Below are 72,089 nucleotides of genomic sequence, written 5' to 3'. Positions count from 1 at the left end.
TTAAAGCTCAGAATGTCTTCATTAATACAGGTCAATTTTGTTCACATGCAACCAAGTTCATCGTCATTACAACTCAAATAAAAAATGGAAAAGTGGGATGTACGCCAACATATCTTGCATCATTATAAATGTGATATTTTCTTATTCCATTGACAAGCTTTGTCATTGGAATACCCCAATTAAAAGCGATATATTCGCATAAGAATAAAACTTTGAATTTTCTCCACATAAGTTTTTTGCGCATTCCGACCCCTGAATATTATTCTGGTACCCTTCTCTGGTACCCCCACTAGTGTCGATCCGATCAAAATTGTGACCTATAGCTGGATTACAAAAATTGCATTATTGACTATTGCGATTTCTCCGTTCTTTGGCCACCTAGCTTACATTGCATCAATGTAAAGGTTATGTTTTCTTCTTCCATTGAAAGACTTTGCCGTTGGATTACTCCTACTAAAAGCCGAGATATTCGCAAAAGACTAAAACTTTGAATTTTCTCCACACACGTTCTTACCCATTCCAACCCCTGACTAATATCCGACCAGGTGTCTACACCTGGCAAGTTTTTGCGGTTTCTGTAACTACAATGTTCATAGATGAGAAAAATAAAAAAAAAATACAAAAAAATCGCCTGAGGGATTTTCAAATAAATCGCGGTCAAAGTACACATTTTTAGGGCTTTCTAAGTTTTCACGATTTTGCTTGGAAATCGCAAGCCCTATCGAAATTAAACTAAAAAAGTATTATAGCTGTGAAAATTCTCTACAAGATTGTCCTTAATAACGTTTTCGTATGTATTACCATTTTTGAGATATAGAAGATCAAATTTTGACAATTTACCGACTGTATCCTTATAAAATTATGTCATGACTGAAAGTTCTCAATTTAATTTTATATATCTCAAAAATGATACGACTTATGAAAAAATTACGAAAACCAATCTTATAGAGAATTTTCACAGCTATAAGATTTTCTCTAGTCCCATTTCGACCGTTTTAGCAAATCGTGAAAACCTAACTAAAAACCCTAAAAATGTGACCTGAACTTCTATATCTCAAAAATGGTAAAACCTAGGAACAAATCATAACGGCCAATCCTCTAGAGAATTTACACAGCTACAACATTTCTCTAGCACCATTTCGATAGGACTTGCGGTTTCCAAGCAAAATCGCGAAAACCTAAAATAAACCTAAAAATGTGAACTTTGACCGCGATTTATTTAAGAATCCCTCCAGTGATTTTTTCTTGTTTTTTAATTTTTCTCATCTTTGAACATTGTTGTTACAGAATCTGCGAAAACTTCCCAGGTGTAAGCGGTTTCCATTCAAAGTTAGTTAAGGTGCACCCTGCATGACATTGTTTTATAGGGAGCCATACAGTCAGTACATTGTCCCAATTTGAACTTCTATATCTCAATAATGGCAAAATCTACGAAAATACCATTGAGACCAATCTTGTAGAGAATTTTCACTGCTACAATATTTTCTTTAATACAATTTCGATAGGGTTCGCGGTTTCCAAGCAAAATTCTGAAAATCTACCCCGATTTATTTGAAGATCCTCCGGTGTTTTATTTTATTTTTTTTTTTTTTTGGGCCTCATTAACCCCAGAAATTTCGTGACGATCCGACCAAAATTGCGACCTGTGGCGTGATAACAAAAAAAAAAAAATGAAAAAATGGGATGTATTGCCGAATATTGCGATAACTCCGTTATTTCGCCATCTACGCCAATCTACTTTGATAGACTTTGCTTTTGGAAGGTCCCCAACCAAAGATGTGATATTCGTAATTACACTGTGCAACATTTTTAAGGTGATCTTGTGCAAACAATTCGAACTGAGGATTTTTTGAAAGAACAGACCCAAACGACAAGAAACCCTAGTTGGGTTTTGTTGTGTCAGATCCAGCTCGGATTTTATGGCCCCATCTAAACATGGTTAAATATTGAGTTTTTAAAGAAATTCGGGGATATATCTCTAAAACCAATGCGAATCTTCTTCTGATCTCTGAAGAAAATTTGTAGATAAGGACAAGAATAAAATATTTGGAGAAATAACGAACTCGAAAAACAACATTTATTGCCTCAAATATAAAATATATGCAAAAATGTTTATACATTTCGCACCCTATCTCCAAAACAGCTAATTTTTTCTATAGTTTCTTTTGGAAATTCCCTGGAATATAATACACAACTCTTCAGAACATGTCATTGTTGTAAAATGCCTCTATGCCGTTGTTTTCAGTACATTTTTCAACGACGATTTAAAAAAAAAATGTCAATAATGTAGTGAAATCCGAAATGCGAGAATATACTGTTGGTGTGAACTGTGTTTGAAATACGTATTGTAAAAGATATGATGCAAAATACCGCTGAAACAACATGAAGTAAGCATTTTAGAGTTTCAGAATGTTCTAAAGAATTGTTGAGAACTTTATTTGGAAGATTTTTGCCAGGGGTTAATTGGTTCAACTCCCAATAGTTTAGCCGATACTGAACAGAATTTCAACAATTATGTAAAAATTTTTTATATTTTATAGATTTTGATTCCCTAAATGGGATTTTTCTTATGTGGTCCGTTTAAAAGATAAGTTCTACTAGTTTAGGGCTACAATATTGCCAAATACAGCAAGGCAAAATTCTTATTTGTTTCTGAGATAAAGGCCCGATAAATGTAAAAAACTGTAGTTTTAGCCCGGTATAGATGAGGCCATAAAATCGGAACTGGATCTAACCATACTAGGGTTTTTGTAGTCTCAATATGTCCTTTCAAAAAATGCATACTAGAAGTTGTTTGCATTTTCAGTGTTGCATAGTGTTATTGTTAAAATCGCCAAAAGGACAAGCTGAGTTTTATTAGCGACTATTGCGATATCTGCATTGTTTAACCACCTACGACAATTTATGTTACATCGTACAAGAATTAGATGGACAGACGGATGGACGGACACACATAGCCAGATCGACTCGTCGAGACATTCATTTTGGTATATACATATATTTATGGATGGGTCTACGACCATTATTTCGATGCGTTGCAAACTTTTTGGCCAAAGCCAACATTGTCGTGTAGGGTATAAATAAAACAATTAAAAATCGAAATATATTCACTTATATTACATCCAAAAATTAGTTTACGTATTTAATTTTTAATTAACATTAAATTATCTTTACTCTAAATGCTTCTCTATTTTAACGAAACTTGCGGCATGGCCATCATGTGTGTAATGTACATTATGATTATCTTCTTCTGGATAATAAATGTGGAGGCCTGAGTCGTGTTCCTCTGTTTTCTGGTGGATTTGGTGGTGAGTTTCAGGATGTTTAGCCTTGCCAATTACTTTGACATCAGCATGGAATCCACTATGATCATCAGCACGGTAGTTCACAACGCGTGTGGTACCATCAGCTTCCTTCAAAAGGTAGCCACCTTTACAAGAAAAAAATGTTAATACAACTTATAAAGAACTCAGCATTATTTTTTAATATTTACCATGAACTTTATCACCATCTCTGTGTTCCCATTGTTCTTTAATATCCTCCGTTTTCAAATCCTTTACTCCATATTTATATTCATATTTAGGATGAGCGTAATAATCATGTACAACTTCTTTGTGTTCTTTGTTATCGTGGTAATCATGGGCCATGCCTAGTACACATATTACCAGAAATACAGACAAAATAGCGAATTTCATTTTGTTTTTTAATGAAGTGATGGAGATGTTATTTGTTTTAATATTATCTAACAACTGCTATAGCTTGTCTATTTGCTACAAATTTATAGGAAACATAACCCAATAACTTTAAATCGGTTTATAGGGCAACAACCATTACCTTCAACCGTTAAGTCAAAATATGTTACAATCACATTTTGTAAATATTTGACATTTTTAATACCATTTTTAAAAGCAACACAAATGTGTGTTATACCGTTATGATGTTGCCAACTGAGAGTGCGTATTAGGTAATACAAGTTAAGTGATAAATATCAATAAAGGTGTAATAAAGTACAGATCCGTTTAGATTGGCATATGGTGTGACTTTTTACTTACTAAATGTTGCTGAAACACTTTTTTCAGCGACATTTCCTTTATACAACTGTCAAAATCTGCAACATTAGTAATAATTATTACTAATTATCACGTAAAAAGACTCAGCTATTTTCTGATTTATTGCACAGTGCACAAAAGTTAAATTGGTCTGCATGGTTCACCCTTGTTGACATCCACGCATGACACAGTGGTCCAACTTATATGGAAATTAAATTAAATGTTCCATCAATTTTGGTTGTAATTTTGGATTACGATGTGCCCACTTTTCCTTATATCCCCCATATAATAGCATCTTTAAAATAACTTATATGGGACGTCATGGTTGTTCTTTTCAAAAATGGAACAATGGGCTATATGAAGACGAGAGGTACGCGTGGAGGCGTGGAACTATGCCGACAAATGTTAGGTGGAAAGTTATACACCCCCAGCGAAGACTAAATACCAAATTTTAGAAATTTCGGTGGGATATTGACGCTTAAACTTTCAAAATATCGAAAATCGGGAGGTACCGTTCTATGGGGGCTATATCAAAACACGGACTTATATAGCCCATTTTAAATACTAATCATCCTAGGAGTAATACTAACTTCTATACCAAATTATAAGGCTTTATCTTAAAGATTGCGAGCTATATTTTGATTTCAACAGACAGACTGACGGAAGGACGGATAGACCGACAGACGGACATGGCTATTTTGATCAAATATAAATATTCCTTACAGGGTCTCCGATGAATTTTTCGATGTGTTTCAAACGGAATGACAAATATAATTATACTCCCCTTGTTGTGGTGGAGGGTATATATTATATATATCGTTCTAGCGCATTATCGACCGCGAACTGTCTGCACACAAAATACACACAATTTTAGCGTTCTAACTCAATATGAAACCAAACCAGATCTTCACGGCCCTGCTACAGAGGGAGCTGGGCTTCATTGCGTCCAAGCTAGACATTTGCGTATACTCCTTTAGCCTACAGGAGGCATTCCCAAAATTGGGAAGACAAGTTACGCAACACCAAAATCTTATCGCCCGATTAGTTTAACCTCATTCTTACTCAAGACAATGAAAGTGGTCCCACTTGTATGGAAAAGAGTGCCCAAAATAGTTCTAATTGAGCTACCGCTTCGAAATTTAGGTACAGCCCCTATATAAAGGTCCCGCCCGATTTTTGATACTTTGACGAATTTAGACAAATTTTCCAACCGATTTGTTGAAATTTTGCATTTTGAGTTCTGAGTGAACAAAATACATCTTCGCATAAAATGTTCAATATAGGCCTAAGTTAAGATATAGCTCCCATATATTGTATTTCAGGTGGAAAGTTGTACACCCCCAACGAAGACTAAATACCAAATTTCAGTCATTTCGGTAGGATATTGAGGTTCCGTTCTATGGGGGCTATATGAAGACGTGAACCTATACCGAGAAATTTCAGGTGGAAAGTTTTATACCCCCAACAATGATTAAATACCAAATCTCGGTCATTTCGGTGGGATATTAAGGCTACAACTTTCAAAACACGAAAATCGGGAGGTACTGTTCTATTGGGGCTATATGAAGACGTGGACCTATACTGACAAATTTCAGGTGGAAAGTTTTATACTCCCAACGAAGACTTTATACAAAATGTCAGCCATTTATGTGTGATGTGGAGGCCACAACCTTCAAAATATCGGAAATCGGGAGGTACCGTTCTATGGGGACTATATGAAGACGTAGGCCCATGCGGCCACATTTCAGGTGTAAAATTTCATACCCCTAACGAAGACTTAATACCACATTTCAGCCATTTCGGTGGGATTTTTAGACCACAAATCCTTGTATATATTGTATTTACATATTTGCATATGCTCATTTTATGCAAATATGTATAAAAATATGTCAAAATATGCACTATATGCAAACATATCCGGCAGAGATCATCAATGAGTTACTTGCCCCCGTAAGCCAATTGAGCACACACAAGTTTTTTGGGCCTTTTGCTTTTTTAACGCATGTGTTTTCTTGCACTCGGTATTTTTCCCACCACCACAAAAAATACTTATGACGCATGAAGACCGTTGCTTGTGCGTAATAAGTAGACAGTGGAATCCTATGCAAATGCATATATGGTTAGGATGGTCGTAGAGAAAATCTGATTAGACAGAAACTCGTTTTATTACAAAATAAAACGAATTAGGAACAGAAATTTTTGCATATTTTGCATATTCTGCATATCGTGCATATTTCGACATATTTGTACATATCTGCATAAAATGAACATATGCAAAACCATATGCAAAAATTTATTCAAGGATTTGTGGTCTAAATATCCCACCGAAATGACTGAAATTTGGTATTAAGTCGTCGTTAGGGGTATGCAACTTTACAACTGAAATCTGTCCGCATAGGTCCACGTCTTCATATAGCCCCCACAAAACAGTACCTACCGATATTCGGTATTTTGAAAGTTGTAGCCTCAATATCCCACCGAAATGACTGAAAATCGGTATTTAGTCTTCGTTGGGGGTATAAAACACTGCACCTGAAATGTGTCGGCATAGGTCCACGTCTTCATATAACCCCCATAGAACGGTACCTCCCGATTTTCGGTATTTTGAAGGTTGTGGCCTCAATATCCCACCGAAGTGACTGAAATTTGGCAATTTATTTTCGCTGTGGGTATAAAACTTTCCACCTGAAATTTGTCGGTATAGGTCCACGTCTTCATATAGCCCCCATAGAACGGTACCTCCGGATTTCAGGTATTTTGAAAGTTGTGCCCTTAATATCCCTCCGAAATCGCTGAAATTTGGTATTAAGTCTTCGTTGGGGTGTAAAACTTTCTACCTGAAATTTTTCGGTTTAGGTTCATGCCTTCATATAGCCCCCATAGAGCGATACCTCCCGATTTTCGGTATTTTGAAGGTTGTGGCTGTGGTTATACATTTCTCTATTTTATTGACTTGTCTGAAGAGAATTTTAAACAGAAAAATTCTACACACAAACATTTTTTGTACTTATTATTGAAATATTTGTTGCATAAGAAAATATGTAAAATGCATACATTTTGCATATGCAAAAATTTATGCATTTTGCATATGTCATATGTTTCGATTGGAATGTAATCAGAAGCCAAAAATATGCCCAGTCTCAAAATTTGACATGAATCGGACCAAAAATAGGGGTTGCATAAAATTCCGCTGTCTAGTAATAAGTAAAACAAGTGTCCATCGTATTTTGCACTGTATGCAAAACTCGCTCGCAATCGTAGATAGTTTGCCAATTGGCTTATCAAGTAGAAGCACACACACAACACTACAAAAAATAAACAATTGTAATTTTATTTGTTGTTGTTCCGTTTGTGTATGATTTTCCTTATTTGCTTGGAATGTTATGTGTGCTTTTGCATGTTCTTTTAACGTTTGAAAATCAATGTTAGAAAATGATCTTAGCTCTCACTCTCTCGGAGAGCACGAGACAATCGGTTGAATTACAAGGGTTGAAGACAATACTTGGTGTGCAATGAGCAAGAAAGTAAGACAGAAAATGTTATAGCGTATTTAAAACTACTTGGCAAAGCATACGCAAGTGTCAAAAAATATCCATTTTTAAATTACTTATTTTATGAGTGGCTAGCCACACTCGTACATATTTTGAGAATAGCAATCAACACTTGCATTTATTTTTTATAGTAGCAAGCCGATATCCGGGCCTAATTCGTTTTATTTTGTAATAAAACTAGTTTCTGTCTAATCAGATTTTCTCTACGACCATCCTAATCATATATGCATTTGCATAGGATTCCGCTGTCTAGTTATTATCACATAATAGAGTAAATGCATAGGTAGACTCAGAATTTTACCCTGATCAAGAGTATACAGTATAGTTTCGATAATCCGGACAACGCGGTAATCGTGACACTGGAATTTTTATATATTGCAGACTCCGTAATCAGGATATCACATACCTCGATAATCCGGACATCAATATTTTTTCCCATCTTGAGCATAAAATTCTTATTTATTGACGTTTTCGTTCTAAGCAATAGCAATTGGTGTTCAAAGAAGAAATTCTAAGTTGCTCTATATTTTCGGTCCAGATTTCGACTTCCTATATAGCCGCTGTCAACTCAGTTGTACAGTCAATATGAAATAACTGTTTGCAATTTGTCAAATAATTTTCTCATCATCCAAACTTTGATGACAGGCTATGATAAGCTACATTATTTATAACCTAGGACTGGGTAGCCTAGTTCCCTGAAAAATCGGTATTGAGTGATCTATTCCTTTTAAAAAGGAATTAGTTCATTAGCCCTCCGATTAGTAAGAAAGTCCCTTTGGGGCATGTAATGTATTTCAAGGATATTTTACGTAGAAACGTTTAAATCATTTAGAACATTGGGATTAATAGCTTAGTTTTCATTGGTATTTATAGCTATACGAGTAGAGACCTTCCATAGGAATTTCAATAAATTTAAAATAGTATGTCCCCTTTAATTTTCTTTCGTTGACATTCAAAATCAGCGGTATACGAAGGTTTGTTGTATTGCATTTTCGTAGTTATCCAACCAATAGATTTAAATTATTTTTTTCTTATTCGTAAGCTATAACATTTATATTAAATATTATCTCTATTTGTTTTCGTCGATGAGATGAAGTCATTTGGTGATGTCCATAGAAATGGCTAAATATTCCCCATAATGAGGTGACTGCATTTGAATTCTGAAGTTCTAGTGCGAGTCATAAGGGGTTCATGACATATGAGCGAAATTTATGTCCTTAAAAATATATGAATAAATATATACCAGCCCCCCTACTCAGTAACTTTTTAACACATTGTTTATTTTACAATAATTTCATTTGTTTGTTTTGTAGTTGTTACAGAAACAAAAGAAATTTTATCCACTTTCGAATGCATAAAAGTTATAGTACTTTTATATAAACGGATTTAACATATCCATTGGATTTTAAATGTCAATTCCATTGCTTATATTTCAAATAAATCCTCAAACGGAGGATAACCGTGCAAATGGCTATAATATAAACATGGCCTAATAGAATAGGCTTACAGTTGTAGAAAACTTTTAGATGACAAAAATAATCAGGAAATCTCACCTAAATTACGCTGGTGGAATATAAGAAATAAATCTGGTATCCAGGGAAGGTGCTCCCTGTCTTAAAGTGGTCGCAATCCGCGATAGTTGCTTAATATGAATTTGTTTACATTATATGTCAGGTTATTATCTAGTAAACGTATGTTACTTATGATTTAAACGTTCAAAATGGTATGTTTCTGTTATTACTCGGTAATCCAGACACCGCCAAAACATGTGGTGTCCGGATTATCGAGATTATACTGTATATACTTTATGTGGTTTCAAATGATTGTTTGAATAGATTTGTGACCTTCAGTTAATTTATTGACAGAAGTACAACACTGTTATTAGTGAAAACTTTATTACATTTTTTGTTAAAGATAACATTTGTTAGAATAGAACTATCAAAAGTAGAAAATCACTATACTTAGACATAATTTCCACGGACATAACTCCAAAAAAGGATTTTGAGATTTATATCCGTCATAAAACTCAGGATATAAATCCCAAAATTCCAAAAATTTGGCGTTATGCCCTATTTCCCTACTTCAAATACGATCATAACTCAGAAAATTGATTTGGGTTATATCACGGCATAGAAAATTAAAAATTAATATTAATATTAAAATTAAAATTAACAGACATAACAGGATCAAGAATGGACCAATATCACCTTGTGACAAAATACCGTACAATATGTAGCTCTGGGTGACGTAGGGGATGAATGATACCAAGCAACGGTCTTGACCGGCTTTAACATGGCAAAGCCCAGGATTTATCTTGGTCCCTCTTTCATCTCAAGTGGACACTGACCTCCCCGTGGTGTCACCTGGGAAACTGCCTTTAACACCCGTTAAAGGTAGTGAGCTAACATGTGCCGCGCGTTCACCCATAAGAACGTTAAAAACTTGGGTTTGGGCGTCGGGTTAGTAACCCTCCCCTAGAAAAAACATCCTACTATGAAAAAATGAAAGAAAAGAAAAACAAACCCCTCTAAAGTTGACGAACCCCGCAAACGTTTTAAGGACCATGATCTGCGAATCTGCACCTGGAATGTTCGCACTCTTTATAGAGAAGGTGCAGTCTTCGCATTGGCAGACGTACTTGAAAAGTACAAGGCCGATATTACTGCCATACAGGAAATACGATGGATTGGGAAAGGCGTCACAACAACACCTAAAGGTGACGCACTGTATTATAGCTGCCATGACGTAAAGCATGAGTTTGGTTGCGGATTCGTAGTTAGTCGGAGACTTAAACATCTAGTATCCAGCTTCACCCCAGTGAATGAAAGACTTGCTGCAATTCGAATAAAAGCTAAATTCTTCAACATCAGCTTTATTTGCGCTCATGCTCTCACTGAAGAAAAGGACGAACAGACCAAAGATATATTTTACGAGCGCTTAGAAGAAACATATGTCCTGCCCATGACATTAAAATTATTCTAGGCGATTTTAATGCCAGAATTGGAAAGGAGAATATCTTTGGCCCAACAGTCGGGAAATTCAGTCTCCACAGTGAAACATCTGACAATGGTATGAGGCTGATAGATTTTGCAGCTGCAAAAAACATGGTAGTTAGCAGTACCAGATTTAATCATCTCGATATTCATAAGGGCACCTGGCTGTCTCCAGATCAAAGAACAAGTAATCAAATTGATCATGTTGTAATAGATGGAAGACATTCATCCAGCGTGTTGGATGTACGATCGTTCCGAGGCGCAAACATTGATTCGGAATGCGGCATATAGAGCTACTTTGCAATCAGTAGCAACGCGCGAGAGGGATATCGGGAGAAAAGGAGAGAAGAGAAACGTCTTTTCCGCAAGAAAAAGAGAGAAATGGAAAAGCGGGAGTCAGAATGAAGTCCGAAAATTCTACCAAAGAGTAAAACATCAAACAGATGGCTTTGGTACAGGCACATCCTCCTGTAGAGACCAGCAAGGTAATCTGGTAACAGATACAGATAGCGTGCTCAGGATATGGAAGGAACATTTCTCCAATCTGCTGGTATCCAATAGTAGCGAAGACGATGATACCACAGATCCAATCCCAGAAGATGGTATAGAATGTATACCGCCCGGCCAAGATGAAGTAAAAACAGCAATCAACCGGCTGAAGAATAATAAAGCAGCAGGAGCCGATGGCTTACCAGCCGAGCTGTTTAAAACTAGAGGCGACGCGCTGATAAGGTGTATGCATCAGCTAGTTAGCACCATCTGGCAGGAAGAACGCGTACCCGACGATTGGAACCTGAGCATCCTATGTCCCGTCCACAAGAAAGGAGATAAGGCCGTATGCTCTAACTATAGGGGCATAAGTCTTCTCCCTATTGCCTATAAGATAGTGTCAGGGATATTGTGCGAACGACTAAAGCCAATGGTCAACGAAATAATTGGACCATATCAATGTGGCTTTAGACCTGGCAAGTCCACCATTGACCAGATATTTACCCTGCGGCAAATCCTAGAGAAGACCCAACAGATGCAGATCGACATATTTCACCTTTTTGTCGATTATAAAGCAGCATTCGACAGTCCCCTCCGATCAAAGGTATTCCACGCAATGTCTGAATTTGGTATCCCCGCAAAGCTCATCCGGCTTTGTAAGATGACTTTAACTGATACTAGGTCCTCAGTTAAAATTGGAAAGAACCTCTCCGAACAGTCCATTCGACAGTCCCCTCCGATCAAAGGTATTCCACGCAATGTCTGAATTTGGTATCCCCGCAAAGCTCATCCGGCTTTGTAAGATGACTTTAACTGATACTAGGTCCTCAGTTAAAATTGGAAAGAACCTCTCCGAAAGGTAATACGAGATGCAAATGTCAAAAGAAATGGCACAATTTACACCAATAGCCACATGTTACTTGCCTATGCTGATGACATAGACATCATGGGACGATCAGTAAAGGAAGTAACTGATACCTTTAGGAAGGTCGAAGCAGAATCTGCGAAAGTGGGTCTGGCGGTAAACGGCGAAAAGACCAAATTGATGGTGTCGACGCGCAAAGCGTCCATAGAGCTCGGACCAACTGTGGAAGTTGGTACCTACAATTTTGAGGTAGTTAAAAACTTCGTCTACCTCGGCACTGCCATAAACACAACAAACAACATCAGTTGTGAAATAAGAAGAAGAATTGTATTGGCCAAGAGATGCTACTATGGTCTAAGTAAGCAATTTAAAAACAAAGCCACATCTCGTCAAACAAAAATAACACTATACAAAACGCTGATACTACCCGTGCTAATGTATGACTACGAAGCATGGGTACTTGCGCAAGCAGATAAGGCAGTGCTTGGTGTGTTTGAGAGGAAAATTCTTCGAAAGATCTACGGGCCGATTTGCGTTGACGGTGAATATCGACGTCGTATGAACCACGAGCTATATAAGCTATACAAAGACATGAATATAGTTAAACGTATCGAGATGCAACGATTGCGTTGGCTAGGCCATATCATGAGAATGAGCGATGATGAACCCGCTAAAAAGGCGTATGAATACATGCCCCATGGCGGTGCACGCAGAATCGGCAGGCCTAAGCTTCGATGGAGCAAACAAGTGGATGAAGAAATGGAAAGGCGCGGTATTCCAAAAAGTCAAGCGAAAAACAAAGAGGAATGGAGATCTTTTCTTAGTTCGGTCTATGGAACAAATATTCTGTAATGGGCCAACTAAGTAAGTAAGTAAGTAAGTAAGTATGTAGCTCTTGTAAAAACCACTAGCGGGAACAATTTGTCTGTTATACTAGCGACAATTATTGTTGAAATTCTAATTATTCTATTCAATAACTCAATCGAGATAAAACAATTTGATTGCATATAATTACCAATTCAAATACATACATGCATATTTGTATATGCATTTCTTACATTCATAACATTGAACCAGTTTCCTCTGTTTTATTTAATTTTTTGGCACAGTTTAATGCATTGTGACCTCTAAACTAAAGTCTTTCATTACCATGACTAATTTCCGTTTAATTTAACCAGTAAAAAGAAAGATAATATTTAACTGATTTAACAAATTTGTTTAGTTAAACAATCGCTTTTAGCAATACATTTCATGACCGTTCCCGTTTGTTTATACAAACTAATAAAATAGTTAACTAAACTTAATTATGGCCTAAACCAGTTCGCCGAAAACACTTTGCCATTCGTTGACCATTTAATAATAGATTTCAATTGAAAGAAAGAGTTTAGGAATAAGATAATGCAAATCAACTTTTGATATAGTATTTATGTATGCAATTAGTTGAAATAAAAATCTTTATCTTAACCTTTATGCTATGAATTAAATTTTGAGTGTAAAGATCACCAGATCCAAAATCAATGTCAATTTTTATAAAACCCTTAAACTATCACGGTGCGCCTAAACAAATTTAAATAGAAGGAGCTTACACATGAGAAGTTTTTGCGGATTCTGAAAGTGCAATGTTCAAAGATGAGAAAAATCAAAAAACTAAAAAAAAACCGGAGGGCTTTTTAAATAAATCGCTGACAAAATTCACACTTTAAGGGCTTTTTAGGATTTCACGATTTTGCTTGGAAACCGCAAGCTCTATGCAAAAGGGACTAAAGAAAATATTGTAGCAGTGAAAATTCTCTACAAGACTGGCATTTATGATATTTGCATAGGTTTTACCGTTTTTGAGATATAGAAGTTCAAATTTGAACAATGCACTGACTGTATCGCATCCTTATAAAACAATGCCATGACTACAATTTTCCAACTTAAACTTATATATCTCAAAAATGGTGCAACCTAGGAAAACTTTATTAAAGTGAATCTTCTAGAGAATTTTTACAGCTATATGATTTTTTCTAGTCCCATTTCGATAGAACTTGCCGTTCTCAAACAAAAACGTGAAAACCTAAAACTGTGAACTAAACTTCTATGTCTCAAAAATGGTAAAACCTACGAACAAATCATAAAGATCAATTCTCTAGACAATTGTCACAGCTACAATATTTTCTTTAGCCCCATTTCGATAGGACTTGCACTTTCCAAGCAAAATCGTGAAAACCTAACAGAACCCTTAAAATGTGAATTTGACCGCGATTTATTTATTTTCTTGTTTTTGGATTTTTCTCATCTATGAACATTGCTGGTTCAGAATCTGCAAAAACTTCCCAGGTATAAGCGGTTTTCATTTAAAGTCAGTCAAGGTACACCCTTCATGACAGTGTTTCATATGGAGGGGATACAGTCAGTGTATTGTCCCAAATTGAACTTTTATATCTCAAAAATTGTAAAACCTAGGAAAAAGTCATAAAAGTCAATCTTGTAGAACATTTTCACTGCTACATTATTTTCTCTAATCCCATTTCGATAGGTCTTGCGGTTTTCAAGCAAAATCGCGAAAACCTAAAAAAGTCCTAAAAATGTGAACTTTGACCTCGATTTATTTTTTGATTTTTCTCATCTATGAACATCGTAGCTTCAGAATCCGCAAAAACTTCCCAGGTGTAAGCATCTTTCATTTAAATTTAATTAAGGCGCGCCGTGCTATGTTTAAATAAAATAGACTGACAGTGCCGACAATTCATCAAGAATTTAATTGAAATCACTTTAATTCATGTGCCACCGTGGTGCAATGGTATGCACACCTGCATCCTGCCCGCTGAAGGTCGTGGAGTCGATTCCAGACAACTACAAGTGGCGCCTTAAAACACGTTGTTTGGACTCGATCTCATATCATTGAGCTAATATGAATCGGAGTGCACTTATTGATATGAGAGAAATCTCCCTTGTCCCGCCTAAGATGTTTGTGGAACAATTCTATTATTATTAATTCAAATCAGTTTAAACAAAACGAGTGTATCGCCAGAATACTTGTTGTGTTGTTGTAGTTGCAAATAGACATATTGTTCTCCGTCTTTGATCAACAATATATTTTGGTTCATAATCTACACTGTAGAATTTGAAGCCCTACAAGCACTTTCGACTGTCTCGGAACTTGTACATGGTATGATTATTTGCAACTGCAACAACAAGGAAACAACTTCCTTGTTCCTTAACGATACTTAAAATTTGAAAGAATAAAGCCCAATTCTTGCCAAAAATTCCATTTCTGATATAATTTTATTTGCACAAAACTTTGCATCGCTACAACGTTAAATGATATTTTATGTTTCCAGCCGAACAACTTAATGATGTTTAACGAAACTGCTGGCATGACCATGATGTTCGCCATGATGTTCGTGATGGTTGTCACGTTCATTGGCATTATGGTGATAATCATGTTCCACATGATTAGCGTACTCAACAACATGTTCCTTTTCAGCATGATGTTCATGGTGTCCATCGTGATGATGGCCATGGTGTTCATCGTGATGATGGTCATCGTTATGATGTTGAGTCTTGTGATGATCACCATGTTCCACATGACTAACATATTCAACAATGTGATCCTTTCCGGAGTGGTGAGCTGCTGTAGTATAATGTGAATCGTGTTCACCATGATGATTCTCATGGTGTTCACTGTGTTGGTAAGTTTCGGGATGTTTAGCATGACCAATTGTTTTAACATCAGCCTGGAAACCACTGTGATCATCGGCCTTATAGTTGACCACACGTACAGTGCCGTCAGCTTCCGTTAAGAAATAACCACCTACATAATATACAAAATTGTATGAGGTTAAGTAAATTTATGATTATTATTAAATTAAAATTAGTATGATTATTTGCACAAAATGTATTTACCATGCACTTTATCACCATCACGATGTTCCCATTGTTCCTTGATATCCTCGGTTTTCAAATCCTTAACACCGTATTTGAATTCGTATTTAGGATGAGAGTTATGTTCATGATGTTCACCATGATCATGGTGATCATGAGCCATGCTCATACCGCACAAAGCTAAAACAGCGACAATGATTAAAAAGTTCATAATGGTTTTTCTTAGGAGCTGTTGAATAGTCAACCAATGGCACAGAACTGCTACTGATTTTGCTTTTCAGTGTATAGTTTTTATACTGAATTGGAATTAGTCTATTCGATGCATGTTAATGCACAATCGCTAATTATAGAAACGTTAAATACATTATAGTTTTGAAAGGGTAAGGTGAGAAAGTAATTTGGTTATTAGCTTATAATCGTATTTAATGTTCTGTTTAAGCGGCTATAAAACTTATTACACAGTCAAATAAAAAAACGATGTTTAAGGAGATTTATTTCTCAGATATACAATGGAATTAATACCGCGGTTACACCCTCCATGTGGGTTAACCCGGCAAAAAACTCTAGTGTAACCGTACTATAACACTACTATTTTTTGATCGTAGCTGTATCTATGTACATGTATCTGTGTTGACATATTTTTAATTAAATTTAAACACTGCAAACCCAAGATTATATTACAACAAATAACGAAAGAATAAAAAAGTAAACACCCCTAATGTTTTGCACTTGGAATGTCCAGATTCTTTACAGAAACAAGAAAAGGAAGTGGGATGGAACGGAAAGGAGATACAATTGATAATTCATATCTGCACCTAGAATAGAATGCTAGCTATTTAGAACGGCCTTGAAAATTGTTAAGTATTAAGTCGTATTCTTATTGTACCTTGCACTATAGTATGGAGGGTATATAAAGTTTGTTTTTCGGTTTGTAACGCACTGAAATAATAATTAGCGACACAATAAAATATGTGGGAATATTACTTCCCTATTTTCCACTTTATGTTTTAAAAAAATATTATCAATCACATAGGCGTTGTTTTCTATACCCACCAAAATAATATGGATGGTATAAGTAAATGTTTATCGGAGACCCTATAAAGTATATAATCTTGATCAGGGTAAAGTCGATATAAGCATGTCCGCCTGTCAGTCCGTCTGTTGAAATTAAGATACAGCCCGCAATTTTTAAGATAGGCCTTTGTAATTTGGTATATAAGTTTATATTACTTCTGGGATGGTTGGTATTGCAAATTGTCTATATCGGTCAACGTTTTTATATAGTCCCCATAGAACGGTACCACTCGATTTTCGGTACTTCGAAGGTTTTAGCCGCATTATCATACTGAAATAGCTGAAATTTGGTAATTAGTCTTTGTTGGGGTTATAAAAGTTTCCCCCAGAAATTTGGCTGTCCACGTCTTCATATAGCCCCCATAGAACGTACCTCCCGATTTTCGGTGTTTTGAAGATGTGGCCTCAATATTCCTCAGAAATAGCTGAAATGTGGTAGTTATGAAATTTGTCGGTATAGGTCTACGCCTTCATATTGCCCCCATAGAACGATACCAACCGCTTTTTGCAATCCCACGGCAGCGGGTTCTTTCGTACCAGATTCACCCGAAACCATAGTGTTTCGGCCAGCGGCTGCCAACCCAGCATCAAACCTTTGATTCTACGTAGGTTTTTATGCTGCTATAACAACAACAACCGATTTTTGGGATTTTAAAGGTTTTAGCTTCATTTACACACCGAAATGGCTGAAATTTGATATTTAGTCTTTGTTGGAGGTAAAAGCCTTTCTGACTGACTTTCGTCGTTTCGATATAGCCACCATGGAACGGTACCATTCAATTTTCGTAATTCTGAAGGTTGTGACGTCAATATCCCACCGGAAGGCCAAAATTTATTATTTCGTCTTGCATGGGGCTATAAAATATTCCAAAAGTGAATTATCAGTATAGGTCCGCGGTTTCCTATATCCCCCTAGGAGCGTACCTCTTGATTTTCGGTATTTTGAAGGTTTTACCGAAATATCAAAAATTTGGTATTTAGTCTTCTTTGAGTCTAAAAACTTTCTGCCATAAATTTGTAGGTATAGATCGACGTTTTGATATAGCCCCCATGGAACGGTATCTCCCTGATTTCGGTATTTTGAATGTTAGCCCATTGTTTTACCGAACTTATTGAAAGTTGGTTTTTAGTCATGTTCATAAACGAAAAGAAACTAATTGCTCCATTATACTTCGATACAACTCGTGGTGGAGGGTATAATAAGTTCGGCATAACCGAACTTAACGCCGTTCTTATTTGTTTTTATTTTATAAACTTCTCGTTTGGGTTAAGCTGGAAGATCGAAGATATTTTGCAAGTGAAAAAGGAGAGCCGAAGATTCGAACCTACACAATCACCAAATTATGTTACCGGTTTCGATGTCAGTCAGCTCATCAGACATATCGGCTGTGGGAGTGGCTTCTCTGTCTTCGAACTTTGATTTCTCAAATGCAATTTGTTTATACAGCGACGGCTATTTATCCGTACAATCGCATGGCTTCCATGACTAATATTCGCGAATTCCGATGAAGAAAAAATTTCCTCTGCTTCCTCATTTCCACCTATGGGAATATCTCGTGTTGATATAAAAATCCAACCATTTCGGAAGACGAATCCTATGCCTTGGTTTCAGCAAATTGAAAGCCGATTTTTAAAGCTAGAATAACTCAGGGTGAAACGAAACGCCACGCATTAGTAGGATCAATTAAAACAAATATTATCAACGCAATAAGCCGTATCATTGAGAATCCTCTATCTGACATTAAGTACGAAGCATTAAAGACGGCATTGCTAGCTGAATTTGAAGATTCCGAAGAAAGGAGAATACAGAAGTTGTTCAAGAATGTCGAAAAGGGCGACAAAAAACAGACATGCGCCAGTTATCATCAGGGAAAGTACCAAACGACATGTTTAAATCGTTGTGGTTTCAACGTCTACCAACCATGATAAAAACAGTTTGATCCTTAAGTACCGACAGCCTGGAAAAGCTTGCACTCATGGCGGGTAAAATTAATGATGAATTTAGTAAGGAACAGAACGTCAATAATAAATGGATACCTCTCGAATTTTATTCCAAAAAGTTTTCAGAAACGCAACGCAGATATAGCACGTATGATCGCAAGCTACAATCTGCATATTCCGGTCTGAAACATTTTCAATATTGACCATTTTCGAATTACACCGTCCATAAAACTCTTTCATTTGTATTTCTACAAAAATCTTAAGAAACTTCACCGAGACACTTACGCCAACTAGACAGCATACCACGGATATCCGATATATTAGAGGAAGAGACCACGATACAGCTGATTTCTTGAAATGCCAAATTCATTTAATTTCATCGACTTAGCAAAGGATCAAGAAACTGATAAAGAACTAAGTTCAATGTTGTCGTATACGGAGTACAGTCTAATTGTCAAGAAAAATTTGATTAAGGCCAAATTCTTAGTCGATCTATGCAAATGGAAAAATTCGAATTACAAATGAAATAATTTAAATTACAAATGAAATAATTCAATTTATGATGAATAATTTGAACCACCGAAATTCTTCGAATTACATGTGAAATTGGTGTAGTATCAAGAAACATTGAGATTGAACGCTGAAATTTTGGAAAGACGAGGGAGTAGCTCCCATGTAAACGTATTGTCCGATTTCAGGTACTATTTGGCGTTTTTAGCAAAATTTTCGGACCGAATTAGCTATCATTTAGCATTTAGGGTTCCTAAAGTTCTTACCTTCTAAAATTTATGGGCCTAGGTCCATGTTTTGTTATAGCCCACATATAACGGTGCCACCCGGTTTTCGGCATTTTACATTATTTCTTCTCCGTTGGAGTACAACCTGTGACGTATTTATTATAGCCTCCACCGTAATATGGAGGGTGTATATATAAATTTGTCATTGTCATTCCGTTTGTAACACATCGAAATATTCATCGGAGACCATACAAATTATATATATTCTTGATCAGGGTAAAATTCTAAGTCGATATAACCATGTTTGTCTGTCCGTCCGTCTGTTGAAATCAAGATACAGCTCGCAATTTTTAAGAAAGAGCTATGTAATTTGGTACGGAAGTTTCTATTACTCCTAGGATGTTTGGTATTGCAAATGGGCCATATCGGTCCACGTTTTGATATAGCCCCCATAGAACGGTACCAACCGAATTTCGGTATTTTGAAGGTTTTAGCCTCATTATCACACCGAAATGGCTGAAATTTGTTACTTAGTCTTCGTGGGGGGGTATAAAACTTTCTCCCAGTAACTTGTCGGTATAAATCCACGCCTTAGTATAGCCCCCATAGAACGATACCTCCCTATTTTGGGTATTTTGAATGTTGTGTCCAAAATAATCCACCAAAATAGCTGAAATTTGGTATTTAGTCTTCGTTGGGAGTATAAAACTTTCCCCCAGAAATTTAGCTATAGTTGTGGCCTCAATATTCCACCGAAATGGCTGAAATTTGTTATATGGTCTTCATTTGAGGTATTAAACGTTGCATATGAATTTGTCGGTAAAGGTCCACACCTTCATACAGCCCCAATGGAACTGTACTACCACATTTTCGGTGTTTTGAAGGTTTTAGCCTTATTATCACACCGAACTGGCTGAAATTTAGTACTTAGTCTTCGTTGGGCGTATAAAACTCTCTCCCAGAAATTTGTCGGTATAGGTCCACGCCTTCACATAGCCCCCATAGAATGGTACCTCCCGATTTTCGGTATTTTGAAGGTTGCCAGCGAAATGCCTGAAATTTGGTGTTTAGTCTTTGTTGGAGGTACAAGTTTTTCTGCCTGAAATTCGTTAGTAAAGGTCTACGTTGCTATAGCCAAATAGAACGGGTTACCCGAGTTTCGTAATTCTGAAGGCTGTGACGTCAATATCCCACTGAAAGACTGAAATTTGTTATTTAGTCTTTCATGGGGTTATATCAAAATATGTCCGCGGGTTCCTATATCCTCCATAGAAGCGTACCTCTTCATTTTCGGTATTCTAAAGGTTTTACCGAAATATCGGAAATTTGGTATTTAGTCTTCTTTGAGTCTAACAACTTTCAGCCAGATGTAGGCATAGATCGACATTTTGATATAGCACCCATGGAACGGTACCTCCCGAATTTCGGTATTTCGGGAAAGGAAACTAATTGTTCTATTTTACTTCAATACATTTAGTGGTGGATAGAGTTGGACAATCTCGTTCAATGGACCGATCCGGATCACTATCTCGTTCAATGGACATCGGTAATTTCTTTGACAAAACTGCGTATACTTAATTTCACACGATGTTACTCATTCGTCTTTGAATGATTACAGTGATTCGGATCGTTCAATAGAACGAGATTGCCCAACTCTAGTGGTGGAGGGTATAACAAGATCGGCCTGGCCGAACTTAACGCGTTCTTACTTGTTTTTATCTTAAATTACTCAGCAGCCATTGGGGTTATTTTGTGGAATTGTACGTGAAGAAAAACTTAAGGCGTTTGTTTATCGAAGAAGAAAAATTATTAAAATTTTTCTATTCAGTACAGCCTTTTGCCACTAATGAACGATTTTGAATCGACATGATAATTGATAATGAACCCTACGTTAAATGGCATATGAGAACGAATTTAATGATGGGAGGTTACGTCCTGAAATTGATATATCAAAACACCCTATTCCGTAATATATCGTATTGGAAAGCCTTGTGCGGTTTATTGTTCTGGCTACCCAAGTGAATTTAAACGAAATAGCAAAAATTAAAATTCAAACGGTACTGGTACTTTTGCATCCTACACCACCTATGTATTGTATGTCCTTATATACTTCTGGCCAAATCTTTTAGAGAATGGAACCAAAACAATTAAAATACCCACAATCGAAACAAAACATTAAATGTGAATTACTCTAAAACACGATCCGATATGCAAAAAATTATATCATCTGTTCTAAAAATAATTTGAATTTCCATACCACACTTCAAAACCCTATTGAGAATTCTAAACCTTATGAAAAATAAATGATAAAAGCTCTTTAGGTTTTTTGTCGCAATTTATATTTTTTTAATTTTAAAAATATTTTTAGTTAAATATTGCAGAATATCACAAAGTTATATACATTTATATTCAATATACATTCAAGTATTATAGAATACGGCTTAATGATGGTGTACATTAACAAAACTAGCGGCATGACCATGATGATCATTGGAGTAATGATGACCACTGTGGTGATCAGCATGTTGGACATGATTAGCGTATTCAACAACATGATCCTTTTCAGCATGATGAGAAGAAGCAGCATAGTCAGCGTGATGGTTGTCGGCATGTTCAACATGATGATGTACCTGTTCAACGTGGTAATCATGATGATCATGTTTTTCGTTGTGGGTTTCAGGATGTTTGGCATGACCGATTGTTATGACATCAGCATGGAAACCACTGTGATCATCAGCATGATAATTAACAACACGAGTGGTGCCATCAGCTTCCTTCAAGAGATAACCACCTATGGAAATACATAAATATTTGAAGTTAATATTGATATGTTTGATTAGTGTAATTTAATAAAAACTATTTACCATGAACTTTATCACCATCACGATGTTCCCATTGTTCTTTAATATCCTCGGTTTTCAAATCCTTGACACCATATTTGAATTCGTATTTAGGATGAGAGTAATGTTCATGATGTTCATCATGACCATGGTGCTCGTGGTGTTCATGGGCCATGCTCACAACACAAAGAGCTACAAAAACGGCAATGGTTAGGAATTTCATGCTGTTGCTTGTGTGGAGCTGTTGCTGCTTATTCAAATGATGCTGAAGAAGTGATACTATTTTTGGCAAGTGATTGCATTATTTATACTGCATGGAGTGTGACTCAATTTATGTGAGTAGTTAACGTTTGTCATCGTAAAATAACTACCGATAGTAAATGAAGGTTAAGACTACCAGTTACTACCGCTATTTTCACATTAAAGGTATTTAAAGTACTTTGCGTTATAACTAATAAGATTGTAATCACTAAAACCGTTTTAATATTTATTAATTTTTCTCTTTGGAGTTAAGCTTAATGACCGAAAATGATATTGCAAGTGAAAAAGCAAAGCCGACGATTCGAACCCACACACCACCAATTTATGTGACTAGTTTCGATGTTCGTAGGCAGCTCATCAGACATATCGACTGTAGGAGTGGCTTCTCTGTCATCGAACTTTTACTTCTCAAATGCAATGCGTTCTTACAATGTCCGTTCAATTTATAGACTTCCATGACAATTTTTTTTAGCGCAGCCTTTGGAAATTCTTGGCTCTGAACGCCAACACATAGTGACAACATCTTAATATGTTTTCGAGGACGTGGGTTCAAATCCCAGCCGAGCTCATCCGTTTTTATACCCTCCACCATAGGATAGGGGTATATTAAGTTTGTCACTACGTTTGTAACTACTCGAAATAATCATTGTAGACCCCACAAAGTATATATAATCTTGATCAGCGTGCAATTCTAAATCGATATAGCCATGTCCGTCCGTCTGTGGAAATCACTCTAGCGTCCGAACGGATTGACGTAGGTTGATGAAATTTTGGGAAAATCTATTATATGTACGTAGGACTTTTGGTAATGAAAGCGGGTTATGTAGGTCCACGCTTTCGTATAGCCCCGATACAAAATGACGCGTCGTCGTTTTAAGGAATTTTTAAGATATTTAGCCCATTTTACCACCGAATTGGTTGTAATTTGGTACTTTGTGTCTCCAGAGGCCAAAAAATATTCCTACCAAAGTTGGGTTATTATAAGTTTGTTTTGGTAAAAATGCATGTAACACCGCGAAATATTCGTCGGAGACCCCCAATGTGGTATACCAATCTTCATATCTCGACGAGATAAAGCGATTTTGAAATGTGTGTCTGTCCGTCCGTCCGTCTGTCCATTATAAATTGTAAACACGCTCCAAGCCGCAATTATGGACCGATCGTCACGAAATTTTGTATGGAGGTCGGGTTCAGATCAGAATAGATCCCTATTCTTATTGGTGATGATCGTGAAATATTTAGCGGGTGAAATGGACCAAAAACTTAATATTTATCCAATTTTCTAGCGGCTCTGTAGGTCTCAATAATAGTCCGATCAACGCGTAATTTTAAATAAGGTAAGAGTATATCACAAAAGAGAAGCTTGCAATTTGAGATGGCGATCGGATAATATTTAGAGGGTTAAATGGACCAAAACTTTTGTGTGAAAATTTTGAAAATTTTTAATATACAGCTTATATCTTAATTCCTGGAAGTGACATTCCGGACAAGTGAGATATACTTGAAAGTGTGCATGATCAGATAACAGAGTTACAGCCTAATATATTCCGTTATTTGTTTGTAGTGTAATAATAAACTCGCTAGAAGTCGCAATTATACATCAATAGTCACGAAATTTTGCACCGGGTAAGAGTATAGGTCGAAAAAGATGCCTGCAATTTCGAATGATGATCTGATATTCTTTAGCAGGTGAAATGGACCATTAGTTTTGTATGAAAAATATAAAAATTTTATTTTTGGTCGATATTTTAATTCCTTGAGGACATATATATTTCGCAAAGTAGCCTACAATTGAAAAAAACTACTAAACTTTCCTCTGATGTAAATTGCAATAAAGTGTTTGCTAGATAACGGGCCTACTGATTAATATATAATGGATTCTGTCTAGAGAACCACATTTTTATCCCATGCTACTTATTGTCTCTCCAATAGTTTATGTAACACCACGAAATTTTCGTCCAAGACCTCTTATTTGGTATGCCGAAATTCATATCTCGACGAGATAAAGCGATTTAGCGATGTGTGTTCGTCCATTAAAAATTGTAAACAAGCTTTAGGCCGCAATTATGGACCGATTGTAACGAATTTTTTAAGGAGGTTGGGTTCGGGCCAGAATAGAAATGATTAGTTTTTGGTGATGATCGTGAAATGTTCAGGGGATGAAATGTACCAAAAACAATATTTTAACCAATTTTGTAGCGGCTCTGTAGGTCAAAATAATAACCCGCAAAATTTTAAACAAAGATAGAGTTTATGATGAAGAAGAAGCGTACAAACCAACGTGAAGATCAGATAATACTTAGCGGGTTAAATGGACTGAAACTTTTGTGTGAAATTGGTAAAAATTTCAATAATGTAGCGGTTAAACAACTGAAGTAGTAATACTACATAATTGGGTTTCATTACATTTTACGTGAACTATATTTCCCTTTCCTGCTACAAAAATGTCTTTGTCATGCTAGATAACTTTTTGGTTTTGGTCATAAGTATTATACATTACATCTCTGATATTTGATAATTTAATTTTCACAATGGAGAGCGATTGTCCAGGGATAGTGGTATAGGGTATCCCATGGTCGGCTCCGTCCGACTATAGACTTTTCTTACTTGTTTTAATATATTTTGAATGTATTAGACCCATTTGACCACAGAATTGGTTGTAATTTGGTATTTTGTGTCTTCAGAGGCTAGAAAACATTCCTACCAAAGTTGGGTTATATAGGTCCACGTGTTGGTATAGCCCCCACATAAGGCCCCTTATAAAGTACGCGTCATTTGAATATATTTTGAATGTATTAGACCCATTTGACCAAAGAATCGGTTGTAACTTTGTATTTTGTGTTTCCAGAGGCTATGAAACATTTCTACCAGAAAATGTTTATATAGGTCCACGTGTTGATATAACCCCCATAATACAATATCTCCCGATTTTCGATATTTTGAACGTTTTAGCCTCATTATCACACCGAGATGGCTGAAATTTGGTATTTAGTCTTCTTTAGGCGTATAAAACTTTCCCCCAGAAATTTGTAGGTATAGGTCCACGCCATCATATAGCCCCCATAGAACGGTACCTTCCGAATTTCGGTATTTTGAAGGTTGTGGCCACATTAATCAACCGAAATGGCTGAAATTTGTGGTGGAGGGTATAAAAAGTTCGGCCCGACCGAACTTAACGCTTTTCTTACTTGTTTTACCTTATTTAGGTAACGGTAGTCACAGTATACCTCCGCCTCAAATTGTGAACAGAATAGAAAATAATTATTCCGTTTCATTTCAGAATATTTTATGGTGGTGAGTATAAATGTTCGGCACGACCGAACTTAACGTTTTTTTTTTATTTTTTTGTACTGTTAATGTTTCGGAAAATAAAGTAACAGGACTCAGGGTATCGATTCAATAATATTCTGATCATATTAACGGTAGCCAATATAGCTATTTTTCGAAATTCTATTTTGTTTGTTGTTTAAGGGAGACACAGCAAAAATAACAGGAGCTTATTTTCAGTTATCTCGGCTGGGAACTTAGTCCATAACATATACGACTGTTTACAAGCATGCTGACATTATTCGAGATGAGCGTATGACGTTTTTAAGAGTTTATCGGTATGTGGAAGTATTTTCTGTAGCTCTACCAAATAAATACAAGTTTTAAGTTTTTTATTGTAATTTATATTTTTCTTTATTTTAATAAAAATATTATTAAAAATTTCTGAATATCACATTTAACAAATTATATACATTTAAACTCAATATATAATCGAGTATTGTTGAATATGGCTTAATGATGGTGTACATTAACGAAACTAGCGGCATGACCATGATGATCATTGGAGTAATGATGGGTACTGTGGTGATCAGCATGTTGGACATGATTAGCGTATTCAACAATGTGATCCTTTTCAGCATGATGAGAAGAAGCAGCATAATCATCGTGATGGTTGTCAGCATGTTCGACATGATGATGAACCTGTTCCACGTGGTAATCATGATGACCATGTTTTTCGTTGTGGGTTTCAGGATGTTTGGCATCACCGATTGTTTTGACATCAGCATGGAAACCACTGTGATCATCAGCATGATAATTAACAACACGAGTGGTGCCATCAGCTTCCTTCAAGAGATAACCACCTATGGAAATAAATATTTCAAGTTTATATTGATCTTGTTAATTAGTGTAATTTAATAAAAACTATTTACCATGAACTTTATCGCCATCACGATGTTCCCATTGTTCCTTAATATCCTCGGTTTTCAAATCCTTGACGCCATATTTGAATTCGTATTTAGGATGAGAGTAATGTTCATGATGTTCATCATGACCATGGTGCTCGTTGTGTTCATGGGCCATGCTCACAACACAAAGAGCTACAAAAACGGCAATGGTTAGGAATTTCATATTGTTGCTTGTGTAGAGCTGTTGATGCTTATTCAAATGATGCTGAAGAAGTTATACTATTTTCGGAATGCGATTGTATTATTTATACTAAATGCGATTTTGTTAAACTGTTTGTGACTTGGTTATGGGAGTAGTAAAGGTTTGTCATCGTAAAACAACTACTGATAGTAAAAAATGAAGGTTAAGACTACCGGTTGTTACCGTTATTATCACATAGATATTAGATTGCAATTACTAAACAAATTGTTATAAAATTATGTTATTTTAATTTTTTGTAAAAAAAGTAATAGAATCGATTTTACCGTCATATCGTACATATGTATGTATGTACATCCTAAGACTGTGGCAGTAAAAGGCATCGACTTATTGACAGATCAAACACTGACTATATGAACAAAAAACCTTTACTTAACCCTCAACCCACCATGGTATGGAGTATGCTTTGCGTTTGTAACGCATTGAAATAATCCTTTGCTACCCTATAAAGAATAGATATTCTTGATCAGGAAATAGTCTGAGGCGATGTAGCCATGTCCATATGTTGTAATCACTCTAGCATCCACAATAAATGAGCTAGAACGCTATATTTTTGCACCCAAGATGGGCTACATTGGCCCAAGTTTTGGTATAGCCCCATATAACGGTACCTCCCGATTTTCTTTATTTCGAGGATTATAGCTAAAATTGTTAACCTAAATTGCTGTAATTTGACATTTGAGATTCTTAGTGTTCACAAAACTTCTTAACTTAAAAATGTCAAGATTGGTCCCTGTTTTCGGTATTTTTTTAGGATTTTAGCTACATTTTTTGACTCGAAAAACTTATCCATCTTTAATTAAGAACAGGAAAGGAAACTAACTATTCCATTGTAGTTCAGAATTTTTTATGGTGGAGGATATAAAAGTTGAACTTTTTACTTGTTTAAATTTATGTAGTAGGGGTTATATCACCAATATTTTTTGAAAATTAAACATAGCTGAAGCCAAGGTTTACCCTTTTAGAACACGCGACTTGAGATTGTATATTATACAAATTAAATATTTTTGGATAAAATGAAATGTTTCTGGACGTGGCAAACAATATTGGCCTATAGATAATTTGCGTGGAAGCTGAGGCTATATATGTTAAAAAATGGGTAAAAATGGGTTGAAGCCAACTTGTCTTTTTTTGTTTTCTGTCAATTTGTGAGTAAGTCGCACTTCTCACGATTTCCCAAGATAAAAGTAGAAGCCAACTAAATATGGTTAATCTCACTAATGTATTTCTTTTCAAAATTTGATCTGCTTCTACCATTAAATGATGTTGACATTTTGAAGCCAGATTTACAGTGTTTTTTGAAATTTTTTCTAACATCATTCCGCAAACTGGTTTTTCAAAAAGTCATATGCAGTATTGTAGAACTCGCGATTCTGAGTTATTTGATATATGTGTCGTGATTGTAGTCTACACAGCTTCATAGAAATCTGCATCCAAATGCGGAAATTTTGTGAGAACATTTTTCTATAAATCATATTTTTCGGGTCTAATATTTGCAATTGTCATTGAAATACCTCGTACTCCATTGCACATTTTGGGTTATGTTTCGGATCCAATAAATCATTACTCGTGAAAATCCATCTACTAAAATTTCAAAGTACAAAAATCACCTGAAATTGTTTTTGAAAATATCGCGTATTTTATCTCGTTTTCCGCGGGTCGTTTCCATTGCAATGAAATGTAAGAATCTATATTCTTTTTAATAATACGACGACTGTATTGTTGAACATTTGAATCAAGAATAAATTTATTTTCCATATTTTTTTCAGTATCCATAAATTATATTTCATGGATTCCTTTTCCCAAAATAATTTTATGAAATGTATTTATGCATTTTCACTCATGATTTTTACAAGAACGTGACTACTGAAAGATGCACTGCATTTTAACTGACCCTTTGGCACTGCATTTTAACTGACCCTCTGACACTGCATTTTAACTGACCCTTTGGCATTGCATTTTATCTAACCCTTTGGGGGTAGAATAGTATGCAGTCCAAAGCACATGTTTTGATACATTCTGCGGAATGTGTGCAAGCCATTACAAAATATCAACAACAAATAAAATGCATTTATTATTTGTGTAAAACAAGAATATTAAGAACTTTATTACATTAACACAAATTATGAAAATTCTCCATTGAATTCAATCGCAACCATGCGTGTTTCCTCCGCTCTCCATTTAATCCAAGCTGAACTGTTCTTGCTTTATCTGCTAAATGGGTGTGATATTGTCTTTCCATCTCCAGATAAGATTTCGACATGTACTCCAACAGCACTCCATTGGAAAATTTTCTTACCGAAAAAATCTTCGCAAATTAAATATTTTTTTATTTTATATTAACAAATTTTTGGAAACGTTAACACGCTTATCTCTTTTTGGAAAATGTATTCCGCTGCCTGTAGAGATGTACAAACTGATTTATGTACTTGTAGGGATCTCTAACAATTGCTAATAAAATGTAGCGAACGGAGTGCCTTTTTCACGACTCCGTTAAACTGCATCCGGATGTTGTTAAAATGTGACAAGTGGATGTGATTCTTTGGATTGCATCCAAATGCAGTTAAAAAGTGAGGAGTAGAGTGCTTTTTCACGACTCCGTTTGAACTGCATCAAAACATGCCGTGAACGAACTAGTCCACATTGCTCTACTTCCAATTTTCACGAGGAATTGGAGTGCCTTTTTCACGACTCCGTTAAACTGCATCCGGATGTTGTTAAAATGTGACAAGTGGATGTGATTCTTTGGATTGCATCCAAATGCAGTTAAAATGTGAGGAGTGGAGTGCCTTCTTATAAGTAAAACCCTCTTTCCTCTTCTGATCAAACTTTCGTTTCTGGTATTCTTGCATTTTGTCTTTCGAACTTTTCGCTTGATCTCGACTGAGAATAACATTTGTTAGGGTATTTTCTGAAAGTTCATTACTCAAGTAAGCGCCATCTTTTCCTGTTGGTAAGAAACCAAATAAAAGCTCATTTGGAATTTTCCCAGTTGATTTGTTGATAGTGGAATTAATTCCCCAAATTACTTATACATTCATCCTATTGAGTTTCATCTTCAGTGGATGCACACATATTGCAGATAGGATTGTTTTGTTATACCTTACCTAATAGGGGACGTTCCGTTAGACGCTGTTTTAATTCTACAAATGCTTTATGTTGCTCATCTCCCAATATAAATTTGGAGTCCTTTTTTACCAAGCTTTGAATAGGTCTTGCAAAGCGTACTGATTCATAAATTTCCTAAAATAGCTTGTTAATCCCAAGAACTGTCGTACCTCATGTATATTTGTTGGCACGGGAAATTCTAGCACCGCCTTTATTTTTTCTTTTCCTGGTTTCACACCCTCTGGGCTTATTTCGAAACCTAAATATTGAATAAAATTATGGAGGAAAAAACACTTTTTCAATTTAACCGTTACTCTATTAATCTTTTTTAATACAATTCCAAGTTTGTCGAATCCACTTTCAACAGTATCAGATGGAATTAATATATCGACCATATAAACCATTGCCGTAGTAAACCTTAAATTTCCAAGAACTTTATTCATAGTTCTTTGAAATACAGCTGGCGCATTTACTAAACCAAATAGCATTCTCAAGAATTCATAATGACCATCGGGTGTTCTAAATGCAGTCTTATGAGACGAGTCGTTATCCATTGAGATTTGGTAGTATCCACTTGCACAATCTAGACTAGTGAAATATTTGCTGTCTTTTAATCTACTAATTTCATCATCCATTCTCGGCATTGGAAAAACCTCTTTCTCGGTTTTCCTGTTCAGAGCTCTGAAATCTATGCACATTCTGTACCCCTGTTTAGAATAGTTTATCATTATCATCCTCGAACTCGAATTGTAATTTGAAAACAAAATGAATTTCTGTTTATATTGTCATTATCTGAATTTTCTAATGACCTTTTATATCGATAAATACAACTATGAGTTAATTCCTTTACCATTTCATAATAATATGGCAACAATTGTATTCTATGTTTTATCCGTGCTTTTGTTCGGCCTTTCTCTTGTGTTTGCCGATGGGCAACATGACAAATGACTTGCTCTTCTGGATCTAACACTCAAGCCGACAACAGCACGGATCGCACTTTAGGATCTCAATACTCTCAATAAATAACAAAGAATATGTAAGTTTGAATTCCGAACATCTCTTCTCTTATCATTGAAAGTCGACAGAATTCCGTAAGTAATCCACTTTTCAGGACCTTAGTGCTAATCCTACAGCGTTTTCCCATTAGAACCTTAGTTCTACCCATCGAACATTTGCTCAACTAATTAGAACCTAAGTTCTAATTAGATACGAATTTTCCCGTAGTATCAAGGGAGCTTTTACAATATTCAACCCCCATCTTTCTTTTTAACTAAAAGAATGGGGCTGGAGAACGAGGATGATGAGTCCTGAATAAGACCAGCATTTCTCAATTCTTCTACCAACTCTCGAACAACTTCCCTCTCCGACCAAGACATTCGATATGGCTTATACGTCACTGGAACCTCATCTTTAACGACTCGTCTCATAAGACTGCATTTAGAACACCCGATGGTCATTATGAATTCTTGAGAATGCCATTTGGTTTAGTAAATGCGCCAGCTGTATTTCAAAGAACTATGAATAAAGTTCTTGGAAATTTAAGGTTTACTACGGCAATGGTTTATATGGACGATATATTAATTCCATCTGATACTGTTGAAAGTGGATTCGACAAACTTGGAATTGTATTAAAAAAGATTAATTGATAATAGAGTAACGGTTAAATTGAAAAAGTGTTTTTTCCTCCATAATTTTATTCAATATTTAGGTTTCGAAATAAGCCCAGAGGGTGTGAAACCAGGAAAAGAAAAAATAAAGGCGGTGCTAGAATTTCCCGTGCCAACAAATATACATGAGGTACGACAGTTCTTGGGATTAACAAGCTATTTTAGGAAATTTATGAATCAGTACGCTTTGCAAGACCTATTCAAAGCTTGGTAAAAAAGGACTCGAAATTTATATGGGGAGATGAGCAACATAAAGCATTTGTAGAATTAAAACAGCGTCTAACGGAACGTCCCCTATTAGGTAAGGTATAACAAAACAATCCTATCTGCAATATGTGCATCCACTGAAGATGAAACTCAATGGAATGAATGTATAAGTAATTTGGGGAATTAATTCCACTATCAACAAATCAACTGGGAAAATTCCAAATGAGCTTTCATTTGGTTTCTTACCAACAGTAAAAGATGGCGCTTACTTGAGTAATGAAGTTTCAAAAAATACCCTAACAAATGTTATTCTCAGTCGAGATCAAGCGAAAAGTTCGATAGACAAAATGCAAGAATACCAGAAACGAAAGTTTGATCAGAAGAGGAAAGAGGGTTTTACTTATAAGAAGGCACTCCACTCCTCACATTTTAACTGCATTTGGATGCAATCCAAAGAATCACATCCACTTGTCACATTTTAACAACATCCGGATGCAGTTTAACGGAGTCGTAAAAAAGACACTCCAATTCCTCGTGAAAATAAATTGGAAGTAGTGCAATGTGGACTAGTTCGTTCACGGCATGTTTTGATGCAGTTCAAACGGAGTCGTGAAAAAGGCACTCCACTCCTCACATTTTAACTGAATTTGGATGCAATCCAAAGAATCACATCCACTTGTCACATTTTAACAACATCCGGATGCAGTTTAACGGAGACGTGAAAGAGGCACTCCGTTCGCTACATTTTATTAGCAATTGTTAGAGATCCCTACAAGTACATAAATCAGTTTGTACATCTCTACAGGCAGCGGAATACATTTTCCAAAAAGAGATAAGCGTGTTAACATTTCCAAAAATTTGTTAATATAAAATAAAAAATATTTAATTTGCGAAGATTTTTTCAGTAAGAAAATTTCCCAATGGAGTGCTGTTGGAGTACATGTCGAAATCTTATCTGGAGATGGAAAGACAATATCACACCCACTTAGCAGATGAAGCAAGAACAGTTCAGCTTGCCTTAAATGGAGAGCGGAGGAAACACGCATGGTTGCGATTGAATTCAATGGAGAATTTTCATAATTTGTGTTAATGTAATAAAGTTCTTAATATTCTTGTTTTACACAAATAATAAATGCATTTTATTTGTTGTTGATATTTTGTAATGGCTTGCACACATTCCGCAGAATGTATCAAAACATGTGCTTTGGACTGCATCCTATTCTACCCCCAAAGGGTTAGATAAAATGCAGTGCCAAAGGGTCAGTTAAAATGCAGTGCATCTTTCAGTAGTCACGCTCTTGTAAAAATCATGAGTGAAAATGCATAATTTGATGCACTTCCAAATCACTTGTACATATGATTTAACTGCCTCTTTGGAGGCAAACTTTTCGCTGGGTAAGAGATATGCCAGGATAAAGATCTCGAAAGCCATACGAAGGTATTGTATCGGCAGACAAAATTAAGTTATATGAATTATTTAAGGCAGAAGCCGAGGATTAACATTATTTATTTAATATGAAATTCACATAATAACCCAGCAAAAAGTTTGCCTCCAAAGAGGCAGTTAAATGATATGTACAAGTGATCTGGAAGTGCATCAAATTATGCATTTTCACTCATGATTTTTACAAGAGCGTGACTACTGAAAGAGGCACTCCATTGCACTGCATTTTAACTGACCCTTTGGCATTGCATTTTAACTAACCCTTTGGGGTAGAATAGGAGGCAGTCCAAAGCACGTGTTTTGATACAGGCATTCTGCGGAATGTGTGCAAGCCATTACAAAATATCCCGGAACAAATAAAATGCATTTAATATTTGTGTAAAAAAAATATTAAGAACTTTATTACATTAACACAAATTATGAAAATTCTCCATTGAAGTCAATCGCAAACATGCGTGTTTCCTCCGCTCTCCATTTAATCCAAGTTGAACTGTTTTTGCTTCATCTGCTAAATGGGTTTGATATTGTCTTCCCATCACCAGTTAAGATTTCGACATGTACTCCAACAGCACTCCATTGGGAAATTTTCTTCTCGTGAGTTACCGGAAAAATGTTCACAAATTAAATATTATTTAGTTTGTATTAACAAATGTTTGGAAATGTTAACGCGCTTATCTATTTTTGGAAAATATATACCGCTGCCTGTAGAGATGTAGAAACTGATTTATGTACATGTAGGGATCTCTAACAACTGCTAATAAAATGTAGCGAACGGAGTGCCTTTTTCACGACTCCGTTTGGACTGCATCCGGATGCTGTTAAATTGTGAGGAATTGGAGTGCCTTTTTCAAGACTCCGCTGAACTGCATCCGGATGCTGTTAAAATGTGACAAGTGGATGTGATTCTTTGGATTGCATCCAAATGCGGTTAAAATGTGAGGACTGGAGTGCCTTTTTCACAACTCCGTTTGAACTGCATCAAAACATGCCGTGATAGAATTAGTCCACATTGCACTACTTCCAATTTATTTTGCTGGGAATATACATTTATTTACAGATGCATCAGAGGTGCGTGGCCGAGCTAAAGGCACTTACATAAATACATTTCATAAAATTATTTTGGGAAAAGGAATCCATGAAATATAATTTATGGATACTGAAAAAATATGGAAAATAAATTTATTCTTGATTCAAATGTTCAACAATACAGTCGTCGTTTTATTAAAAAGAATACAGATTCTTACATTTCATTGCTATGGAAACGACCCGCGGAAAACGAGATAAAATACCCGATATTTTCAAAAACAATTTCAGGTGATTTTTCTACTTTGAAATTTTAGTAGATGGATTTTCACGAGTAATGATTTATTGGATCCGAAACATAAAAACCCAAAATGTGCAATGGAGTACGAGGTATTTCAATGACAATTGCAAATATTAGACCCGAAAAATATGATTTATAGAAAAATGTTCTCACAAAATTTGCGCATTTGGATGCAGATTTCTATGAAGCTGTGTAGACTACAATCACGACACATATATATAACTCAGAATCGCGAGTTCTACAATACTGCATATGATTTTTTGAAAAACCAGTTTGCGGAATGATGTTAGAAGAAAATTTCAAAAAACACTGTAAATCTGGCTTCAAAATGTCAACATCATTTAATGGTAGAAGCAGATGAAATTTTGAAAAGAAATACATTAGTGAGATTAACCATATTTAGTTGGCTTCTACTTTAACTTGACAGGGAAATCGTGAGAAGTGCGGTTTACTCACAAATTGACAGAAAACAAAAAAAGACAAGTTGGCTTCAACCCATTTTTTAACATATATAGCCTCAGCTTCCACGCAAATTATCTATAGGCCAATATTGTTTGTCACGTCCAGAAACATTTCATTTTATCCAAAAATATTTATTTGTATAATATACAATCTCAAGTCGCGTGTTCTAAAAGGGTAAACCTTGGCTTCAGCTATGTTTAATTTTCAAAAATATTGGTGATATAACCCCTACTACATAAATTTAAACAAGTAAAAAGTTCAACTTTCTACTACAATGGAATAGTTAGTTTCCTTTCCTGTTCTTAATTAAAGATGGATAAGTTTTTCGAGTCAATAAATGTAGCTAAAATCCTAAAAAAAAGACCGAAAACAGGGACCAATCTTGACATTTTTAAGTTAAGAAGTTTTGTGAACACTAAGAATCTCAAATGTCTAATTACAGCAATTTAGGTTAACAATCTATAATCCTCGAAATAAAGAAAATCGGGAGGTACCGTTATATGGGGCTATACCAAAACTTGGGCCGATGTAGCCCATTTTGGGTGCAAAAATATAGCGCTCTAGCTCATTTATTGTGGATGCTAGAGTGATTACAACAGATGGACATGGCTACATCGCCTCAGACTTTTTCCTGATCCAAGAATATCTATTCTTTATAGGGTAGCAAAGGATTATTTCAATGCGTTACAAACGCAAAGCATACTCGGTAAAATCGATTCTATTACTTTTTTACAAAAAATTAAAATAACATAATTTTATAACAATTTGTTTAGTAATTGCAATCTAATATCTATGTGATAATAACGGTAACAACCGGTAGTCTTAACCTTCATTTTTTACTATCAGTAGTTGTTTTACGATGACAAACCTTTACTACTCCCATAACCAAGTCACAAACAGTTTAACAAAATCGCATTTAGTATAAATAATACAATCGCATTCCGAAAATAGTATAACTTTTTCAGCATCATTTGAATAAGCATCAACAGCTCTACACAAGCAACAATATGAAATTCCTAACCATTGCCGTTTTTGTAGCTCTTTGTGTTGTGAGCATGGCCCATGAACACAACGAGCACCATGGTCATGATGAACATCATGAACATTACTCTCATCCTAAATACGAATTCAAATATGGCGTCAAGGATTTGAAAACCGAGGATATTAAGGAACAATGGGAACATCGTGATGGCGATAAAGTTCATGGTAAATAGTTTTTATTAAATTACACTAATTAACAAGATCAATATAAACTTGAAATATTTATTTCCATAGGTGGTTATCTCTTGAAGGAAGCTGATGGCACCACTCGTGTTGTTAATTATCATGCTGATGATCACAGTGGTTTCCATGCTGATGTCAAAACCATCGGCCATGCCAAACATCCAGAAACTCACAACGAAAAACATAATCATCATGATTACCACGTTGAACAGGTTCATCATCATATCGAACATGCCGACAACCATCACGACGGTGATTATGCTGCCTCTTCTCATCATGCTGAAAAGGATCACATTGTTGAATACGCTAATCATGTCCAACATGCTGATCACCACAGTGGTCATCATTACTCCAATGATCATCATGGTCATGCCGCTAGTTTCGTTAATGTACACCATCATTAAGCCATATTCAACAATACTCGATTATATATTGAGTTTAAATGTATATAATTTGTTAAATGTGATATTCAGAAATTTTTAATAATATTTTTATTAAAATAAAGAAAAATATAAATTACAAGAAAAAAATTAAAACTTGCATTTATTTGGAAGAGCCACAGAAAATACTTCCACGTCACGATAAACTCTTAAGAACTTCATACACCCATCTCGTATGACGTCAGCACGCTGTAAACAGACGTATATAGTATGGACTAAGTTCCCAGCCGAGATAACTGAAAATGAGCTCCTGTTATTTTTGCTGTGTCTCCCATAAACAACAAACAAAATAAAATTACCTTTAATATGATCAGAATGTTTTTGAATCATATAGCTCCCATAGAACCGTACCTCCCGATATCCGGTATTTTGAAGGTTGTGGCCTCAATGTCAAACTGAAATGGCTGACATTTTGTATTCAGTCTTCGTTGGAGGTAAAAAAACTTTCCACCTGAAATTTGTCGTTATATGTCCACGTCTTCATATAGCACCCATAGCCTAAACCTACCGATTTTCTGTACTTTGAAGGTTGTGGTCTCAATATCCCCCCGAATTGGCTAAAATTTGGTATTAAGTCCTCATTGGGGGTAAAAAATTTTCCATCTGAAATTTGTCGGTATAGGTCTAGGCGTTCATATAGCTCCCATACAACGAAAGCTCCCCATTTTCGACATTTTGAAGATTGTGGCTCTGGTTACAGATTTCTCTATTTTATTGACTTGTCTGAAGTGAATTTTAAACAGAAAAATGTACACATAAACATTTTAGAAGATATTATTGAAATATATGTAGTATACGAAAATATGTGAAATACAGAAATTTTCCATATGCAAAAATAATATTTGCATATGGATAATTTATACATTTCGCATATTTTTGCATATGTGATATATTACGATTGGAATTTAATTAGAAGCCAAAATTATGCATATTTTACAAAAATAGGTGTTGCATAAAATTCCGCTGTCTACATATCATTGAGCTGACATTAATCGGGGTGCTCTCATTGATATGAGAGAAGGCTCCCTTGTCCCAACTGGGATGTTTGTGGAACAATTATATACTGTACATTTTAAGAAATATTCTTAAATTTGAAAATTGGCGTTGTTTAGCAATTTCTGCTACATCTTTACAATTGGACAATTGGACAGGTAATACGATAGGAAGAACTGGGAATTTGTCTGTCATGATAGAGACAATTTGTAGCATGGGAGGAGGATGTGCTTCTCTTCACCGTTATCAAGCACACAATTTTCATCAGAGGAAAGATCGGTAGTTAATTTTTCATATACATATAGGCGACTTTGCCGGTATATACCCTAAAGGGATTCAAATATGGACCAAAAATAAAATGTTTTTATTTAGCATACAAACGTAATGGTCCATTGCACCCGCTAAATAATATCAGATCATCATCAAAAATTGTAGGCATCTTCTTCGACCTAAACCCTTACCTCGTGCAAAATTTCGTGACTATTGAGCTATAATTGCGACCTCTAGAGTGCTTATGATTACACTACAAGCAAAAAAACTGGATATATTAGGCTGTAACTCTGTTATCTGACCACATAAATCAACATAATTGGCATCAATGGAAAGGGCAAGAGTTGTCCTTCCAAATATTATTTATGTGTGGTCCAGGAATAAATATATTACCCGTATATTAAAAATTTTCACAATTTTCACACAAAAGTTGTTGTCTATTTAACCCTCTAAACATCATCCGACCACCATCTCAAATTGCAAGCTTCTTCTTTGTCATATAATTTAAAATTTCGAGGCGATCGGACTATTATTGCAACTTACAGAGCCGCTAGAAAATTAAATAAATATTATGTTTTTGGTCCATTTCATCCGCTTAATATTTCTCGATCATCACCAATAAGAATAGGGATCTATTCCGACCTGAACCAGACCTCCATACAAAATTTCGTGACGCTCGGTCCATAATTGCGGCCTGGAGCGTGCTTACAATTTATAGACGGACGGACACACATCTCAAAATCGCTTTATCTCGTCGAGATATGAAGATTGGTATACCACATTGGGGGTCTCCGACGAATATTTCGCCGTGTTACATGAATTTTTACCAAAACAAACTTATAATACCCTTTCCACACTGTGGAGTAGGGTATAAAAATGCATATAGAAATGTCTTCAATCGGTGTGGCCTATACTGATAATTGTTGGTGGAGAAGTTTTGTGACCACTGGAAACCTCAAATGCCGAATTGCAGATACTTCGGCAAAAAATTGTATCTAAAATCCTCAAAATAAAGAAAATCGGGAGGTACAGTTATATGGGGGCTATACCAAAACTTGGACCTAGGTTAACAGTTTTTGGTGGAGATGTTACGAATTACAAATAGTTCGGCTAAAATTTTTTTGTTAAAATCCTCAAAATACGGAAAGTCGGGAGGTACCGTCGTATGGGGGCTATACCAAAACATGGACCTATGTTGAAAATTGTTGGTGGAGATGTTTTGTGACCACTGGGAACCTAAAATGTCGAATTAAAGATAGTTAGGTCAAAAATTGTAGTTAAATTTTCAAAATACCGAAAATCGGGAGGTACCATTTTAGGGGTATACCAAAGCATGGACCGATGTTGACAGTTTTTGTTGGAGATAAAAAACCGGTGGTACCGTTATATGCGGGCTGTACCAAAACGTGGACCACTGTTGACAGTTTTCTGTGGAGATGTTTTGTGACCACTAGGAACCTCAAACGTCAAATTACAGGAAGTTCAGTTAAAAATTATAGCTAAAATCCTCAAATAACCGAAAATCGGGAGGTACCGTTATATGGGAGCTATACCAAAACATGGACCTATGTTGACAATGTTTGGAGGAGATGTTTTGTGACTACTGGGAATCTCAAATGACAAAATACCGAAGATCGGGAGCTACTGTTATATGGGTGCTGTACCAAAACGTGGACCTATGTTGACAGTTTTAGGTGGAGATGTTTTGCGATCACTAGGAACCTCGACTGTCAAATTACAGGTAGTTCGGTCAAAAATTGTAACTTAAATCCTCAAAATACCGAAAATCGGGAGGTACTGTTATATGGGTGCTGTACCAAAAAGTGAACCTATAATGACAGTTTCTGATGCATATGTTTTGTGATGACTAGGAACCGCAACTGTCAAACTAAAGGTAGTTCGATCACAAAATCGAGCTACAATCTTCAATATACCGAAAATCGGGAGATACCGTTAAAAAGGGAGGTTATACCAAAACAGGGACCTATGTGGACACTTTTCGGTGGAGATGTTTTGTGGCCACTGGGAACTTCAAACGTCAAATTACAGGTAGTTTAAAATTGTAGCTACAATCCTCAAAATACCGAAAATCGGGAGGTACCGTTATATGGGGGCTATACCAAAACATGGACCTACGTTGACGATTTTTGGTGGAGATTTACACCCTCTCCCCACCATTCCCGTCGTAATAGGAAATTTTGTCTGGTAGGTACCTGTAGAAATGGACCGATTTAGTCCATATTCAATACCGCAAAGATTGCCCCGAATCTGTCACTCACTTTCAGAGTTATCTTGCGCAGTGCGCACCCTCTTAGCGAAAATGTTATAACTTTTGTGTGGGAGGTTCTCTGAAGGAGTGGATCATCTTCGAACTTAAGTTTAGTTTGGTGAAAATATTAGGATGTATCCAATTGGTTACTCTGTTCGAGTGTTATCGGGCCCTCCAAGCAGCCAGGCAGACTGACAGTGCTAAATCGACTGCAAATGGTCTGATTTCGTCGAAACATATATGGAGTCGAAAATCATTATTTCGATGATCGTATCAAATTGTATAAATCCTCGTTAGCTTAAAGGCTGTGGGGAGCAGTATCCCAAGGAGTGGATCGATGCCCATCTTCGAACTTTATCTAAGTTTCGCAGAAATATTGCAATGTGCAAAGTTTGAGTCAATGCAGTATCTGGTTCGAAAGTTGTTGTTCGCACTTTTGGGCCAAATTCTCTGGAAATATGGACTTGCCCCTGAAAAAACGTATACCGTTGTAATGGGGGCCCTCCTCTCCTTTGCTTTGGCTTCCTGTGGTGAATAGATTACTAATTGAATTTGATATAATAGGAACCAGGGTAGTTGCCTATGTACATAGATAACGTAGTCATTCTGATCAGTGGGAAATTGTTGTCTACCCTGTCTGAATTGATGCAAGGTGCACTGTATAATAAAACTCTCTCACTGGGCTTATCATAATGGCCTTGGTGTTAATCAAGCAAAGACAGAGTTATTACTATTCACCAGGAAAGGATATACTACTGACATTGTGCAGCCAATATCAGGATGGCGTGCAATTAAATCTCTCTACGAAAGCGAAATACCATTGGGTAAAATGGAAGAGGAACACTGAGGAGCACACCACGACTGGCCTAATTGCCTGTAAGAACTCAATAGGTAAAAGCTGGGGTCTCCGACAGCATGTAATACATTGGTTCTCTAGGACAGTGGTCTGACATATGGCTGCCTCGTCTGGTGACAGACCCTAAATAATACTTCGAATCTGTCTAGGTTAGCTGCTGTGCAACGAGCTGCGTCAGTTCTCATTACTGCAACAGTAAAACGTACCACTCAGGCAGTATTGAAAGGTGTACAGAATATCCAACCCCTAGATTTTCTAGTTCGGTCTCAAGCATCCTGATTTGCCTTGAGGCTCAAGGAGCCTGAAATGCGGCATTGTTCGCGGCTTGAGACATGGTGGTGTAAAACCGACTACATTTCACCATTCCTGGATTTTGACACATCTGAGGTAATAATCCCTGAGTGAGTGGACGCAGGCCAGACTATTTCCTGGATAGCCCATTTTCACTGATAGGTCGAAGATGGAAGAAGGCACAGGAGCTGGTGTATATTACGAAGAACTGAACATCAGACGCTGGTACAAACTTAACGAGAACATCAGTGTTTTTCAGTCAGAAAACAGAAACCTTAGAACTGGTAATGGGAATGACCGACTTTGCAGATAGGAAAGTCACGGTATACGTAGATAGCCAGATTGCCCAAAAGGCGTTAGGATCCTTCAAAGTTGTAGGTTCATCTTAAAATCATGTAATATAGCCGTTAAGTTTTGTGCGATACCAGGGCTCTGCAATGTCGAGGGACAAAACGACCACGAAAACGCGACAAAATCGATTTGTTGTCAATGAGGGCCCTACCTAAAATTTTCTGGCCGACATTTTTGCAGAACATTTCGAAGCTGAAAAACGTCATCTTGTGGTACTTTTATAGCGGCTCTTAAAATAAAGGACGAAAAGGACATTGAAGGAAGCGAGTTAGAAGGTCGAAGTGCTCTACGAAAATAATCCTCATTCGATTTGACTGAAGACATGTCATCTTAAATATAAGCCTTAACAACAGCAAACAAAGATATAACGCTGATTCCAGGTGGCTTTTAGGGTCTCCAGCAAAAACTTCATCATGCCATATCGCGAAAGTTCGACTTACGGCGAATCTGTCCTTCGGGGTTCTGTATATACTCACCAAGGCCTTTCATCTCCAATAGGAATTTTCCACGCCCCAAAATTTCGGTTCACAGTGTTATTTAACCAAAATTTGTAAAAATATATTTGTTATGTTTGTATATTCAAAAAAGATATAAATGCACACCCAATTTTTTCATAAACTTAGGAGTTCTGTTTAAAGTTGCACAGTTTTTACGGAATTTAATATCAGCATAGTTTAATGTGAATTATAATTCAATATTAATATCATTTTCACAGTTCTACATAATTTATTTCGTGTACATTTTGCTGTACTTCCTAAAAGTTGCACCTAATAAAAAGTCTGCAATTCAAATCATTTTTATTGCCAAATCTTATCATGATTCTAAAGTGCATAAATCACTGCAATAAAATTACGGTACTAACATGGGTTATGCAAATAAGCAGTACAAATATTTTTGTTAAGTATAGTATAAATACAACATTCAATCAAAAATGTGGTATCAGTTCTTTTGCATTATTAGAATTGGCAACAAAAGAAACAAACATTGAAAATGAAAATCATTATTTTTGTCATTTGTGTGTCGGTGTGTCTGCCATTAACCATGGCTCATAGCCATTACGAACATAAGGAGCACCATGGTCATTACGAACATCATGATGAGCATCATGAACATCATGATGAACACCATAATGACCATCATGATGAACATAATAATGACCATCATAATGACCACAAAGATCATCATGATTACTATTCCCATCCCAAATATGAATACAAATATGGTGTTAAGGATTTGAAAACCGAAGATATCAAAGAACAATGGGAACAACGTGATGGTGATAAAGTTTATGGTAAATAGTACTTAGAAACTGCATCTGTTTTTTTATACTCTGAAGATAACTTTGTATTTGCTTGCAGGTGGCTACCTCTTAAAGGAAGCTGATGGTACCATTCGTGTTGTTAACTATCATGCCGATGATCACACCGGATTCCATGCTGATGTTAAAACAATTGGCCATGCTGAACATCCCGAAACTCATCATAAGGATCATCATGATGAACATCACGATGAACATCACATTGAACACAACCATCATGATGACCATAGCCATCATCATAATGAAGAGCATGTCGTTTATGATAGTGTTCCTTATTACGGACCTTATGACAATTACCATCACTAATTCCATTAACTACCAAACATATGGACGATTAAGAAGAGTCCCTTTTCCCTTCCGGGATGTTTGTGGAACAATTATTTATATTTATGGACGATTAAATGCTAAATGAAAAAAATCGAGTTATATTTAAATTGTAATTGATAAAAATAAAAAATTTTGATACATATGAAATAAAGTGATATTACTTACTATCCCACCATACCATTCTGTAATATTTTTCGTAAGTTCACAAATTTCGGAATCGACTATCATTGTCGAAGATTCGGTAAATCTTTTTCTTGTGTTTTTCGGTTGTTTGCCAAAAGTTGGAAAAATTATACCGAACATTTCGCAAACGTTTTTCTTGCCACAAAAAATGAATTATTTATTATTTATTTGTATGAAATTCGCATATGCATTTTTCAAATAACTTTGATATTACTGTGTCGTACAATGTAAGCAATAGATGTTGATAAAGGCTGACATCCGTATCGTCAGTTGCTTTGTGTTTTTTAAACTTTGTCAAAATATTTCAGTTGAATACTAATGCATTGTTCCTTGAAAATGCAACTAAATGTATCAGAAACACGTAGTTTTGCAGTTATTAAGTATTACGGCGTTAAGAAACATAATATTTCACACATTTGCAGTCATTTGCCAAGCAACTGACGATACGGAAGTCAGCCAATCACAGCATATGGCTGGGTTACAGTCTGTAACTTACAGAATACAAGACAACAACAACACTTACCCATCGAATCGCTGGAACAACACGTAAAATAGAATTTGATCAAATATAACAAAGAAACAAAGAAGAAAGAGGTACACAAAAGAAACATTTTGGAATAATCAATCAATAATAAAGTTAAAACTGTCATAAAAACAAAACTCATCAAAAGTGTTTTTTCGCCACAATATGGTAAAAAGTATCGCCAATTCATTCGCTTATAATATTGTTAACGATACTTCGAAAAGGTATGTTTTTTGCTTAATCGTTTTTAAATCATTCTCGTGTCATCAGCAAAACTAAAGGTTATTAAATTAGATTATTAGATTCAGCCGCCTTGGTTGATGTATTACCTATTGCAATAGGTGGGGGTATAGAGGTCTCTACACTGTCTGAACATTGTCTCATTAAGACTCCTTTATGAGTGCTCAATCGTTCCAGGCTGCGGATTTGACAATGTCGTACTGTCACCTGAACAGGAGGTTCCCACAATCGTCACGTCCATAGGTGCCTCGACAAGATTTCTCCTGTACTTCAGGTGGGAATTTCATTTTCGTGTTGTGAATCTTTTTATCAGCTGAAACACCTTGTCGCTGATGGTTTTTTATTCTTGTTGATGTACCGACGGCAGTATGTTACTACCATCGGTATGATTTTTTCCATTTCTTCTTTAGCGCATTATTGGATGTCAGAGGTACCGCTAAACCATCTACCAATTTCTTCTTTCAATGATTCCTTTATTATCGGGTCTGTCAGACGCTAACAAGTCCGGTCCAATGTAACAAGTCGATTCGGCATACTTTCAAACGGTTTACATAGTTTTGACTGGAGATATAGATCACTGAAACATTGGGCGACCCGGGTCTGTCTGTTTAAACAGTCATTAAAGTCGTCGAGTGTCTAGTTGTCGTCTCCGCCCACAACTACTAAAGGAGCTTGAGCTGCTGGCATTGTCAGGGTGAGTGAGGTTGATGCATTAGTGGAAGTGAAGACTGAGGGTGCCAAGCATCCACATCTAATCAGTCGAAGGTTTATTTTCATGTTATTTGTGTTTTTTTTAAACAAGTTCATTTTGTAGAGGGACTGAGGTCAGTCGTGGCATAGCCCACCTACCATGGGTGGGACTTGGCAAGAAAGCCCATTACACGTTGTGGCGGCCAGCTATCAACGAGGCTCTTTTTAAATATATGTATGTAATTGGTACTCTACTGTAAACCTTAAAGAACTCCAATACCCCGGCGTTAGAGAATCTCTTTTTAGGTAAGAGATCACTGTGGTCGTACATAACTTTGTTATCCCAAAATAATACATTCAAAATACGTTGTTTTAAATTTTATGGAGTTTTTAACAATTATAAACGATATAGGCTTGCGTTATCCTCCATCTAAAAAAAAATATATACATATTTGCAACAAAATTGCACGTTTTACAAAAATGTCTTTAAAATATTTTTTAAAGTGAAATTATTTATTTATTTATTGTTTAATGATTTAAAAATAAGAAAATAAAAAGTTTTGACTCAATATATAACAACAATTTTGACAAAATATGGAAATAAATAACACGCCACCAAATCGCATGCAAAAATCTTCAATATTTTGTAAAATATCATTTTTTATATGATTCAAATCACTTGGGTTTTTTTTGGGAAGTTTAAAAGTGAGTAAAATTTAAAAATTGATATCAGTCATACGTACTTCATCGGTAGGTTGGCGGGTCATAGGGGAGAAGCATGAACATGGGTCCAAGAGTCAGAAACTTGGGAAATAATGGAAATTTGTTCACATTTCACATCAAATTCAAAGTTCAGAGTACAGTTATATAGATTATTAGCAAAAGCCAGAAGTCTAGGTCTCGAAAAACATATGAGCGAGGTGATTAGTCGTTTATCAGAGTGAGAATACTTCAAAAGTGTTAGAAAGATTATCTGATGATAATTTTCCGTACACTCATCATACACACATACTTTATACATGTATAAAGAATGAGTACACAAAATTGAAATCATCAACGTGAAATCGGCATCTGAAATCAAATGATTATATAATGACCTGATGGCCAAGCCACTGCTGCTAATTCAGTAGTCACACGCACAAAATTTGCGGTAAAGAAAATTGTGTTTTTGATTGAGAGCGGAGAGTAAAAAGTAGAGAGGGGATCTTTCCTATACGCTCTCTCCCTAAAACTCAATTTTCATTACCGCAAATTTTGCGCGTGTGACTACTGAATTACGCAATTAGTAGCAGAACCCCAAACAACCACCATTATTAGTTTTACACACAAAACAATACGCGCACAAGGTGCGTCAGCGCAAGCACAAAAATGCCTATGCACGCGTGCATAGGAATTTATGTTTTTATACCCTCAGCATTTATGCTAACGAGGGTATATACACTTTCATACGGGCAAAATGTGCCTCATCGAAATAATGGTTTTAGACCCCAAGTATGTTTGGACAAAATACGTAAAAACCCTCTATGGAAACATATGTAGTGTCTGAAGAGCACGACAATTCTCGAACCAAATATTGAGTTGGTCCACACTTTGAAATTCGAAGGTAGTGCATGTACAAAAATTCGAAAAATATCGCTAAAATGGTACGCGCAATATCTCATAAAGAGAGCAACCCGGTTGAGGGTCTGTTCGAGGATTAATTGAAAATATTTACCTAGTGGTCCTGTTTACAGCGATATTATGTTTTTCGTAGGCAAGTACATGCTTCCTGATATAATGGTCCAAAACCTCAGAATTATATGGTGACTCGAGGGGAATGAAACCCAAAATAAGACCCACTTCCAAAATGGACTTTTGAGCTTCTATCCAAATCCATATTTTTGTCGGTTCATACTCCCAAAGTTTTGAAACCCCCTTAAATATATACGTTTTTTGGGAAAAAAGGTGTTTCAATTCACACAGGCTGAGGATATATCTCTGTCGGCAAAGCCGATTGATACTTTTTTACTTGTTTTCTCCGATTTAATGCAATAAATAGGTACATCCATATTTCATATATATGCATGTATATGAAAAATGTATTAATGTTATTACCAATATTAAATGCGACTTCTTTCTTGTCCAATAAAATATTTCCATTCACCTTTTTGATTCAATTATAAAATTTCCAATTATAAAGTGTATTGGGCATTTAATTTACTAAAAAACACAATTTCTTTAAGAAAACACAAACACTGATTTATACACTCACTTTACCGTCTTTAGTCGACGACTGCCTTGAGGAAACTGAAGAAAAATGTCTTTCTCGCAAAAAGAAAAAAACAAGACAGAGATATACCCTCAGCCTTTGTAAATTGAAACATTTTTTTTCCCAAAAACGTATGTATTTAGCGGGTTTTAAAAAATTTTGGCGTATGAACCGACAAAAATTTTGATTAGGATTAAAGAGCAAAAGTTTTGCGGAGGAAATACCTAAAGGAGTGAATCGACATTGACCATTATGGAATTGAATTTCCAGCCACTACATATGGTGCCATAGGGGGTTTTTACAACCTTCGGGCAGTTTGCTCAAGAAGTGTGGATTTGCACCTGAAAAAACTTTTACCATCATACTTGGGGCAGCGAATGCAAGTTGCTTCAACAAAAATCAAAGTGATTCCATAGCAGATCTTAAAGTGAACTTATCCGAAATTTTGTGTGGGAGGTACCGGATGAAGTGGACAAATATAGTCCACATTTGAACCTGATCTATATCTGGTTGATATATTAGGATGTGTAAAGTATAGACCAATTCGGCCACTCCCTTCAAGAGTTACCGTACGAATAATTTTTCCGAACATTTTTTGAACTTTTGTGGGGGAGGTACCTGAAGGAGTGGACCGATATGGCTTATTTTCATACTTAAACTATGTTTGGACAAAATATTACTAAGGCCAAATTTTGGACCGAATCGGCAGATCCGTCTGAGAGTTATCTTGCGCTCCAACCACCTCACACGGTGTCATAGCGGTTTTTTAAACTTTCAGGCTATTTTCTCAGGAAGTATGGACTTGCCCCTGATGAAGCTTGTACTGTCGTATGGAGGGCAGTGAATACAAGTTGCTAAAACAAAAATCAAAGAGATTCGAGAGATGGCCCTAAACTGAACTTTTCCGAAATTTTGTGTGGGAGGTACCCGAAGGAGTGCACCGATTGAGTTCATATTGAAACCTTATCTAAGTCTGGTACACATTTCACGATGGGCTAATTATGGACCAAATCGGTTATTCCCTTCAAGAGTTATCGTGCGCACAAATTTTCCGAACATTTTCGAAATTTTGTGGGGGAGGTACCGGAAGGAGTGGACCGATATAGCCCATCTTCGAACTTAAACTAAGTTTGGCTAAAATATTACGAAAGCCAAAATTTGAACCGAATGGGTTTATCCGTTCGAGAGTTATCGTGCGCTCCAGCCAGCCAGACAGACAGACGGACGGACATTGCTCAATCGACTCCAAATTGTCTGAAACACATTTCGTCCAAACATACTTGGGGTCTAAAACCATTATTTCGATGAGGCACATTTTGCCCGTATGAAAGTGTATACACGCTCGTTAGCATAAATGCTGAGGATATAAAAACAAAACTCATCAAAAGTGTTTCGTAAAACGTATCGCCAATTCATTCGCTTATAATATTATTAACGATACTTAGTAAGGGTATGTTTTTGATAAATCTTTTTTAAATCATTCTCGTGTCATCAGCAAAACTAAAGGTTATTAAATTAGATTATTAGATTTAGCCGCCTTGGTTGATTTATTACCTATTGTAATAGGTGGGGGTATATAGGTCTCTACACTTTCTAAACATTGTCACATTAGGACTCCTTTATGAGTGCTCAATCGTTCCAGGTTGCGGATTTGACAATGTCGTACTGTCTCCAGAACAGGAGGTTCCTATAATCGTCACCTCCATAGGTGTCTCGACAAGATTTCTCCTGTACTTCAGGTGGGAATTTCATTTTCGTGTTGTGAATCTTTTTATCAGCTGAAACATCTTATCGCTGATGGTTTTTTTATCCTTGTTGATGTACCGGCGGCAGTATGTTACTTCCATCGGTATGATTTTTTTCCATTTCTTCTTTAGCGCATTATTGGATGTCAGAGGTACCGCTAAACCATCTACCAATTTCTTCTTCCAATGATTCCTTTATAATGGGGTCTGTCAGACATTAACAAGACCGGTCCAATGGAACAAGTCGATTCGGCATACTTTCAAACGGTTTACATTATATTGACTGCAGACATTGATCATTGAAACATTGGGCGACCCTGGTCTGTCTGTTTAAACTGTCATTAAAGTCGTCGAGTTTCTGGTTGTCGTCTCCGCCCACAATTACTAAAGGAGCTTGAGCTGCTGGCATTGTCAGGGAGAGTGAGGTTGATGCATTAGTGGAAGTGAAGACTGAGGGTGCCAAGCATCCACATCTAATCAGTCGAAGGTTTATTTTCATAATATTTGTGTTTTTATACCCTCAGCATTTATGCTAACCAGGGTATATACACTTTCATACGGGCAAAATGTGCCTCATCGGAATAATGGTTTTAGACCCCAAGTATGTTGATTTAGCCATGCCCGTCTGTCTGTCTGACTGGCTGGTGCGCACGATAACTCTCGAAAGGATGAACCAATTAGGTCCAAAATTTGGCTTTCGTAGTATTTTGTCCAAACTTAGTTTTTATTTCAAAAATGGGTTTTATCGGTCCACTCCTTCCGGTACCTGCCCCATCTAATGGTATAAGTTTTATCAGGGGCAAGTCCATACTTCCTGAGAAAATAGCCTGAAAGTTAAAAAAAAAAACTATGACACCGTGTGTAGTGGTTGGAGCGCAAGATAACTCTCAAATGCATCGGCCGATTCGATCCAAAATTTGGCCTTCGTAATATCTTGTCCAAGAATAGTTTTAGTTTGCATATAAGCCATATCGGTCCACTCCTTTAGGGACCTTCCCTACAAAAGTTTAAAAATGTTCGGAAAATTGTGCGCACGATAACTCTTGAAGGTATCTACCGATTTTGTCTATACTTTACACACAATAACATATCTACCAGATATAGAGCAGGTTCGAATAAGGACAATATTTGTGTACTCCTTCGGGTATCTCCCACACAAAAATTCGGATCAGTCCGTTTTAAGACCTGCTTTCGAATCACTTGTATTCGTGGTAAATTTTTTTTTATGGCAAGTCCATACTTCTTTAGAAAACAGCACGAAAGGTGTAAAAAGCCCCTATGGCAGCATTTGTAGTGGCTGGAGAGCAACGATAACTCTCGAACTGATCAACCGATTTCGTCCAAAATGTGGGCTTCGTCATATTTTGTCCAAACTAGATCCACTTCCATATTGGACTATGTCAGTCCATTCCCTTAAGTACCTATTCCGCAACACTTTTGAAATCTAATCATAATCCACATTTTTGTCACTCAGATGAAATTTTCGATTCACATATGCTGAGGATATATCTCTGTCGGCAAAGCCGACTGATACTTTTTTACTTGTTTTTAGAACAAGTTCATTTTGTAGAGGGACTGAGGTCAGTCGTGGCATAGCCTCCCTACCACTAGAGGGACTTGGCAAGAAAGCCCATTACTCGTTGTGGCGCCCAGCTATCAACGAGGCAATTTTTAAATATAATTGGTACTCTACTGTAAACCTTGAAGAACTCCAATACCCCGGCCTTAGAGAATCTCTTTTTAGGTAAGAGATCACTGTGGTCGTACACAACTTTCTTATCTTATTCTTATCAGGTTTTAGAAAAATGTCTTTAAAATATTTTTTTAAAGTGAAATTAGGTATTTTTGCATTTATTTATAGTTTAATGCTTTAAAAATAAGAAAATAAAAAGTTTTGACTCAATATATAACAACAGGTATGAAAAAATATGGACATAAATAACACGCCACCAAATCGCATGCAAAAATCTACAATATTTTGTAAAATATCATTTTTTATATGAATCAAATCATTTGCGTTTTTTTTTTGGGAAGTTTAAAAGGTAGGGTGGCGGGTGATAGGGGAGAAAGAAACATCAACATGGGTCCAAGAGTCAGAAATTTCGGAAGTAATGGAAATTTCTTCATATTTCACTTTTCGATATTATCACATTCAAAGTTCAGAGTGCAATTATATAGTTTATTAGCAAAAGTCAGAAGTCTGGGTATCGAAAAACATATGAGCGAGGGGGTTGGTCGTTTATCAGAGTGAGTTAGACTACCTATTGACGTTATAACGGGCGGTATCATTGGAAATTTGGGGAGCTATATGTAAATTTGAAAAGTGTTAAAAAGATTATCAGATGATAATTTTCCGTACACCCAAAATAAGACCCACTTCCAAAGTGGACTATGTCGGTCCATTCCTTTAGATACCTTTCTGGCAAAACTTTTGAGCTTCTATCCAAATCCATATTTTTGTCGGTTCATATGCCCAACATTTTGAAACCCCCTTAAATATATACGTTTTTTTGGGAAAAAAGTGTTTCAATTCACACATGCTTTACTTTTTTACTTGTTTTCTCTGCTGACCAACAATGGTATAATGCGATAAATAGGTACATCCATATTTCAAATATATGCATGTATCTGAAAAATGTTTTAATGTTATTACCAATATTAAGTGCGACTTCTTTCTTGTCTAATAAAATATTTCTTTCACCTTTTTGATTCAATTATAACATTTCCAATTATAAAGTGTATTGGGCATTTAATTTATTAAAAAGCACAATTTCTTTAAGAAAACACAAACAATGATTTATTCACTTACTTTACCGTCTTTAGTCAACGACTGCCTTGAGGAAACTGAAGAAAAATGTCTTTCTCGCAAAAAGAACAAAAATAACTGTGTTAACTCTTACAGAAAAAATAACTGCTTGTTGATGAATAAATCGCAACAACAACAAAGAACGGAACACACGAGTTTGGTCACTTACTTTATACACACCGCCAAAGCAAAAACAAACATTTTTCACCCTCCCGTCGTCGCTTCTACGTCTTCTATTACAGCATGCGGCAAAAAGTGGCACACGTGCCCTTGATGAGAGTAACAAAAAAACAACCACCATTAAGTCTTCACTCAGAAGTCAATGAAGAAGCTTGTGCCGTCGCTTTTTTAATGATTTTTAATTTAAGCAATGCATTAACCCACACGATGTTTGTGGAGAGAGCGAAATTTACGCTCTCGATGTCGTATGCGTCTGACCGCACATGCCGATACCTGTTATATTGCACCATACACACAGCTATTTATTATAAAATTAGCAAGAGACCTGTTGTTACGCTCTTTGACAAAAATCCTCTCTCCACCCAAAATATGTTCTAACATAAAAATATATTGGTATAAACAAATAAAATTGAGGTATGTTACAAAATTTTGCAAACATATATTTGTTTGCACCAGTCCCAAACATATATTTGTTTGGATCCAAACATATTTCTAACATATATTTTTCTGTGTGTACATACGAGGTCTGTAGTGGGATTCTGTAACTATTGTTCGGGTATCGTTAATTAACGAAAATGTTCGGTTGAAATACCGAAAGTAACTCAAAGTTATCGATACGAATATTTTAGCACGAATATCGGTAGAATGACGGAAAGAAGATGCAGGTCATTTGAAAAGGAAAAGCCCATAATAAGTACTTAAATTATTCTAATTTTTTTTAACGTTTCTTGTTATTTTTTGGAGAAATGGAAAAAATCACACTTTAAACGAAAAAAAAACTTGCATTCAAAGTTAACATAATTCTAATGAAATTATTTAAAGTACTGTTGGAAATATTAAATTATTATTTCTGTTCCCGAACCTGCAAGAATCTAGAAATTTGTTCTACGATAACAATTTTTTTCTTTATGATACTGAAAAGAAAAAATAGTAAAATTTAGTAGATTCTTGCAGTTCTGGAACAGACCTAATATGTATCAAATTACATGTAGAAAAATGGCACCTAAAAATTACTAAATCGTAGTTAAAACTATAAATATAACTATATTTAGTAAGTCCAGTGGATTTTCATTGTCAAATCCATTACGTATACATATAAATTCTCATAAAGGATGTTAACCCGACAAGCTCTAAAAAGCTCTAATGTAAACATGATGTAATATTGGACAAATTGGTTGGATTTTTTTGGAATTTTTATGATGTGGAGTGGTTTTTTTAATTCGATAAAATATAGAGTGAAAAGGAAGATGTAGAATCCTAACATTTCATATGTACATATACATATATTGAACAGGAATTTTTAAGTTGTGTATATTGATCAGTTATTTCAGAATTACGTATTATCTATGACGACCATGGTAATATTCTTCTTTCTTTTATTGTTGATGGTAATCGATACCAGCAATACATTTTGATATGGGCAGCAACTGTTACGAAACCACCAATACATTTTGATATGGGCAGCAACTGTTACGAAACATATCCTTAAATATATTTCGTTCGTACTGCAAATTGTTACTATTTTCTCAGAGATTTTTACCGCAATTCTAGAGGTTTCCAAATGACCCCCAATTTTATCCATTATTTCATAAAATGTATACATCTCCAATTTGTACAGTGTCATAAGCTTCCTATCACTTAGATCGAAAGGATCCTCCATATGTCGCAGAATTGCCCTTTTTTATGTGTAAAGAAATGTATATCTGCTTTCCTTTTTATTTAAAATGAAATATATTCCAATGCCATTTCTAAAAAGTATGGTTTTCCTTGATTTTTTGTTTAAAATATAAAAATTCTTTTATGTCGGTCGACTTTACGACTCCTTTTTTCGTCGGTAACTGACCGATGATTTTCGATAATTACCGACAAAAATCGTTAAAATTTGTATACAGAATAGCACTTACAGACAAATATCACTAACTATCGACATTTGTCGTTAATTCCATCGGTAGACACAAGGCCTACAGATGGTCGGCCATTCAGAGTACTGTTAACAACATTTGGCAACAAACATAATAGATTTTACATTATTGTGATTTTAGTTTCTTTGTATTTTAAATCACAATAATGTTTTTGACATCAAATATAATAATCAGCTTGGCTTATTGGCCGACCTTATGTAGGCCTTGGGTAGACAGTTACAGAATCAGACTTCTGGTCAAAAAATAACCTTTATTTTGAAATTTCGTGTGTTGCCTATCTTCGATTTTCGCAGCTGTTGAACATCGTCAACGACGATCAAGATTACCTCATAACTGGTCAAATGGCTATGACATTGAAAGCAAAGCCCAATCATCCCAATGGAAACAGAGTCGTATGGTCAATAAGGAAAACTACCTTGAAGTTATGTGCCGTTTGTGAAAAGTAATTCGTCAGAAACGCGCAGAATTGTTAAATGCCTCAACCAAAGTATTCACCGGACTTGGCCCCCGCTGACTTTTTCTTCTTCCCAAAGCTGAAAGCGTTTTGCTAAGATTGAGGAGATAAGAGATAAATCGAAACAGGAACTGTTGACTATACCCAAGCATTTCGAGGATTGGAAAAAACGCTGACATAAGTGTACACATAATATCTGAGGGGAATGACTGGGGACAAGATGGTTATTGATGAATAAATAAATACTTTTTGAAAAGTAATAATAATTTGTTGATCAGACCTAAGATATAAGTATAGATCCCGGATGCAGGAAGTGACATACGGGAAATCGAAATGAATCATGCGAACATAAAAACTCGTTAGCATTTGTTGTATTATTGGCAATCCAAGCTTGTTAATTATAACGAAAGAAAAAATTGTCCAACAAAAACATATACTATTTAAAATATTTGAATTATATACCTTGTTGCTACAAACAAGTAACAATTTAGAAACACAATGCAAATTAGTTCAAACAAACAAAAAATAGGTCATAATATTTAAAACATAATTTTTGTTGGTGTAAACAGGTGTTGTCAACACTTAAATTTGTGGTTATTCCTTTAATACTACAATTTCTGTTAATTGTTTTAAATGTTCATTTAAATCGTTTCCCCAAACAATATTACCACTAAAATAACAACAACTCCAGAAAATTGGTTAATACCGCCCAAAATAGTTTTGAATGGAATTGAAATTCCAGTGAGTTGCAAGCAACCAACCAGTCAGTCATTCATTCAGCCGGTAAACAAAATTAACGAATGAATGATTCTTGCAAAAATGTTATGACGTCATGTCATGTTAGCCACACAATAACATGCTAACCTAATATTTACCATGCACCACAATTCATACTTACCGATTATTTAGTACATTTCAGTTTAGTACTCAATAATATGAAAATATATGAAAGGAATGTTACACTTCTAAAACCGAAAAACCGCTGCATTAAAAATTAATTAAAAATGCTGAATTTATTTGGCTAAGAGTCTGGGTATAAAAACCATGCGTCCAACTGGAATATGTTATCAGTTCTGTGGTTTTCATCAAAACAAAAGCATAACTTCTTTAGCTAGACGCATAATAATGAAATTCCTTACACTTGGTTCATTTTTGGCTTTGTCCGGTTTGGCTGCTGCTGGACATTTGCATCATGGTCATCATGGTCTTACCAGTTATTCGGTGGTAACTAAGCATGAACCTGTCCACCATCATGATTGGTCTCATGGACACGACAGTGGTGACAGCCATGGTTTGTCTGCTGGTCATGGCCATGAAAGCCATCATGGTTGGGAAGATCATCATGAAATCCACCACAGTGATTCACATGATGCTGGCCATGGTCATGATGAACATTATGATGAATATGCTCATCCTAAATATGAATTCAAGTATGGAGTTAAGGATCCCAAAACTGGTGATGTGAAGGATCAATGGGAACAACGTGATGGTGATGAAGTGAAAGGTAAGTGTTCTTAAGAAATTCTATTGAACAAGAAATGTTCTTATAAATAAATGTTTTGTTTTAGGTGGCTACACCTTGAAAGAAGCTGATGGTACCACCCGTATTGTGGAATATCACGCCGACAAACATAACGGCTTCAATGCTGTAGTTAAGAATATTGGTCATGCTCATCACGCTGAAGCTGAACACGATCACGGTCATGGCCATGCTTGGTAGATGTCAAACCCTAAGAAACAAAAGCGAATGTATTTCCAGGCATAATGAATTTTAGAAACGAATAATGATAAAATGTGATATTTTGTAAATATAATATTAAAAAAATTGAAAGTAAAATTCACCGTTTCATTTTTCCTTTATTCTGCTTTAATCAAAAGATTAAAGAGGTGAAATAAAGGTTAAGTTATAGACTGGCATAAAATGTAGAGTAATAAAGTGCTATCAGTAGTGGGATTCTGTAACTCGTTTTTGCTGTTATCGATAATTGTCGGTAAAATTAAAATGCTTATAATTTCGATAATTAACGAAAATTTTCGGTAAGTTAACGATGAGTAAAAAGTAGTCGCTAGCCTCTACCGACACAAACAGTGATGCCAGCTTTTCTTTATGTTTTTAGTCATAATTTTGCGATTTAATTTTACCGATTTTTGTCGGTAACAGCAAAAATGAATTTCAGAATCCCACTACAGATCCACATTTTATTTTGAACACCGTTGCCACTTATTTCTATACCCTACACTACACTGAGGCAAGGGGTATTATGTCTTTGTGCATTACTTTGTAACATGCAAAAGGAAACGAGAAAGTCCCATAGAAACACTTTCTTAATCGATTTACGCATGTCCGTCATGACAGTCATGACTTGGAATGTCTTTGAATGTATTGGGTTGCCGAAGGCTGTTTTATTATCGACATTGGGTCATTTCCTGGATTTGCCGCAAGGTAAATATCAGGTCAATAGTGGATTTTTCAGGTCTAAAGTCGCATTGTTATGGCCCAATTATTACATTGGTCATAGGTTTAAGTCGTCAGACATTACAAGTTAAACACACAGTCTTATCTCCTTATCCTTATCGAGTACGCGTTCCTTCTGCCATATGGTATTAACTAGCTGATGCACCTTATCAGTGTGTTGCCTTCACCTGGTAAACCACCGGATCTTGCGATCAGCGTACGTAAAAATACTATAAATAACATTATTCTTCAGCTCGTGTATTGCTGTATTTAATTCGTCTTAGAAGAGCGGTACACATTCAATACAATCTTCTTTGATTGAATCTGCTTTATTTTCGACGTTATTGGAAATTTTTTTTTTCACAACCAGACAACACTTTCGGTTTATGTTGCCAGATTACCATTTTCGTGTTTACAGGAGGATGTGTCTGTACCAAAGGCATTCGTTTGATCTTTAACTCTTTGTTATAAATTTCGGATTGGTTGTTATCCAAATCAAATCTCCAACGCTCATATCTCAGGCAATATTGGCCCGATCAACTGATAGTTTTACCAGCCAATATTATTTTCGATTTTCTGAAATTTGCAAGTTGATGTCACCCGTTAACAAAGAAGTGGTAATCTTGTCAGACACTGAATTTTATTTCTTAGAAACTTTCTATGATAATCTAAATTAATATTAATAAGCTCAAAAACATTTAGAATATTCTATACATTGAAGTAATTTTAAAAAGTATTTTTGCATTTAGATATGAGTGTTTTTCAGTTTTTCAAATCTACCAATATATTAAAAAGGTCATATGCCAAAAGACGGCCGGACCGAACTTTTCATACCCTCCACCATAAAATGGAATAATTAGTTTTCATTCCTGTCCCCAACTTTAAGTGGGTACGTTAAAATGTCAGATAATGTACATAAAATGCTTCAATGGGGAGGCCCTTTTTATGGTGCCTATATATAACTATGTATGTATGTTGACAATTTTTGGTGGGCTAGAAATTGAGAGGTATCGTTATATAGGGGTTATAATAAAACATGGACCTATGTTGACAGTTTTTGATGGGAGCCTTCAATGTAAAATAACTCCTAATTCGATTAAAAATAGTAGCTAGAATTCTCAAAATACCGAACATCGGTACATAACGTGGGAACTTCAAATGTCATTAACAGCTAGTTCGGAGGTATGTGGGCTTTACGAAAAAATGAACTTAAAGGAACAATTTTTGTTGCAGAATTTTTGTTGGCTTTTAAATTTCAAATTACAGAAAGTTCATCTAAAAAATAAAGCTAAGGTACGGAAAATCGGGAGGTTTGTTTTGGGGCTATACCAAATCATGGACCTACGTTCGGTTAAACATTTTAAGTAAAATCCTCAAAGTACCGAAAATCGGGAAATATCGTTATATTGGGGCTATGTTGAAAATTGTTGATGCAGATGTGTGGTGAACCTATGTTGACAATTTCTGATGGAGAAGTGTTGTGACCACTAAGAACTTCAAATTACTGCTAGTTCGGTTTAATATTGTAGATAAAACCATAAAATTACTGAAAATCGGGAGGTACTTTTATATGGGGGCTTTATCAAGACATCGACCTTCCTTGACAATTTTTGGTGGAGAGGTGTGGTGACCACTAAGAATTTCAAATGTCAAATGTTCAAATTATAGATAATTCGGTTAAAAGTTGTAGGTAAAATTCTCAAAATACCGAAAATCTGGAGGTACCGTTATATGGCGCTATACCAAAACATAGACCTATGTTCATAATTTTTTCGAATATAAGTTTTTTGTTCACTAAGAACCCTAAATATCAAATTATAGCTAATTCGGTCTAGAAATGTGACATAAAACGTCAAACGTCGGGCGGTAACGTTTTATGGGGGCTATTCCAAAACATGGCCCTATGTCCACTCGTTATATAAGTTAATTGACATTTAAGAACCCTAAATGTCAAATTATAGCTAAATCGGTCTTAAAATGTAGCTAAAAACGTCAAAATACCGTAAATCGGTGGTACCGTTATATGGGGGCTATACCAAAACGTGAACCTATGTCCACAACTTTTGTTATAGAAGTTTATTGACACTTAACAACCCTAAATGTCAAATTATAGATAAATCGGTCTGAAAATGTAGCTAAAAACCTCAAAATACCGTAAATCGGGGGTACCGTTATATGGGGGCTATACCAAAACGTGGACATATGTCCACAAGTTTTGTTATATAAATTTAGTGACGCTTAAGAGCCCTAAATGTCAAATTATAGCTAAATCGGTCTGAAAATGTAGCTAAAAACCTCAAAATACAGTAAATCGGGGGTACCGTTATATGGGGGCTATACCAAAACGTGGACCTATGTGCACAACTTTTGTTATAAAAGTTTATTGACACTTAAGATCCCTAAATGTCAAGCTATAGATAAATCGGTCTGAAAATGTAGCTAAAAACGTCAAAATACCGTAAATCGGGGGTACCGTTATATGGGGGCTATACCAAAACGTGGACCTATGTCCACAAGTTTTGTTATATAAATTTAGTGATGCTTAAGAGCGTAAATCGGGGGGTACCGTTATATGGGGGCTATACCAAAACGTGGACCTATGTGCACAACTTTTGTTATAAAAGTTTATTGACACTTAAGAACCCTAAATGTCAAATTATAGATAAATCGGTCTGAAAATGTAGCTAAAAACCTCAAAATACCGTAAATCGGGGGTACCGTTATATGGGGGCTATACCAAAACGTGGACATATGTCCACAAGTTTTGTTATATAAATTTAGTGACGCTTAAGAGCCCTAAATGTCAAGCTATAGCTACACCATTCTGAAAATGTAGCTAAAAACGTCAAAATACCGTAAATCGGAGGTACCGTTATATGGTGGCTATACCAAAATGTGGTCCTATGTCCACAATTTTTGTTATAAAAGTTTATTGACACTTAAGAACCCTAAATGTCAAGCTATAGATAAATCGGTCTGAAAATGTAGCTAAAAACGTCAAAATACCGTAAATCGGGGGTACCGTTATATGGGGGCTATACCAAAACGTGGACCTATGTCCACAAGTTTTGTTATATAAATTTAGTGATGCTTAAGAGCGTAAATCGGGGGGTACCGTTATATGGGGGCTATACCAAAACGTGGACCTATGTCCACAACTTTTGTTATGTAAGTTTATTGACACTAAAGAACACTAAATGTCAAATTATTACTAAATCGGTCTGAAAATGTAGCTAACAACCTCAAAATACAGTAAATCGGGGGTACCGTTATATGGGGGCTATACCAAAACGTGGACCTATGTGCACAACTTTGGTTATATAAGTTTATTGACACTTAAGAACCCTAAATGTCAAGTTATAGCTACACCATTCTGAAAATGTAGCTAAAAACGTCAAAATACCGTAAATCGGGGGTACCGTTATATGGTGGCTATACCAAAATGTGGTCCTATGTCCACAATTTTTGTTATAAAAGTTTATTGACACTTAAGAACCCTAAATGTCAAGCTATAGATAAATCGGGTCTGAAAATGTAGCTAAAAACGTCAAAATACCGTAAATCGGGGGTACCGTTATATGGGGGCTATACCAAAAAGGTGGACCTATGTCCACAAGTTTTGTTATATAAATTTAGTGACGCTTAAGAGCGTAAATCGGGGGGTACCGTTATATGGGGGCTATACCAAAACGTGGACCTATGTCCATAACTTTTGTTATATAAGTTTATTGACACTAAAGAACACTAAATGTCAAATTATAGCTAAATCGGTCTGAAAATGTAGCTAAAAACGGTAAAATACAGTAAATCGGGGGTACCGTTATATGTGGGCTATACCAAAACGTGGACCTATGTGCACAACTTTTGTTATATAAGTTTATTGACACTAAAGAACACTAAATGTCAAATTATAGCTAAATCGGTCTGAAAATGTAGCTAAAAACGGTAAAATACCGTAAATCGGGGGGTACCGTTATATGGGGGCTATACCAAAACGTGGACCGATATAGCCCATCATCGAACTTGACCTGCCTGCAAACAAAAGACGCATTTTCCCAAAATTTCAGCGTTCTATCTCCATTTTTGTAGATGCTAGAGTGATTACCACAGACGGACGGACGGACGGACATGCACAGATCCACTCAAAATTTTGCCTTTATAGGGTCGCAAATGAGTATTTCAATGCGTTACAAACGGAAAACAAATCTAATATACCCTTCATACTATGGTGGAGGGTATAAAAATAAACGGTCGCAAAAGTACGCGTACAAACGTATATATGGGCTGAAAGAGGACACTCACAGGCATAATCTTACGAAAACGGTAGTCTAGACCACTAAAGTTGGAATTACACTAAAATTGAATACCTGAGGAAAAATAAAATAGCTAACTTCGTGTAAACTCTACGGTAATTTATTGAAACGCTTCTTAAACAATTCTACCTACATAACAAACAAATAATAACACTGTGACACAAAATGGAACTCAAAGTCTGGGGGGTGGAACATTTCTTTTGAATATGAAAGCCCTTGATGAGTATACTAGGAACCCAAAAGGAAATTTTCGCCATAGGTCAAGTTTCTGAGATATCGCGTGATGAAGTTTTTGATTTTTTCCCTATAATACTTTGGAAAATAGCTCCATATCTCTGTTTGGCGTTGTTGTAGCTTCGTTATGTGGTGACATGTCTTCAGTGAAATCGATTGGCGAATCTGTTTGTAGAACATTACATTCTTCTAACTCAATGCCTTTCATGTCCTTTTCGTCCTTTATTTCTTGAACCGTAGTGAAAGTACCACAAGATGAGATTTTTCAGCATCCAAATATTCTACAAAAATGTTGCTCAGACGATTTTAGTACGGTTCCCTTTGACAACTAATCGATTTTGTCCCGTTTTCATTGTCCTTTTTGACATTTAATTGGTTTTGGTTCAGAAATAAACTATGTTTTGTTTTTCTGTATATTCGTCATTGGGTATTTATTGGTATGTACACATAACTATTGGTTATTGCTTATGTAGACATCTGGGGTGCTTCTGAAATATTTACCACAAATAGCTATTGTAATGATGAACACGTTAATAACAAATTTTCTTGGAGGATAGATCCGGTTATCTCAATTTTGGAACCGGATATTCCGACATTAAAACCGATTTTTGAACCGGTTTTAAGTAACCGATTAAACTTATATGTATACCGTTAAAAAGCTTATAGAGTTGTCAATCAAATTAAATTAATTCGCTTTTGAAAACTTTGTTAGTTGCAATTCTAGAACAAAAAACGGTTTTCATAAACCGTTTTTAAGGAAAAATATCAATACGCGCAAATATAAAGATCAAAGGCTGGGGGGCGAACAATTCTTTTTGGCGATGAAAGTCGATGAAGGTAATATTACGAACCCGGAAGGGCAGTTATGCCGTAGGTCAAACTTCTGAGTTATAGCGAAATGAATTCTTTCTTGACAATCTATACATACCTACATGACAAAAACCCTAACGAAATTTGATCGCGCCATAACTTAGAAGTTTGACCTACGGCATAACTGCCCTTCCGGATTCGTAATATTACCTTCATCGACTTTCATCGCCAAAAAGAATTGTTCGCCCCCCAGCCTTTGATCTTCATATTTGCGCGTATTGATATTTTTCCTTTTTCCTTGACCTATGGCGAAAATTTCCTTTTGGGTTCTTAGTATACTCATGAAGGGCTTTCATTTCCAAAAGAAATTTTCCATTCCCCAAAAATGCTGCTGCACAGTGTAATGAGCACAATAACTGTTATAGTTTCCGAGAAATAACTATTTCTTTCTCTAGAACTTTGCAAAAATGACATATTTTTTCGAGATTGGGAACAAATGTCGTCTTTAGGAGCACATCACGCTCACACTTTCCAATATTTTGACTTAATTCTTTTGTTTTTATGAGTCTGAGTCTAACAATTTTGCTGGATTCGTAGTCTGTGTCTGAGACGTGAAAAACTTGGCTTGATATTTTGTAAACACATCTAAAGTTTCACCGTAATCGACTTTAGTGTGAGTGTATGTCTCAGGCTTAAAACGATATATACCTACCCTCAGGATTTTGTCAAAAATTTTGTATTCTCTTTGGAACAATAGTTTTACATCTTACATGTCCTAGAAATCTTACAACCCTTCTATAAGAAACTTTGTTATAGACGTGCTTGCCTTCTTAAAAAGACCTTGTGGTTTTATTTAAGAAATCCTACTGATTTTCAATAACCATACCGATTATGCTAGACGTACTGGTATTTTTATTTTTATACCCTCAGCCTTTAGGCTAGAAAGGGTATATGGGCAAAACTGCCAATTATTTCATATTCCATTTCCAAAAAATTGAATTTTTTCTTTTCGCGCTACATTAACGATTTTTGGTACATAGGTTAAGAAAAAATTCCCCAGTACAAATCCGCTCGCGAGCAAATTTTCGGTTGTTGCGGACAAATGTTATCGCGGTTTTACTTCTGCTTTTAAGAAAAAATTATTATAAACACGCTAATTATTTTATTGAGCACAATTGTCACTAAAAAGTTATCACGAAGTGACGTCATTAAGTAGATTGCATAATATTTGTAAAATGTTTCTCAGCATTCGCGGAATTTACAAAAAATTGACAAAATTTAAATGTAGTCCGAATTTTTTGAAAATATAGATCCATATACCCGTCAAAAATTACAAAAAAGTAACAGTTTTAAATAAAGACTTCACGGGGAATCAAATGAGACCAAACTTATAATCATCGGGATAGTAGTTAGGATATTATAGCCAAAATAAGCACATATTTGTGTTACAAAAAACTAATTTTGGTTTGGAATAATAGTTTTCACACGCATTCTAGAGTCGAAAATATTGGAAAAATTCTATAAGAGTACTTCTTTTATTTTTCTTGAAACTCCCAAGAAAATGGGTGGATTTTGCTTTATCTACATTCACATAGAAGGTTTCCCATTGAGGAAAGTTATCGGGTTGTTGAAATAAATCATTAGACTTCTTAAACGGAAACAGAGTTCAAATAAACCGCTTTAACTTATATGCATTATTAAAATATGTGTAAATCGCGTAATTATCAAAATCGTTTTGTCCGCATGTGATTTTCATGTACAGCAAGACCATATCTTTTAATTTGTATATATTTTTCGAAATATAATTTGGACGCTAAGATGTAGCATCGGCTGCATCTTAGCATTAAAAAACCTATAAAACATCGCTAATTTTCCCAAAGTTCATACAATTTCGTTCCGCATCCGGTTTTAGTGTCACCATGAAAATCTGCATCGATATATACCTATTTCAAGGCAATCAGTCAAGAACCGTGGATGTAGCATCACACACTATTTTTTGGGATAAAATGAATGTAGTACCTTATCAGTGAAGTTTTCAAATCTCCGTTTCCGCAAAACGGAAGATGCTGCACTAATTTTTTCATTGCAGTGCAAGCGGCAGACAGAATACGCGATAAAATGCGCGATATTTTCAAAAACAATATTAGGTGATTTTCCTACCTTGGAATTTCTCGTATCTCGCGTTTTAGTAGATGGAATTTCACGAGTATTGATTTATTAGATCCGCAACGTAAAAATCAAAAATTTGCAATCAAGTACGAGTAAATCGAATGCCAATTGTAAAAATTAGGCCCGAAAAATATGATTTTTAGAAATTTGTTCACACAAAATTTTCGTATTTGGATACAGATTTCTCTGAAGCTGTGTGGGCTACATTCACGACACATATATCAAATAAATCAGAATCGTGAGTTCTTCATTCCTATATATGATTTTTTGAAAAACCTGTTTGCGGAACGAAATTATAAGAAAATTTCAAAAAACACTTAAAATCTGGCTTCAAAATGTCAGCATCATTTAATGGTAGACGCAGATCAAATTTTGAAAAGTAATACATTAGTGAGATGATCCTTATTTAGTTGCCTTCTACTTTTACTTTAACGGGAAAATCGTAAAAAGTGTGGTTTAATCACAAATCGAGAGAAAACAAAAAAAGACACGTTGGCTTCAACCCATTTTTACCCATTTTTTAACATAAATATAGCCACAGCTTCCACGCAAATCAACTTTGAAACCCAATATTTTTTGCCAAGTCTAAAAACATTTCATTTTATCTAAAAGCATTTAAATTGTACAATATACAACCACTATTCGCGAGTTATAAAGGGGTAAACCTTGGCTTCAACGATGTTAAATTTTCAATAATATTGCCCATATACACTTTCATACGGGCAAAATGTGCCTCATCGAAATAATGGTTTTAGACCCCAAGTATGTTTGGACGAAATGTGTTTCAGACAATTTGGAGTTGATTCAGCAATGTCCGTCTGTCTGTCTGGCTGGCTGGTGCGCACGATAACTCTCGAACGGATAACACGATTCGGTTTAAATTTTGGCTTTCGTAATATTTTGTCCAAACTTAGTTTAAGTTCGAAGATGAGCTATATCGGTCCACTCCTTCCGGTACCTCCCCCACAAAAGTTCCAAAATGTTCGGATATTTTGTGGGCATGATAACTCGTGAAGGGAGTAACCGATTGGGTCCATACTTTACACATTGTGAAATTTCTAACAGACTTAGATGAGGTTCCAATATGGACTCAATCGGCCCACTCCTTCGGGTACCTCCCACACAAAATTTCGGATAGGTTCAGTTTAGGACCTGCTCTCGAATCGCTTTGATTTTTTTGCAACAACTTGTATTCACTTCCCTCCATACGACGGTACAAGTTTCATCAGGGGCAAGTCCATACTTCCTGAGAAGTAGGTGCAAAAAGCTCCTACGACTCCTTGTGTAGTAGTTGGAGCGCAAGATAACACTCGATCGGATCTGTCGACCAAATCGACAAAACATAGTATAAATTCGAAGATGGGCTATATAGGTCCACTCCTTCAGGTACCTCCCCCACAAAACTTCAAAAATGTTCGGAAAAATTTTGCGCACGATCACTCTAGAAGGGAGTGACCGATGTAACCTATACTTTGCACATCCTCATATATCTACCAGATATAGATCAGGTTCGAATATGGACTATATTTGTCAACTCCTTCTGGTACCTCTCACACAAAATTTCGGATAAGTTCACTTTAAGACCTGCTCTCGAATCGATTTTATTTTTGTTGAAGCGATTTGCATTCGCTACCTCCATCACGACGGTAAAATTTTTTTTTAGGGGCAAGTCCATATTTCTTGGGAAAAAAGCCCGAAAGGGCGGTCGAACTGTTCAACCGATTTGGTCCAACATTTGGTCTTCGTCATTTTATATTCAAACTTAGTTTCATGGGCAATACCGGTCCACAACTTTCGGTACTTCTCCCCAATATTTAAAAAAATGTCACTAAAATGCTAGGAGATATCACTTGAATGGGGCAACCAATTTGGTCCAAACTTTGGATCTCCTAATATTTTATCAACATTTAGTTTAACTTCTAGAATGGCCCATATCGGTCCTCCCTAAGGCTACCTGCCCTACAAAAGTTCAACATTTGTGTCTTAGTGCAGTTAATTCCTAATCCACATTTTTGTCGGCAAGTTCAAATGTCCAAAAAGGGCCACAAAATTCTGAAGAGACCTTAAATACATTCGATCTGTCCGGAGGTGAAAGTTTCGCTTCACATTGGCTGAGGGTATATATCTGTCGGCAAAGCCGACTGACATATTTTTACTTGTTTAGAAGTTACATTTATTTTCAAAGTGAAAACATACTAGACTTCTAAGGGAACCAACTGAATTTCTATGAGAAAATGGTTTTGTGTAAGAAGGCCTATTGGTCTTCTGTTTAATTAAATATTCTTAAATAAAAGTCGCAAAGTCTCTGCACTGTTTTATTAAAACCATTTCGATTAGTTTTATTGATTAAATGAATTAAAACTCTCCCAAAATAATACAAACACATTTGACTTTAACAATGTTATTTATATGAGAGTAAACAGGCGGTCGGTCACTCACATAGCCGGCAAACAAATAAACGAATTAATTAATATACATACATATCTTGCAATAAATGACGTACACAATAATAATAACATGCTACCAACCCATTTTTAGAGCTTTTATCCATACAATTTAGTACTCAATAACCTCAAAAATGAAAGGAATGTTGCATTTCTAAGAAATAGACAAAAAACCAAAAAAATAGAGCTGTAAAAATCATTTAAAAACCTTTTTCAATATAGCGTTCAGTATAAATAACTTGCATTCTACTGAATAATACCATCAGTTCTCTAGTTTCCATCAAAACATAAAGTTAATTTCTTTAACACAGCATAACAATGAAATTCCTTACACTTGGTTCAGTTTTAGCTTTATCCGGTTTGGCTGCTGCTGGACATTTGCATCATCATGGCGGCGCTGTTAGCAGTTATTCCGTAGAAACTAAACATGAACCAGCCCAGCATCATGGTTGGTCTCATGGTCATGGTGGTGATAGCCATGATTTGGGACACCATGAAGCCCACAGTGTATCACATATTAAACATAATGCTGGACATGGTTTATCCGCTGGCCATGCTAGCCACCATCATGGTTGGGAGGGCCACCATGAAAGTCACAGTGCCTCACATGATGATGGCCATGGTCATGAATATGAACATGGACATGATGAGCATCATGACGAATATGCTCATCCTAAATATGAATTCAAATATGGCGTTAAAGATCATAAGACCGGTGATGTTAAGGACCAATGGGAAGAAAGAGATGGTGATAAAGTTAAGGGTAAGAAACTGCGTTAATTCCAAGCGGAAATATTCTCAATAAAAATTTCTTTACAGGTGGTTATACTTTTAAGGAAGCTGATGGTACTACTCGCATTGTGGAATATCATGCCGATAAACACAATGGTTTTAATGCTATTGTAAAAAATATTGGCCACGCCCATCACTCTGAAGATGAACATCATCATCATCAACATCATGATGGTGGACACAGCGAACATAGCCATGGTCATGGTTGGTAAATTTGAGCTACATTTTATAAAAAAATAAATAAATAATTCTGCATATAAAATAATGTAAAGAAATAGCATTGTAATATATCTTAGTTTGTAAATGGACACTTAATACTATTCCTGGCCATTAAAAAACTATTCTTGCTACATATAAAAAAAGCTTTTCTTTTCTCAATGTTTATAATGCATGCCTTGGGTTGGAGAGGCTAGAAACTTGAAATTTGAGATGAGGATTATTATTGGTCTGCTGGGATAAGTCTGACTTTTTGGAAATTGGTACTGGAAGCGTACGAAAAGTACCAAAAGCTACTTAATATTGCCTAATGGCACCGACGTAGCCAGGGGAGGGGCCCGGGGGGCCCGGGCCCCCCCCGAAATGATTTTAGTTCCTATAGGATATTAGCTTATGTTACACATTTTATAATTTTTGAGTAAAATTTTAAACTGTTTTAAATTGTTAAAGAAATATGTAAGGTAATTGGGAGCATTACAGAGAATTATTTAACTACATTGGTATACCCAGCAAAATGTTCGATGCCAAAGATGATATTCAATCATGGGTACAAGTGATCTGGCATGTCATCTTTTTAGCATTTTCACTCATGAATTTTATATGAGCGTGACCCCCCAAAGATGACATTCATTTTCGGATCTGAAGATGACATTCATTTTCGGATCCTAAGTCTGTCATTTTGGCCAATGCTTTGGCATGTCATTTTCACCAATGCTTTGGCATGTCATTTTCACCAAATCGTTGCAATGACATTATCATTACGACGAGAGTTTTAACAACGTTGGTTGTGATTTCGAGTCTCCGAATTGTAAATAATTAATCTTATTTATTTAGAAAAATGTGTATAAATAAAAACACAAAATTCATCTCTATTGGATCGATGGAATGGGTTCAAAAGCTGATGAAAAGATCTGATCTTTCATGACTTCCTTTGCATGGGTTTAAATGCTGATGAAAAGATTCGATCTTTCACGACTTCCTTTACATTGCTTCAAATGCTAATGAAAAGATCGGATGTTTCACGACATCGTTTGAACCAATGCAAAAGATGCCATGAAATCACGTCATCGCATGGAACACCTTCCTTCAAATTTTGCTGGGTACTTATTGTCCAACATATTTGAAAATATAAAAATAATGAACAAGTTAGGCTTTTTGAGCAATTTTATGCATAGTTCTTGTTAAGTTTTAAGGTGTTGTTTAAGCGTTTAATCGGAATTTTAGGCCGACTGTAAGTGTTACTGAGGTCAGAACAATACTTTTGTTTGTATCTATTGAACGTTTCTAACATATTACGTCCAATACTTTTGCTTACAACATCAAAAAAAACATTTTTGCGATATTTTGTTTTTGAAATTTTTTATACGAGCAATTCAACAATAAAATGTAAAACCGTTGCTTAATCTTTGTGGTTTTAAGTGTTTGTATATTTCCTCTAACACGGTTTTTAATGACCTATTTTGAAATTTCAGAACAATTACAAATTTCAGAAATTTTTATAGCCTAGGTTACCTTCAGGCCATGTAGTGATATACTCTGAAAATTTCAGGAAGATCAGTTCAGCGGTTTTTGAGTCCATAAACTTCAAACAAACGTACAAACATTTTTCTACTTTATATATATTGATTTACAGTGGTGGCCAATACATTTGCAACAAAATTGCACCTTTTTAGAAATTTTATTTTAAATATTTTTTTGAAAGTAAATTTTTTTTTGCAATTATTTATATTTCATTGTCTCAAATATAAGAATATAAAAAGTTTTGACACGTTGTACAACAAAAAATTTTAAAAAATATGAAAATACATAACACGCCTAAAAATTTAATGGTCAAAACATATGCAACTGAACCAAATCCGATGCAAAAATCTTCAGTATTTTGTAAAATATAATTTTTTTGTTTGAGTGATGTAATTTGTTTTTGTTTTGGGAAGATTAAAAGTGAATAAAATTTTAAAACTGGTCGTACGGGAGAAGTATGGATATGGATGGGACCAAGGGGCAAAATTTTCAAAACTAATGGAAATTTCTTCACATTTCAGTTGCCAATTTAATAAAATTCAAAGCTTAGAGTGCAGTTGCATCATTTATTTGCAAAAGCCAGAAGTCTGGGTCTTGAAAAACATATGATCGTAGGGATTTGGTCCATATCAGAATGATGGAGACTGATGTATTGAAGTTATAACGGGCGGTATCATTGGAAATTTTGGATTCTATAAACTTAAAAAGTTTTAGAAAGCTCATCAAATGATAACTAAACACCAAAATTGAGTATGTAGACACTTCCAGAAAAACGAAATGAATGGACTATAAATAATTGCAAATAAATACTTAATTTTAATTTCAAAAAATATTTTGAATAAAATTTCCTAAAACGTGCAATTTTGTTGCAGATGTATTGGCCACCACTGTATTACATATTTTTTCCAATCGGAAACAGTATCTTCTTCGTCAAAATCTCAACAAGTACCACACGACTTTGCGGACAGAAATATACCCTGAGCCTGTGCGAACTGAAACTTTCATCTATAGACAGATCGAGTAGCGGCTACACAGCCAAAATCCTTAAACCCAAAAACTATGCAGTAGGAGATTTTCAGAAATGTTTACCCATTTTCGGACGTATGAACTTGCAAACAAAATATGGATCTGTCTCATTATATTGCGAAGGAGGTATAGAGAAATTGACCGGACCGACATAGTTCATTTTGGGAGTAGATCTTATTTTTGGAGTCATTACTTTTAAAAGATATAGCGCCCACCAGTCATTTCAGTTCGCCACAGTATAATTTTCACTTTTTGACCCAAATGTCAGAAAATATGTACTTGCCCACGAAACACAAGGAATATCTTCAGTGAAAATTGCTAAAGATCCTCAAATATACATCAAACTGCACTTAAATAACTATTTTAAAGGTTTGCTAGGGAGGTACCCCAGTATGGCCCATTTTCGAGCAAAAACAAAGTGTTGAAAAAAATATTACTAAATCCAAATTTTGAACCAAATCTGTTGCTCCGTTCAAGAAAACTCGCGCATACCACTTTAGCTAAAATTCTGAAAATAACGGAAGAAGTAGACCGAAAAGCACCATCTTCGAATTTTGTGTGTATAAGGCTCGCTGAAATATTGCGATAAACAAAGTTTGGACCAACGCAGTATCCGGTTCGAAAGTTGTCGTGCGCATTAGCAACTACACACGATTTCCTTAGGTGTTCTTTACAGCTTTCGGGCCATTTTCTCTGGAAGTATAGACTTGCCTCTGAAAAACTTTACGATAGTAATAGGAGCCCCGGGAACACTTGTTCCAAAAAAGCAAAGCGTTTCCAGAGAGTTTTTTTATTTACACTATGCAACACTGAAAATGCAAACAACTTCTAGTATTCATTTTTTGAAAGTAGATATTTAGACTACAAAACCCCTAGTAGGGTTTTGTCCTGTCAGATCCAGTTCGGATTTTATGGCCTCATCTAAACCGGGCTAAATTTACACTTTTTTGCATTTATCAGGCCTTTATCTCAGAACCGAATAGGAATTTGGCCTTACTGTCTTTAGCAATATTGTAGTCCCAAACTAGTAGAACATATTTCTTGAAAATACCACATACGAAAACACTCCAATTTTACATGATTGCTGAAATTCAGGTCTGTATCGGTTAAACTACTGGGAGTTGAACCAAGTAACCTTTTGCAAAAATCTTCCAAGAAAGTTCTCAACAATTCTTTAGAACATTCTGAAACTCTAAAATGCTTACTTCATGTTGTTTCAGCGGTATTTTGCATCATATTTTTTACAACACGTATTTCAAACACAGTTCACACCAACAGTTTATTCTCGCATTTCGGATTTCACTACATTTTACAACAATGACATGTTCTGAAGAGATGAGAAATGTAATACATTCCAGGGAATATTTTTCCAAAAGAAAATATTCAGAAAAAATTAACGGTTTTGGAGATACGGTGCGAAATGTATAAAAATTGTGGAATTTTTGCATATATTTTGAAATTTG

General features: G+C 35.7%; 7 protein-coding genes across 7 annotated transcripts; 4 read left to right on the top strand and 3 right to left on the bottom strand.

Moving 5' to 3' along the window:
• Positions 1–15,198: 15,198 nt before the first annotated feature.
• On the bottom strand, positions 15,199–16,080 carry LOC141400956 (uncharacterized). Its single transcript, XM_073980669.1, has 2 exons — positions 15,839–16,080; positions 15,199–15,746 (listed from the first exon to the last, which is right to left on the bottom strand). Exons 1-2 carry the CDS (start codon positions 16,026–16,028, stop codon positions 15,283–15,285), a joined length of 654 nt encoding a protein of 217 aa, XP_073836770.1. The 5' UTR covers positions 16,029–16,080; the 3' UTR covers positions 15,199–15,282.
• A 5,930-nt stretch (positions 16,081–22,010) lies between these two features.
• Positions 22,011–22,632, bottom strand: LOC141403188 (uncharacterized). Its single transcript, XM_073985365.1, has 2 exons — positions 22,434–22,632; positions 22,011–22,360 (listed from the first exon to the last, which is right to left on the bottom strand). Exons 1-2 carry the CDS (start codon positions 22,630–22,632, stop codon positions 22,011–22,013), a joined length of 549 nt encoding a protein of 182 aa, XP_073841466.1.
• Positions 22,633–26,450: 3,818 nt separating this feature from the next.
• LOC141403187 (uncharacterized) lies at positions 26,451–27,068 on the bottom strand. Its single transcript, XM_073985364.1, has 2 exons — positions 26,870–27,068; positions 26,451–26,800 (listed from the first exon to the last, which is right to left on the bottom strand). Exons 1-2 carry the CDS (start codon positions 27,066–27,068, stop codon positions 26,451–26,453), a joined length of 549 nt encoding a protein of 182 aa, XP_073841465.1.
• Positions 27,069–36,323: 9,255 nt separating this feature from the next.
• Positions 36,324–36,944, top strand: LOC141403186 (cuticle protein 19-like). Its single transcript, XM_073985363.1, has 3 exons — positions 36,324–36,522; positions 36,592–36,714; positions 36,868–36,944. Exons 1-3 carry the CDS (start codon positions 36,324–36,326, stop codon positions 36,942–36,944), a joined length of 399 nt encoding a protein of 132 aa, XP_073841464.1.
• A 6,107-nt stretch (positions 36,945–43,051) lies between these two features.
• On the top strand, positions 43,052–43,634 carry LOC141403185 (uncharacterized). Its single transcript, XM_073985362.1, has 2 exons — positions 43,052–43,301; positions 43,369–43,634. The coding sequence occupies exons 1-2, from the start codon at positions 43,052–43,054 to the stop codon at positions 43,632–43,634; spliced, it is 516 nt and encodes a 171-aa protein (XP_073841463.1).
• A 12,137-nt stretch (positions 43,635–55,771) lies between these two features.
• On the top strand, positions 55,772–56,366 carry LOC141403184 (uncharacterized). Its single transcript, XM_073985361.1, has 2 exons — positions 55,772–56,150; positions 56,215–56,366. Exons 1-2 carry the CDS (start codon positions 55,772–55,774, stop codon positions 56,364–56,366), a joined length of 531 nt encoding a protein of 176 aa, XP_073841462.1.
• An 11,023-nt stretch (positions 56,367–67,389) lies between these two features.
• Positions 67,390–68,075, top strand: LOC141403183 (uncharacterized). Its single transcript, XM_073985360.1, has 2 exons — positions 67,390–67,834; positions 67,891–68,075. Exons 1-2 carry the CDS (start codon positions 67,390–67,392, stop codon positions 68,073–68,075), a joined length of 630 nt encoding a protein of 209 aa, XP_073841461.1.
• Positions 68,076–72,089: the final 4,014 nt, after the last annotated feature.

This window comes from Musca autumnalis, unplaced genomic scaffold (assembly GCF_047663935.1).
Source record: "Musca autumnalis isolate F117 unplaced genomic scaffold, ASM4766393v1 scaffold_4, whole genome shotgun sequence".
NCBI classification, from domain to species: Eukaryota; Metazoa; Arthropoda; class Insecta; order Diptera; family Muscidae; genus Musca; species Musca autumnalis.
The sequence above is the reverse complement of the archived record's forward strand: the minus strand, read 5'-3'. Positions and strand labels throughout refer to the sequence as shown.

Excerpts from the sequence above, each read along its gene's own strand:
- LOC141400956 (XM_073980669.1), bottom strand. The coding sequence starts at position 16,028 with ATGAACTTTTTAATCATTGTCGCTGTTTTAGCTTTGTGCGGTATGAGC. Across the intron at positions 15,747-15,838 it reads TGATGGTGATAAAGTGCATG|GTGGTTATTTCTTAACGGAA; the intron begins GTAAATACATTT and ends TATATTATGTAG.
- LOC141403188 (XM_073985365.1), bottom strand. The coding sequence starts at position 22,632 with ATGAAATTCCTAACCATTGCCGTTTTTGTAGCTCTTTGTGTTGTGAGC. Across the intron at positions 22,361-22,433 it reads TGATGGTGATAAAGTTCATG|GTGGTTATCTCTTGAAGGAA; the intron begins GTAAATAGTTTT and ends GTATTTCCATAG.
- LOC141403187 (XM_073985364.1), bottom strand. The coding sequence starts at position 27,068 with ATGAAATTCCTAACCATTGCCGTTTTTGTAGCTCTTTGTGTTGTGAGC. Across the intron at positions 26,801-26,869 it reads TGATGGCGATAAAGTTCATG|GTGGTTATCTCTTGAAGGAA; the intron begins GTAAATAGTTTT and ends TTATTTCCATAG.
- LOC141403186 (XM_073985363.1), top strand. The coding sequence starts at position 36,324 with ATGAAATTCCTAACCATTGCCGTTTTTGTAGCTCTTTGTGTTGTGAGC. Across the intron at positions 36,523-36,591 it reads TGATGGCGATAAAGTTCATG|GTGGTTATCTCTTGAAGGAA; the intron begins GTAAATAGTTTT and ends TTATTTCCATAG. Across the intron at positions 36,715-36,867 it reads CAAACATCCAGAAACTCACA|ATCACCACAGTGGTCATCAT; the intron begins ACGAAAAACATA and ends TCCAACATGCTG.
- LOC141403185 (XM_073985362.1), top strand. The coding sequence starts at position 43,052 with ATGGCTCATAGCCATTACGAACATAAGGAGCACCATGGTCATTACGAA. Across the intron at positions 43,302-43,368 it reads TGATGGTGATAAAGTTTATG|GTGGCTACCTCTTAAAGGAA; the intron begins GTAAATAGTACT and ends ATTTGCTTGCAG.
- LOC141403184 (XM_073985361.1), top strand. The coding sequence starts at position 55,772 with ATGAAATTCCTTACACTTGGTTCATTTTTGGCTTTGTCCGGTTTGGCT. Across the intron at positions 56,151-56,214 it reads TGATGGTGATGAAGTGAAAG|GTGGCTACACCTTGAAAGAA; the intron begins GTAAGTGTTCTT and ends GTTTTGTTTTAG.
- LOC141403183 (XM_073985360.1), top strand. The coding sequence starts at position 67,390 with ATGAAATTCCTTACACTTGGTTCAGTTTTAGCTTTATCCGGTTTGGCT. Across the intron at positions 67,835-67,890 it reads AGATGGTGATAAAGTTAAGG|GTGGTTATACTTTTAAGGAA; the intron begins GTAAGAAACTGC and ends ATTTCTTTACAG.